This window comes from Gymnogyps californianus, chromosome 3, assembly GCF_018139145.2.
Source record: "Gymnogyps californianus isolate 813 chromosome 3, ASM1813914v2, whole genome shotgun sequence".
Lineage (NCBI taxonomy): Eukaryota > Metazoa > Chordata > Aves > Accipitriformes > Cathartidae > Gymnogyps > Gymnogyps californianus.
In genome coordinates, this window is record NC_059473.1 from 22,267,939 (window position 1) to 22,340,027 (window position 72,089).

Here is a 72,089-nt window from a genome sequence, read left to right on the forward strand (position 1 = left end):
TTTCTTATTTTTCCACACTGTCAAAACCCCCCAACTCTTTATTTGTTCTCAGCCTTCATACTGTAACTGAGGGCTTCACTGTCTATTATGCAGAATCTCAGCCTCTGAGACCAGATTATTTCCTTTTTTCCTATGCAGTGCACCCAATCTTTATTGCAACATAATTTAAAGTCTGTTCCTTTCCTTTCATCTTTAGATCACAAACTTTGCCCTTCTCTTATCAAACTGACATTTGGCCTTTTGGTACCCAAATTCACTCCTGTCTCAGTAACTTGAATTACTACTGTTTACTGGGAATAACCACAGTAGAAATAATTAACTGACATCCCACTCAAGAGTTTGGGTCATCAAACTGTGAGGTGACAAAAAGACAAGTCTTCTCTGATGGAGCTTGAGTCTAAGAGTTTGGCAAATGACATAAGGTAGTAAAAACTACAGAGAATAGGTGGAAGCAAAGAAGCGATTAGATGGTGATGCGACATTAGAAGCAGTAATCCCAGAATCAACATTTCTGACACGCAAAGAGAAATCTTGATCTTATAGTTAAATCCTTTCCAGAGATTGATGAATTACAAAACTTTTATGGGAAATTCTACTGAAAGTACTAAAGTGCCCCAGAGAAAGCTGGGCATATCAGCATAGTAGCTGCAATCACCACCAGGGCTGAAATGGAAAATTATGACCCTAAACCACATAAAATAAGGAAGCCTAGACACAGACCAAGATTGTTCTGTTTGGTCCTGAATAAATACAACAATCACAAAAAAAAAAGGGGGAGTTGTTTCAAAGTATCTTGCTGCCATGTGAGTATTCCAACAGGTAAATTACTTTAAAGCCACAAGGTCACGCTTTAGAGAGCATAAAGGCAATAAAAGATAGAGAGAAAACTCTGCCAGTCTGTCCCACTGGTGTCTTAAGCTGTCAACAGGTACGCTACAAATACACACAAATCATATGGATACCACATTTTATATATTGCCTTTTGCTGTCTAAGGGAAAAGTGAAATCACAATGAGGCTCCCCATCATGAATGAAGGGTATTGAAGTAGCCTGCACGTGCCCTGGCAGTGCCACATGACATCATAGGATAGCTCAAGATGGATTTCATGTTGACGTAAACCACTGTTTAATTTCAGGAGTATAGGTATCAAACAGCTCTAAGACTTGCTTCATGGACGTTAAAAGAAATGTTTACTTTTTCAAGCAATTACTTAACTTTCCCAATTATCCAGAAAAATGACCTCATTGTAGCACATAACTGTGCATTGGAGACTCTGTATGTAAGCTATAAAAAAATATAGCTTTTAAAAATAGATATGCAATAGGATTGAGATACTTGAGCTCTAGACACGTGCAGTATGTATGCAGTCAGGGTAAAGGGATCTTTTCTACTGTCGTTAACCACCCAAGTCCCACTGAACATTTACAAAAATAAGAATATCTTCCGAAGTGTTTATAATGGTTATCTACCTTATTTGCACGTAACCAGCCAGATGGGATGACAAAGATCATGCTTTCACACTGTCCGAAAAACAAGTCTTTACTTCCAACCTCCTCCTCCAACCGTTAGACAGCTCTTACTATCTACGTTGTGCTCGCACTTCGCTCTGCGTTACCTTACCATCATATAGGTAAGGTTGTGGGATGGGACCTTATTGGATCAAAAAGATCTGAGCTATTGCATCTCAGCCTCTAAACTGAACATAAAGAAATAACATGGGGCTTTCATTAATTCCATTTACCTTTAAAACTTTTTGTAGGCGGCATTTAGTCATTCCTCGCTGCAGGTTTAGTAGGAAGATGGCAGCTGTAATACTCTCTAGCAAAAAGATATTTTGGTGTCTCATACATGGTTTGAAAGGTTTGACAGAGCTTCTGCATTTACCATCAACATAAGCACAATTTGAAAATCTTTTTCTTGGAAAAGAGGGCTGTGATAGAAACTATTATAAAACTAAGTAAATGCCTGCCTAAAATAAAAGGAACATATCTGTTGCTATAAGGTCAGGAAGTTGGCAGACATTTCCTAAAAATTATTTTGTCCTTACCTGCAACCCTCCATCCTCCATTCAGCTGTGTCCTTCCTTGTAAGTCCTGCAGATTTAAACTGTGCAAATTAGGAAAGAGCAGGCAAAGGCTGGAAGACAACCAGTGATGCCAGCTACAAAGTGCTTCTCACACTCTTCAGCAGCCTGAAAGAGCTACATAGGCACATGCATGTGCAATACATATGTTTAAAAAAAATGGGTTATGCTTCAGCTTACTAAATATCTATAGGATTCAGATCAGTCCTGTAGGTATTCATTCTTCCATGAGACATTGCATATATTTTCCCAAATAAAATAATACAGTGGAGACTGAAGGGATAAACTCACGGGTGGCACTGAAAAGTATGATGCAAACACAAGCTTTCCCTACTGTCACCTTCTAATGCCTCTCTGTAAAATATTAAAAGGAAAAATTATCATCAAAAGAAGTTTGCATCCAAGGTTTTGAGAGAGCTGTTTAATATGCACAGTTGTCCCAATAAATCATTAAATGTGTTTGCAATGAATTCGTAAATCACTGTGTGAGGCATTGAAATAACTGGCACTACTGTTTTGGCTCAGTTACCAGTTTTACATCAGGGACTTATTTTCCAGTTTTTTCCTCTAAGTTGCTGTAATCATGTGCTGCAGTTGAATCTAAACTGAATGGCATGCACAATAAATATGCTCCCTCACTGAGATCATGCAAGCACTTTAAAATGTAAAAGAAAACAGTGGAAGGCATTGAAGTGGTTCACACTGTGACCTTTCATAAACCAAGAAGAGAAAAACAGCAGAAAAGCAAAATTTGTCAGATTTATCTGCTCCTTTTGGCTTAATAACAGAGACTATGTTTGCTTGTCTTGTGAGGACATCTATGGTGCAGGAAAAAGCCTACCTGAGCAGAAAAGAAATCCCAGCTCAGAGCCTTCTTTCATCCACTCACAGATGCAACCCAACTGTGTATTTTTTTTCAGAATCTTACATCTGAAGTGATGACCCTTATGCAAAAGGAGCCACTGGAGTGAGCAGACACTGACTTGCAAAGTAAGCAACATGTTTGGAGCCGAAAGACTCATTTTGTACCTCGACAGCAATCCTGTCTGTCAGAGCTTTGTTACTGCTTGATCTTATGCCATGTAAAGCCCACAAATCTTCAGAAAGCAAAATAGCTACAAATGCCAAAAGGGAATTAGCATCTCTCAGTCTCTTCCAAATGTAAACAGCTACAAATCAAAAGCTGATCTTACAAAGTGCCCTTATCAGTGTTTAAAAACAATCAGGATCCTATAACACAAGGTTATTGGCTTTTAGTTGATTTTGGTTCTTGTATTAACAAGAAATGCACTGAGCAGGAGGGAGAAAAGAGAGCTGGACTAGCCCAGAGTACCGAAGACCTGGTTTCTGATCCCAGATCTGCCTCCTGGCTTCCTGCACCACAGAGGCTCCACAATGAGCACTGTGGAGTACCAATTACTGTGGCTCTGTTTATTCATCTGGTCAAGTTAGACTGTTTTACAGGGCAGGCGATCTTTTTGGTAAGCTTTAAAGTAAAGCTAATGCAAAGTGACAAGACTTCGATTGCTATACAGGTGATATATTAGCAAAAGGCCAGTTCTTCACATTTCTCGCCTTCCACAATTGTGCTTCAGCTGAAGGAAACAAAAAAAGTCAGTAGTAAGTGTAAATCACTTTAGCTTTTCATAATGCTATCTAATTTTTTGAGAGCGCTGTTTTCCAAAACATCCTATACGACAACTCCGTGCTCACGATTTTTAAAATGCAAAATGATGTACATTAAGTGACTGAAAATGTATAAATCAAAGTATATATATATTTAATATACACACACATACACAAACACAATTGGAGAATGTGACTGATACTTTTCAATGCATATTAAGAAACATTACAGTTGTCTGCTTTGCAATGGAAATATACTCTTTTTTTTTTAATGTTGTTTTACTTTTGAAAAACAGGAGCTAAAAATATTAAGTTCTTCTGACTGTAACTGGATTTCTCACTTTCAGACTCCAGACTATCCCTGATCTTATTTTCCAAAGGAAAATTAAACCACTAAAAGTAAATAGCTGGAAATCTATTTCTCTCAGTTGGTCATATAGATATATAACTGTTTCTCAAATCCTCAGTTCTGTTACTTTTTTTTTTCTTCCATATTAAAGCTACCTCTGGTAAAATGAATTCAGATTCATAGAAAAAATTCGGTTAGCAGGGACCTCAGGAGGTCACCTGCTCCAACCTCGTCAGAGCAGTGCCAGCTTCAAAGTGAGATCAGGTCCAGTTGAGGTTCGAAAACCTCCAAGGAGGGACTTTTCACAGTGCTTAGCCACTCTTATGACGAAGAATACATTCCTCACATCCAAACACAATTTCCCTCGTTACAACTTGTGATCGTCACCTCTTGTCCCTTTGCCATGGCGTCCTTCAGAGAGTCTGATCCCATCTCCTCCAAAAGCTCCCTTTGGATAGTGAAAGATGGCAACTGGATCCCCTCAACCACCCATAGCCTTCTCCAGACTAAGCAAACCCTGTTCCCTCAGCAACTCCTAGCACCTCTCATGCTCTAGCTTGCTAACCATCATGGTGGCTCTCCTCTGGACTTGCTCCAGTTTATCACTGTCTTTACTGGGGGCTCAACACTATGCAGTGTTTTTCAGATACAGCTACTGGAATTCACCTACAAAGTCAACTGGAATAGCTCAGCTCCTCAGTGAAAGCTAAAGAACTAACTTTTCCTGCAGCAGATTATGGAGCTTGCATATGCTTCCATCCAGTAAAGAGCTACAGGTACTGTAAACTTCTGGCAAATGACAGGTACAATCTTCAGCCACATCTGGGTGAGGGTGTTTATCTCCTGTCTGGATCTAAAATCCTTTTAGAAGGGTCTGTGTTTTGGAGATGCTTTATGCTGAAGTCCACTTATTTTGCAGTAGAGAAAGGAAGAAAACAAGGAAAAGTAGGGTTGCTCAGTTTCTTAGTTGCTCAGTGTCATTACTATAATTCCCCAATAAAGGCACAAAGTTTTCCAGTTGACTGGGAAAGAACAATTGGGTTTTTCACTACAATGGACTGCAGGCTTTGCTCCTACATTCAGGAAGAGGCAAGTGCAGAAATAGTATGGACATATATAAAGCCTTCAGCAGGAATGCTAATCCAACCTAAGCTAATTCACTATTCGGAAATGATTCTCAGTCACCCAGGGGATGTAGACATCACTTTTATTTATGACCTTAAGGCTAATTTTCAGGTGCCTGTCTCCCATATCTTGTGTTAGAATCATTCCCATTATGGCCCAAAGAAATTTACCTGCTGCCCATGGAGAACTCCAGAAACAGTGAGCACATCCACATGCCAAAGTCCCAGCTGCCTTGACAGCCTGGGGAGTTGTCACAGGGCTGAAGGCAAAACTGCCTGGACAAGGCAGCTAAATACAAACCAGCTAGGAATATATCATAGCCCTCGTTGTTCATGCCAGGAACCACCACAGATCCATTGGGACGCAACAACAACAACAATAATAAACAAAAAATTTCACCTTCAAGGAGGGACCCAAAACTGAAAAGCAAGGGTACGTTATTTCTTATGCCCTGGTTCCATAATTTGTAAGAGGAATACCATGGGGGCCAAATGAGTGGCGTTGCAACTCTTGCCCTAAGGACTGAAGTAGCTAAACAGATCATTTGCACTGAAGTCATTTAGAAAATGACTATAAATAACCCACATGTTGATCTTTGGCTTCCTGCAGCCTGCGCCAGTATGAGAAATGACTCCAGGAATAATTCCAGAAAAAAGCCCTGTCCACTTGCTGACTTCCATTCTGCCTTTTGCTTTCATATCCACTTTCAGGTAAAATTGCTCCTGTTGGAATACCCTAGCATATTGCAATGCTATGAAAAATCACACTACAGCTCTATTTCTCCTGCCTTGGGAAAGGAAAACAATCTTGATATTCTCTTCTTAGAGTGCCTTTGCATCCACTTTGTCAGTGGGTTTGGATGGAGTCTGGAAGAATATTTCTACTCTGCAGAACAACATTGTAGGGACCCTTATCATTTCACGTGTTTTGTGAGTCCCGTAACACTCATTCCAGCCCCATTTGCTGTAAATTTCTTCCATATATCTGCACTGTAACTTTCCTCAAGCCAGCACTACATTTCCTAGCACCCTCTGCCCCAGTAAACAACACTTTGTTTGAGTATCTCCATTGGTAAATCTACTGATTGAATGAAATGAACTGCCTAGTCAATAGGAAAAAGTCCAATGGCAACATAGGAAGTCAGGAAACACTGGATAGATCCAGCAGAAATTACTGGGGGGAAAATCAAATGCCTGTACGGAAAGTGTTGTAATTTAGTTTTATTCCAGGTCTAAAAGTGGAAAAACTTAAAGCTTCATACTACTTTACAGCGGCGCCGTTCAGGGTCTGCCAATGTTTCCATTATGAACTGCAATTTTCAGGGGTTTATAACTCAGCCATAAAAATTTGCTTTGGGATGAAACTAGAAATAAAAGCTCTCCACCCAAAAACTAACTCCCCCCGCTTCTTTTTTTTGAAGGAGAGAGTTAAATTGAACTTGCTTACTTTTAAGCCAGCTCAGTTAAAAAAAGACAATTTTTTGTCACTTTTTGTATTATTACAAAATATAGATTAACTTAGAAGGATCTGGGGTTATAGCGGATGACAAACCAAATACACGTCAATATCACTACGCTGCAAGAGGGCAAAGGTCTTTTTGGTTTGTGTTAAAAATGTGAACATCATTCCTAAGAGACAGGCAGTAGTTATTCTGTGCAACTTTGCAATGGCAAGGTCTCATCCAGAGTACTCTACCCAACTTGAGCATCACGCTTTAAAAAGGAGTAAACCACAGAAGAACAATAAAAATTATACAGACCTACAAAATATGACATAAGGAAAGACTGAAGAACTTAGATTTCATCTAGGAACAGAATATCAAGGGATAAGTGGCAACAGTTTCCTAGTATGAAAAAAAAAAATTGTAAGGAGGATGGCGATCAGATGCTTTCCAGTTTCACTTCATAAAGAGTAAGAAAAAAAAAAGTTTATCTGCAAGAATGAAGTTTTAAGTTACATGCCTGTAAATTCAGATGGCAGTGAAGTCATGCAGTGGAATCACCCTCATCCTGACCTGGTCATATTACTTAGCAAATATTTCTCTTGAGGCTGGATAATAATTTTGAAGTTGGTGGTGAAACATAGCACTCAAATACAGTTTACTCAAATATAGCACTCAGATATATACCCTGAAGTTGTATGACCAGCTTAAAAAAACCCCACATTATCTTTTTTACTAAAGATCATTTGGAGGGCTTTTTCCCTTTGCTTTGTATTCCTAGAGTTTTTAGAGTATATTTTCAGTTTTTCTGCAGTTCAGACTAAAAACTTGGCATGCTAATAAGCAAAAATTCTCACATAATCATGACTCTATATGAGCTACAGCTTTATGAAATAATCACAAAATCATGAAATTTGCAACAAAACAACAAGAGTTTTTAGCTCTGCATTTATTCTATTATGCAGTTGGTTTACTTTCCACATTTTATTTGGGACAGAGACACTAGACTGAGCAGTTTCTCTTTTTTACCGTGTGACTTTTGTTTCATTCTGCTAAACTAACATAATTTCAACTGTCTTTTAACTAGCAATCTTCTAGCCTTTACCTAAAGAGTTATTCCCTATATAACCAAAGCACCAGAGTTATCTACACCAGTTTAAACAGAATTTGGGAATCAATTTTTTCAGTCTTTTGGGAAAGAACTAGGAGTTTCTTTTAAGATTATTAGCAAGAAATATTTGCTGGCTTCTAGTCCTTTCTGTGGTAGCTTATCACAAAGGCTGGGAGTTTATGGTAATTTCAGTACAGTGTAAAAACATTGATTTATAATTTATAAGATTATGAAGCTTTGAAAAGCTTCTGACTATTTTTTACATTTGGCTGAGGGATTAGCTGACAAAACATTTTATTTTATGCACATCACATAAATTTTAAATATTGCTGATTCTTTCCCAAAGAGAAGCTTATCTCCAAGTGGTGGCTGGGGAACAGATCATAACCTTCCGCCCCTCTCAAAGGCTTCTGACATTTTCTATTCCCTCTTTGGCCCCTGTAAGTATTACGTCTTCTCTGAACTGAGGTTATGGCCCCCAGGATCTTTCCTCTGAAGCTTATTCACCATCTCTGCTGTCCTCCCTCACCCTCTCCAACCATGCCTCATTGGACTGCATCATGCTTATACCTCTGATATCTGCTTCCCAAGTATTGACTGTCAACTTTGAATACTATCCTGGCTCACCATATTATACACTGCTTTTGATCCTAAAAAAAGAGACATTAAAAAAACCCAAACAAACAAAACAGTAGCGCATGTCTTTTTTCTTCCTAGAAGGTCAAATCCTCTGGGACCGTGTTTCTCATCCATGCATACTGCTATGACAGCATCTCACTCAATGCACCTCAGGTTGCAACACCAGATCCAAACACACTCAAGACCTAGATGTTTTGTCTCTGCATCTGGCTCATGCAAGCAAAGCCCAGCTTACTGCTAATTGAAAGGGCAAGATCATAACCTACTCACAGCCAATCAACCTAACAGCATGTTGACAGGCTCACGTTACTCTGATGCTGACCAGACACGACACCCTTGTCATCCATATGCCAAACATGCCCCTGCAGGCAGAAGAAACTTCTTGAGCATTTGGCTCCCACCTCTTCCACAGTTCTACTCTAAGTCCAAACCACCGCTCGCACCAAGCGGACATGGAGAGAGCTGAGATCCAATCTGAAAACACCTTGAGAAGGGACTAGATATCTCTTCCCAGAGAAGACCAAACAGAACACAGGGTGAACACCTCAAAACTATTTCAGGGCAAAGTTGACCAAATCAGCTTAAGTGATCTGTGACAGTACAGACTACAATGAAAGTTTGGTTTTGCCTTGAAATAGTTCAGGAATCAATTGCCACTAGAGATGGCCTGAGACACAAGCCACAGTTTTCTTGCAAAAACATGGGCCTAAGTATAAGGTTGCACACAGACTTGGTGCACTCATCTGGTAAAAAAAGTACACAAAGTCTGTGTGTCAGCAAACGTGTGATGACTGAGCTTGGATTTACACAGTAAAGTCACAGAACTGCACAGATTCCCCCTGTTCTGGGTCCTGCTCTGGATGGTGCCCCACAGAGCACACTGCTACCGTGCACACACTGCTCCACGCTGCACCGCAGGAGGACAACACACAAGACTCAATCCCCCAGGCTGCTTCCCCTCCTCATTATCCCCCTCCCGCCAAGATTGTAACAAAATGGACAGCAGATCGTATGAGCCGCACAGAACTCTCATTTTTCATGTCTGGCACTTGAGGTTCCCTAAGACCACATCTCACCTTCAGCTAAGAAATTTTCAAGAGAAATAACAAAATGAAGCAATACTATTATAAGCAGTCCTTGGGTGGGTTACAAGTCAAGCTGCTGATGACTGAGTAAGTTTAATCACCTTCAGAGACCTGTAACCTCCCTGAAATAGCCCAAAATGTTATGAAATGGAATTTGTACGCAGAAAGCAAGGAAAACAGACCTTTTAATTTACCAGACTTACAACTATGATTATGACAATAATGGTGGGTCAGAATGTTCCCATTACATCAGCGGATCTATAATTAGCTCCTAACTTTGTTTTTGCGGGAGTAAGAACATCTTTCAGCTTGCCACTGGTTGCTGTATTAATTGCAACACAAGTGCCCCCTCTCCAGCTGTCAGCATCATGCCACCATTTCCCCTACATTTTCTCGAGGCTTAAAAAAAGTAAAAAAATAAAAAAATCGCACTGCTGAATTGCCCCTTCGACATGCTCTTCTACTTGATGTACTATCCAGGAGAAGGAGCTCCTCAGCTGGCACAGGGTCAAACCCCCAGTAACTCCACTCATGTCAGGTCCTCGGCTGATGTATATTGGCACAGTTCGACTAGTCCCAAAGGAGCTACACCAATTTACAGAAGGAACTGGCACAGACAACTCTGCTCTACTCCGTATAGCATTAACAGGTCCTCCTAATTATTTATTGAAAGAACATTTTATTTTCCTGCCGCTCTTTAAAGCCAAGTCCCTCCAAGGTGGTCTCAGTCCAGTGCCTGGAGCTGGATGTTAAGGTATTTTTGAATGCCTGCAAGTTTTGCATGCCACCGTCAGGTAACCTTTCCAGGTTTGGCCAGCCAGCCAGAAGCTAAGCGTGTTCAAAGCTCTGAATATAACACTGGGCACAAATCTGGGAACACAATTTGCACCATTTAATTGTCTCAGTAAGCCAAAACACAATTTTGACTACAAGAGACATCAGCGCACGCAGATGTTATACATGTAAATCATTATAACACACTCACTTGTGGTTATAGCACTGGAGGGAATTTGACAAAGTAAAATGAGGCCCATCCTTCTTAGCACCACTTCAGCATTTGATTAAGTACAAAGGGAAAGTTTTAAAGAAATTGCAGTGAGTTAAATTTAAATGACTTGAGGTAATTACAGTACAGTAATTTTTAAAGCCCACCTTAACGCACTGACTGCTATGGAGGAACACTCTATTAAACTTTCTGACACTGGTGTATGTTTCACTACAAGAAGGGAATGACACTGAGTTCAAATACTACTACACACAGCAATCAATGTAAGTACACACAGAAACGTTTGGTAGACAAGGATCTATGCTATTACTTCTGCTGCAAGTGTAGTATGACCTATTGTGTTAGCCCATTAAAGTTCTGTGGTTAAAAATGTGACGGCTGAAGTAACTTTCCCAATACTGCTTCCTGTCAAAGAACACAGACTGTCACAACTAAGAGGGGGAAAAAAAAAAAAAGGCAGTGTTCTCTGGCAAATTATTTTTTCAGAAATATATATTTCTATAGCAATAATCTTAATATTGTAAAAAGACAAGGACAAAAATATTTACCTGTATTTCCCTTTCTTCCATTTATCTCCCCTTTTTCCCTTTTATCAGTTTCCCCTGGTAAAAAGGAAAGAAGTAAAAGGGAAATGGAGACAAAAATCCTCAAAGGAATGAAGAACCTTTATGGCTTTTGAAGATAAAACTCTTTTCCAGGCTGAAAGGAAGGGGGGTGGGGGGTGGGGTGGTGGTGGTGGTGAGAGAAGAAAAGCTTTAGACAAGCAAAATGTTTTTGAAAAATAACTAACAAAACAGAAATTGTTGCACTGTATTTCCCCCCCCTCACCAATACTATTTGTTGCATTTCAAAACCTCATACAATAAGGGCAGCCAGCCTGCAAGTCTGGAAGGGAATTCAGCACATGTTATTGGTGGATGATTTCAACATAGCCACAAGGGGAACGCATTTAAAGATCCATATGTTTGGTTGGCACCAAATCAAGTTCCATTAAATAACACTGTATGCAGCTACACAACAAATTTACTTACCATACATTTCACATGAGAACTAATTTGTTTGATAGGAATATTGCTGATGTTTATATTGGTTTACTGTAATGAAAACAGTATTTTCCAAACTATGAACAAATGCATACCAGTAGTTTTACAGTGGCTTAACCAAAGTACTGGTAGTGCTTCAAGAAGGGAATTTATACAATACGTATGTTTCTCAGCGCTGCTCACGCCAAACATAGTAAGGGTGTTCCGCTACGAAGACGGAACTTGCTTGTAACACCGGGAGAGCAGACCTAAGTCTCCACATGGGCCATGGGGAGAGCTGCTGAGGCCAGCAGGACTACAGGCAATTCCAGGCTTGACAGCTTGCTGTGTCCGAAAATGCCTTCAGGAGAACCAAACATGTATGTCCAGTTCTGGTGGAGTGGAGCACGACATGAGGCTCTCCTTTCTCATGACACTCTACAGAAGTTATGAAGGCAATCACTTACCTGCTGTTTTAGCTGAACATCAAACCCCTACATTTTAGATGTGAAACCAAGGGCCTTTATATAAAATGCAAAATTCACATACCGTTGCCTATCTGGTCAAAAAAGCTGCCAAATATTTTCACATACAGAAAAACACTGGCGACTGAGTTGTGCTATAAAAACAATAGAACATCTTGAGGATTTCACTTAGTAATTCCATGCGGTCTGGCATTAATCAATTGGACATCTTCAGAAAAAATATATTTCCTTAGTGGGGAAAAAAACAGTTCTTCCAAGAAAGTCACCTTCAGTGTTTCACATGTTTATATTTTTGCTTAGAGAAGCAGCATTTTAAAAAAAACAATTGAGAAGGAGCCAAGGATGATTTAATGATGCACTTACTGAAACCTCTGCAAATTGTCTTTTTTGTCAGCTTTCGATATACAAAATCTGCCTTGGCATTTGTAATCTTAATATCCATTCTTTTCTTTTCACCAGGACAGTTCTGACTTCTGGTTATGAGTCATGCTAAATTATAAACACAAACGGAAGCATGGGCCACATTGTTTCCAAAAAATATGTCAACATATTATTAAAAATACTGGCAGCACCATCCTTCATTTTTGATGCAGTTCATTACTGAGGAAATTATTTTAAATTAACACATGGCACTCCACATCACCTTTGTACGTGCTGCAGGTGTCCATAGTACAAAAATCTCTTCCTGCAAAGAAAAATCTGCATGGTTCTAAGCGTAAATCTGATGTGATGTGTTATGGGATCGAACATTTCTCCACAGGCTGACTGCCCAACAGGAGAGGGAAGAACCTACTTCTAAACAAGCTTCCTCTCCCCTCCCAAACCACTGGGGATGAAAGGTGGCAGTCAGACAGGCACCTGTAAGTCCTAACTTGAAAATACTCTGATGCATACCAAAGAAAGGGTTCATCTCATTTCCAAACCCTGAGCTCCCCATTGGGCATTTATTTAGCAGATTTAGACTGTAACCTGTTCAGTGGAAACACTGAAAAACATTTATTTCTCTGAAAGGTGCAGGATCAAGGCTTAAGTCAAGATGGGTCTACGGATAAACCTGATTTAAATTATTGCGTATTTGGAAAAATCCTATTGATGGTAATGCAATAGTTCTTGCCCAGAAGGTCATCAATCAGCCATTACTATTTCTGCAGTGCCGAGAGAATGAAGGGAAGCTCCATTTTAAGTATAAATGAAGTTTGCTGCCAGTATGATGTATCGCATTAACCTGCAAATTATTCTAACTTACACTTCATAAAAAAGTAAACCCAAAAGAGAGACCTTCCTCAGATATAAGCATACCTTAACTGGGCTAGAGATTAGCAATTAAAAGTCACAGCCATGGAGGGGAAGGATGGTTGAGCATTCAGCCATTCTTATTACTCTGGAAATATTAAATCACTGCCTTTGCATTTTTGGCATACTACTGTGACTAAGGTTCATAATTATTTTGGCTGCCCCCCACAAGACCTTGGCTACATTAAGAACTTTGCCCCAAACCCTCCAAACTCAAACAAAACAAACTCCATCTTTGAAGCCAGACTTTCTACATAGATCCATCAGTGGGAACCACAGGCTTTAAGGCACCAGGGGTTGTTCACATGCTTGAATATCAGTATTTGGCCGAAATGTGCTCCAGAAAGGATTTTTTTACACTAAGATCAACTATGACAGCAGGTAAGCCTTGCAGTCTGATTTAGTTCTGCATATTTTAAAGGCCAAGAAGCAGCAGAAGTAATATTTTTATAAATTCTCTACTGTATACATGACAGTAACATCTCTTGGTGGCTTTTTTAATTCAAACTAGTCTGATGTGCTTGATGTCTATCAGTATACATTCTGACAAACACCTTTACACCAAGAGAGCACAAATAACCAATTAATTCTTCTATGGTTTTGTTCTGAGCTTCAGACTATTAATTATTACTCCTTCATGTTGCATTTATTTTAAAACAATAAGCACTTTCAAGAACCCTGAGCAACATATCCTCCAACCACAAAATACCGGCCCTGTGAAGTAATGGAAAAGTTGTAAGCATACTCTCTGGTCTATTTTGACTGTCTTCACTATGTTTTAAGGCCCAGGTTACAAAGCCTCATTGGCTTTGTTCTCAGCAATCTAACTTCCTTGTCACTAGCAATTAATGATCCAAGAATAATGTTTAACACTCACTGCACAATTGTTTAACAGAATCATAGAATGGTTTGGATTGGAAGGGACCTTAAAGATCATCTAGTTCCAACCCCACTGCCATGGGCAGGGACACCTTCCACCAGACCAGGTTGCTCAAAGCCCTATCCAACCTGGCCTTGAACACTTCCAGGGATGGGGCATCCACAACTTCTCTGGGCAACCTGTTCCAGTGCCTCACCACCCTCACAGTAAAGAACTTCTTCCTTACATCTAATCTAAATCTACCCTCTTTCAGTTTGAAGCCATTACCCCCTGTCCTATCACTACATGCCCTTGTAAAAAGTCCCTCTCCAGCTTTCTTGTAGACCCCCTTTAGGTACCTAATAGTTACTATAGGCTGCTATAATGTCTCCCCAGAGCCTTCTCTTCTCCAGGCTGAATAACCCCAACTCTCTCAGCCTGTCTTCATAGAAGAGGTGCTCCAGCCCTCCGATCATCTTCGTGGCCCCTCTCTGGACTTACTCCAACAGGTCCATGTCCTTCTTATGTTGGGGGCCCCAGAGCTGAACGCAGTACTCCAGGTGGGGTCTCACGAGAGCAGAGTAGAGGGGGAGAATCACTTCCCTCGACCCGCTAGTCACGCTTCTTTTGATGCGGCCCAGGATACGGTTGGCTTTCTGCGCTGCAAGTGCACATTGCCAGGTCATGTTGAGCTTCTCGTCAACCAACACCCCCAAGTCCTTCTCCTCAGGGCTACTCTCAATCCATTCTCCACCCAGCCTGTATTTGTGCTTGGGATTGCCCCAGCCCATATGCAGGACCTTGCACCTGGCCCTGTTGAACTTTGTGAGGTTCGCACGGGCCCACCTCTCAAGCCTGTCAAGGTCCCTCTGGATGGCATCCCTTCCCTCCAGCGTGTCAACCGCACCACACAGCTTGGTGTCATCAGCAAACTTGCTGAGGGTGCACTCAATCCCACTGTCCATGTCACTGACAAAGATGTTAAACAGCGCCGGTCCCAATACTGACCCCTGAAGAACACGACTCAACACTGTCTCCACTTGGACATTGAGCTGTTGACCACAACTCTTTTGAGAGCGACCATCCAGCCAGTTCCTTATCCACTGAGTGGTCCATCCATCAAATCCATGTCTCTCCAATTTAGAGACAAGGACGTCATGCAGGACTGTCAAATGCTTTGCACAAGTCCAGGTAGATGACGTCCGTTGCTCTTCGCTTATCCACCAATGCTGTAACCCTGTCATAAGTGGCCACCAGTTTTGTCAGGCACGATTTGCCCTTAGTGAAGCCATGTTGGCTGTCACCAATCACCTCTTTATTTTCCATGTGCCTTAGCAGTTTCCAGGAGGATCTGCTCCATGATCTTGCCAGGCAGAGAGGTGAGACTGACTGGCATGTAGCTCCCCAGGTCTTCCTTTTTTCCCTTTTTAAAAATGGGGGTTATTTTTCCCCTTTTCCACTCAGTGGGAACTTTACCAGACTGTCATGACTTCTCAAAGATGATGGATAGCGGCTTAGCAACTTCATCGGCCAGTTCCCTCAGGACCCGCCGATGCATCTCATCAGGTCCCATGGACTCGTATACCTTCAGGTTCCTTAAATGGTCTTGAACCTTATCTTCTCCTACAGTGGGCAGATTCTCCCAATCCCTGCCTTTGCCCTCTGTGACTTGGGCGGTGTGGCTGGAGCACTTGCCGGTGAAGACTGAGGCAAAAAAGTCGTTGAGTACCCCAGCCTTCTCCATATCCTGGGTAACCAGGTCTCCTGTTTCCTTCCAGAGAAGGCCCACATTTTCCCTAGTCTTTCTTTTATCACTAACCTACCTATAGAACCTTTTCTTGTTGCCCTTGACGTCCCTGGCCAGACGTCCCTGGCCAGATTTAATTCTATCAGGGCTTTAGCTTTCCTAACCTGATCCCTGGCTGCTCAGACAATTTCTCTGTATTCCTGTTTTTGAGAACTGAAGTTAATAAGGAGCAACCAACCTTTGCTTGCATTTTCAAAGGAGCCTATAGATTTACACAATGAACCCACAAAAGATTTCCGGGGCCTCCTCACCAAAGCAGTGTCTACAGCCCTCACATGCTTAACAGAAGAGTGGAATTTCTGTACTTCAAATCAAACTCACAAAACCTATCTCGATGACGGCAGGTTAGCTAAGGTAGTCAGGCTCACCGCTGTGCCTTGGGGAATAAGGGGCCTTACCAGATCCACGCCACTGGCTCTTCTAAAATTTTTTCTTTAAATCTAACTGTTCAGTAAACACAGTACTCACCCAAGACACAGGGAACAAGCTCATTTCCCGCCTCTGCCTGAAAGGGTGCAGGCTGGTATCCCACTCTCACAGGAAATTACTCATACCAGTGATCAGCAGACTGATGCAGGATGCTCTGTCTTCCCTACTTCAACTGCAAGTTAAACACTCCTTAAGAGAGAGATGAAGAACAAGCATAACTCTTTTGCAGGTACTCACCTAAGCAAAGGAAAATCTGGAATACCTTCTCTGTTCTAGTGAATGACGACACATACAGTCTATACTAAAAAGGTATTAGATGAATTGACTATATAGGTAACCTTTTAAGGCCTGGTGCACAGGTGAACATGCTCAGATGGGCAGAGGAATTAAATCCAGGTGTCTCACATCTTTAGCTAACACTAGCCACTGAAGTACAGAATGGGGGTGGGGTAACCACTGCCTTTTCTTTCTGGCTCTCATTTGTAGAGACAAATATTCTCACTCACAGCTCTGTACAGGAAAAGCACTTGTCTCCCACATGCTGGGGGAGTGCTACTGATCAGTCGGTAACTAAGACATGAACAGGATGCTGTTAAGTCCCACTGCAGTGTACAGAGAAACACTTGAGCAGACAATCTGGTATTGAAAATAGAGCTGTCAGCTGCTGTTTCTTCTGAGTAGCGACACCAGGTTCCCACAATGGAAGTGGGTTTGGAAAACAAACAAAAGTAGGAAGCTACATGAATTGGTAATTGTGTTATTTCCTTTCTCTAGAGCACCTTTAACCAGCTGCATCACAAATGAAGGTTGACTCAAGTTGGAAAACTCACAGAATAGGTTTTTCTTCTAAGATCTCTGAAACAACCTCCTCAGCTGTCCTAGAACATGTGTCAACTGAAAAGCAAACTCCTATTGCTTTCCTCCATCTACGTCTTAACAAATTTCATTCTAACACTGTCCACTAGGTTCCCATTTCCGTGTTTTGCCATCTGGATCTCATCTTTATAAATACAAGTTACATTCACCCACTTGGCTCACTTCATCTGTAGAGACCTGTTAAATGGCTTTAAAGATCATTTACTAAAAAAGCTAAAGATTTGTCATGAGAAGAGATTAATTTAAGTAGAGAACTTCTTACTTTAATGTCAAAATTACGTTACCAATGACTTGTGGCTTCCCACATTGATCAGCTGATTTCTGCCTTATTCACATTTGTTTTCTGGCTCTGTATGTCTGTACTAGCACATTAATTACTCAGAAGGCACCCAAGTTCACAGCAATGATCTAGTCACAAATTTCAAACATCTGAAATACAAGTGTGTAATATTAGAAAATTAAAAAAAAAATAAAAAGTCCAAACACTAGTGCTTTGTTTCTGAAGCAGCATGGAACACACTAATTGAGCCCAAGATAAAACTAGTTTAAATTTAAACTTTAACTATTTTGCTTACTGAATTGTTTTTCACCAAAACAGTACCAAGCTCCAACAAAGTAACATCAATCTGAATGGATTTACTCACTCAGTTATTTCGGTTGTATTTTTAAATGGTATTAAAAGTTTGTACTTAAATGCCAAACTCTTTTCTAAGTTTGAAAGAAAAAAAAAAAGACCTTGAAGGAGTTACAGTAGGAACATAAACAGCATGCCAACTAATTGCTCCTGCCTCCTCTTGATCAGCACAGCACAGAGCTGCCTTCTTTCTAGTTTATGTTCTTGTATCTTCAGTAGCTCAAGTGATACAGATCCATGCTTGGCACTGAAATTTTGCAATTTATTCCTCAAAATGATGTACAGGACTGTATCTTTAAAAATGTTTTTCTCCTTCAATCTGTAAGAGAGAAATGGGAGAAAGCCCAGGTACAAGGAAAAAAAAAAAAAAAAAAAAAAAAAGACAGAGCCCTGAGTTTGCTCCTAAGAGTACATGGCATCTATCTCCTTAACATCTTCATATGATATGTAAACACCCCTAAAGACATCAGGAGTGAAAGATTAGGGATGAATGAAAAGAGTTGCATTCTTTTCCATTCTCTTCATCTATATCTAGATACAACTGTAAGACATATCAGTTCAGGGCTCTGTATGCCCTGGCACCTGCTACTGTAACTGTCCCAACAACATGCAACCAGTTAGTCAAAAGGGAACTCTTTTTGATCCTTAAAGATTCTACGAAGTACTTCAAACTCCATGCAGCAATCAACAAGTAGATCCTGGAGCTATAGTGCCATAAGCATTGTTGAGATGCCCTTTTGGCAAGTGAACCCCTGCCCTGTGCTCCAGTATCAACCTGAAAATGGATTTTTTTAAGTATAGTAAGAAGAGGCCAGGTCAAAAAAAAGGTGCCAGTCAGTCAAAAAACCTATCTGGACTACTTCTGAAACATGCTGTCAAGCAGCTGGGCTAATTTCGAGTATTAAAGTTTTCATGTGACTAGAGATCTAACAGCAGGCCCACTGTCTTCAAGGACTAATATTGCCTCTGGCTGCTTCTCAATACCAACCAGCAGTCCAACTTTTTCTGGGCTAAACTTCAATCTGTTTGTCCAACCTGAGCTAGGCACCATCTGGGGTGCAGAGCCACACCATCCCCAGCAAATGGGCTAGGCGAGTCACACTGTCCTCACTGTAGCTACCTGCAGACTGAAGGAAAACTCTATTGAGAGGTTCTCTAACATCCCAAAAGTCACCTCAAAATTCTGAGATGTGGGACCCCTTTACAGCATATACCTAACAGATTTCCAATCTTATGTCACAATGCATCTCCTGATTAGTTGGCATTTCACTCAAGCTGAGGAAGATGGAAGAAAACACATGCAAACTGGGGACTTCACTGTTTAAGAATGTCATGAAATGCAGACCTTTGTAATTGCTTCTCAGCCTATATCAAGGGAACAAAACCAAACTCTTTATCCACTGTATTTGCAATTATTGAGACTGCAAAAACAATCCAGAGAACTGGGTTTGGCTTGGTAATAATTTCTATTCCCTCCATGATCTTATTTCAACTGTTTGTGCTATTCTCTGACCTTGTTAAAAGCCGCCTTGCCAGGAGCCCGCCACTTTCCCATCTGAATGCACTTGTCACCAAAATGAATTACCACCTTGCATTAGTAGTTCAGCCTCCTGACAGGAACTGCAGGAAGAGCAGAAAATGGTGCAAAACTCAAAATGATGTATTATTGCTAAAACGCTTCAACTTCTCTTGTCAAGGATTGTAGAGTTGGGCCAAGGCAACATTAGCTCAGCTGCCTCTGAACACACCTGTTTCAATTTAATTTGTAGTAATTAGGAAGCCTAGGGCACCAGGAAAAGATGCTGTTCAGTTACTGTTTCAAATAGCTGAGTTTTCACGTGCCATTTAAAATCCTGTTTTTCAGAACAGACTGCTGACTTGCTAATGCTAGCAAAATGAAATAAAGCAAAATATTTTTAGCAGCAGGAAGTTGTTACTTGCTACTGCCAATTACATGCCTTGTACTTGAGCAGTGAAATTTTTTCCCCTTTGCTTATTCTTCAAGATAGGTAAAAGCTGGCTTAGGTCACAGTGCATGAGGATTCGAACAAAACTCTTAGTCCCCGGAGTTGGCCAACACTTCTGGAGTCATGGCCAATACTGGCAGCAATCTGCTGTGGCAGAGCAAACAACAGTGTCCTAGATCCACTCTTCAGAAAAGGGGGAAGGAGAAGATTAAGCAAGAGACCTAGATCTATTGGCTTTGGCAAAAGGCTGAATACCTTGTCATGCTAAAATTACTGAATTTGGGGAGGAGAAAATGGGGCGGGGAATTTAAAAAAAACATTAAAATTACATAAGAATAGATATTTATACTCTGAGTTAATTTATCAAACTGACACAGAGATGAATCATCCACCATTAAAATAATGGGATACAAGTTTTCTTTATATCACAATCATTATTTACAACTCTTAAATATTCACAGCGGAGTCAAGTATCCTCATCTTTTAATTTAAAATGCGATCTTGCAGGCCAAAATAAACTGTTGGCAAAAATAAGTTTCTACAGGAGCAGTGCCCAAAAAATGATTTCTTCAAAAACAGGATAGATCTTAACAATCATGATGGCACTTTTTTTTTTAACCTACACTATAAACCACACAGGGCTCAAGCAACTCATATAAAGCTAGATCTCTGAGTAACAAAACAATGAGAATGGGTAATAACAAAAGCCTGTGGTATAGCTAGACTTATGATTTAAAAAATAACACAAACCTCAGTTATTTTTTTTGAGGTGACACACAACTCTGCTTTGATACAGGTTCATGAACACATGCTGAGAATGCAACTGAAGCCAATATGGTTCCTCTCAGTGAACTAACTTGAATATATGCATGTATTTCTACCAGTAAAAGTCCATTATTTTAATAATTGGACTTTTTCTGCTGTAATGCCATTAGAAAGACAACCATACCACTGTATATTTTTCCATCTTAGAACACACACACAAAAAAAAGTATCCGGGAAATTCAGAGCAATGCTTCCTGAATATTGTTTCGATTATTTAGGAATGGTTTTAATATTATCAGTCATTTTTTTCCATTGTGGATGTGTATTTAAAAACTGGACAAGAAAACAGAAAAAGAAACCCATATGATAAAATGAGTGTTTATGGTCAGCACCATGATTTCACCACTCAAGTGAACTTTATGGAATATAACTGTGTCTACCTGAAGTTGTGCTTTTATAACGTATATGGGACACCCATATACATGCCACACATGATCTTAAAACCACAAAAAGCAGAAAGTATATCAAAGCTGCATCTTCTTTTATTCGTTTATCTTTGCTGCTTCAACAGGTAATTTTTTTACAATCCAAGTTTTTAGTTTTTCTATTTCAGTTCTGCTTAACTCATGATTAAGGTTTGGAAAAGTATGAAGTGATGTTGATACTCCCAGTGACTTTAACATCTTGTTGGTCTCTTCACCCCATGAGTAGAGAACTAGTTCATCAGCAGTTCCATGACACTGAAATAATTCTGGAAGAACACTTTCATTTCTTTTCAAAGCCTAGATGGAGAAGAAACACTGTCAGACACATCACTAAAACTTTTAAAAGAATTGTTACAATTACATGGTGACAATTTACATAGCATTTCATTTATTAACCCATGTTTTAGTGGTCGTTATCGTACTATCTCTACAAAAGCAAACAAGGAAATATTGGAAAAAAACCTGCACTTCAAATTCCAATGTCGTAACTCTTGACAAATGATAGGGTTTACTTTAAGGCCTATATCCCTCTCCAAATAAGAGAAATAGAAAAAATTCATGACAGCAGATGGAGCCCATGAGTATTATAATTCATCACAAATTTTCAAAGAATAGTCACAATTACATGGACTCTAACAACTAAGGACAACTTGCAAAGCATTTCATTTGTTAATCTGCCTTCTACAATGACTTACTTTGAATAAAATAATTCTACTGTCTGTGCAAAAAAAGCAACAAAACGTCATGTAAGGACAGCTTTAAAGCCTCACTTCCCTAATGCTCTGCTTATCTATTTCCAGGAAGTGTCAGGAGTTTACAATATTAATCAACTGCCTCAGATGAATAAACATGCTATATTCAATTCTTCTTATAACGTTTTTCTTTTAGCTAAGCAGTTTTTCTGTAAAGTCTACCACACACTCACCTGGTAAACAGCGGAGTCTTTATTGAGAAAACTAGACAAAGCAAAGACTCCTGCCAGATCTTGATGAAACCTATATGCTAAATGCATTGCCATTCCACCTCCCATCGAAAAGCCGCCTAGGATACAACAAAAGAAACAAAGATTGGATTTTGCTATATGTCTTTGTAACCCAGCGTCCAATTTATTTTTATCTTCAGATGTTTCTTTTATACACGATGCAATCAAAAACCATCTTGAGTAACATAAAGGTTATAATGATCTTAAATCAAAGCATGATTCAATTAAGAAGTTGGATAGCTAAAGTACTGCTGAAGATTCATTACCGAGAGAGAAAAATAATAAAAAAATCAGCCAAAATGCCATTACATTCATGTATGGTCCCAACCAGGTAGTTGAACACTGTGGCCATACATTCACTGATGTTGTTAAAGCAAAACTCTACAAACAGATAATTCTCACTGCTTTTTTATTCAACTTATTTTTCCCCTAGGCTAGTAGCATTCACATGTGAAAGATCTATATCGCTATTATACATAACCAATGAACATTCACCCCATTAGACTAGTACACAGAAGTTGAGTGTTTTTTTTGTTGTTACACCTTAGGATATATAAGTAGGGAAAAATTGCAATGTACCCCACCTGAGCTCTAACAGGATCTCCGAATTAATGGCCTTCTGTGTTCCATATCTCTTCAGCTGCACTAATTCCGTACGCAAGATAATTCCTCAGGGATGATTTTTACACGACAAATGCTTATTCATTAGGAAAGAAATCCAGACTACTGCATTACTTCACAAGGACACAGTACATAGGCTATTATATTGACTGTATCCAGATAATAACTAGGGTGAAAAATGACTGGCTGATGAAATCTCTTCTAGCACAGAGATGACAACCAGCAGAAAGGTTATGACTGCAGCTCTACTTAGAGCGGCATTAGCGTCCAGGGTACTGGTGATACAATTGGTTTGTGCCAGGTAGTTAACTTGTGTTAATTAGTTGCAAAATTCTGAGCCCAGACCTTTTCACAAAAGAGACATGAAATTAGCGATTGAAGAAGAAATGCAAAAATAGCAGACAAAATACCAAACATTTTCAGCTTATCTTTTTGAAGCGATTAAAATGAGACTCCAGAATGGGAATGGCTCTTTTGCAAGGGCTATGTGAGCCCTCCGGGGTTGACTTCTGTGCTATGCAGAAGTTTGACATGGGTGCTAAACAAAACCCAGCCAGGAAGCAGTGCCCTTGCAGCACCGAAACTGAGCCCAATGACACTCTGCAACTTTGATACTTCACTGGATCCAGTGACCACACAGGAAATCTCTGGTGCACACACGCTCAGAGGCAGAAAATGCTGCACTTCGTAAATATTATTTGGGTCACCGTGAGACTGTTCCTAATGGGGAATCCTCTTCCAGCACGTTTATCTGCAAGCCCCAGCAGGTCTGAGGCCCTTCTAGCTCACACTCCATCCCACATTATGATTGGAAGATTTGGCTGGATTTGTGTAGGAAATTTTCCTGAAAACACTAGACTAATCCAGAAAAAAAAAAAGCTTCATGTCTTTCTCCCACACAACATTATTTTCTATTTCTGATCCGAATTTCTACTGAATTTCTGATTCTTCTTTCTACTTACTCTCACCTTGTAGTCTTAAGAGACAATTATGGCCAAAAGCAGTAACTGCAGGTTCCTGACTTACAGAACTTGGATCTTAGGGAGAAAGAGCAAGACAACACAACATGGAAGACTGGAGTCTTGCTTTTCTTTTTCAAACACAGTCCTTGACTTAGGAGAGCTATATGCTCGAACTAGGAGATATACCTAGCTATCCCCTAGCTATGCACCCAGGGGGCGGCTGATAATACCCTGATATTTATCTTTGGTAAATAAAGCCAGGACCTGCTATTTACCCTACGAATCAATCTTTAACCAGTTCAAAGTTAAATGTAGTATGTCTAAGTGCCCAAAAATATTTGAAGTACTACTGCAAGCCTTTCATTTGCATCACTATTTCCTACCAGACATGTTCTTGTCACATGTAGAAGAACTCTACAATAAAAAAAATAAAAATACATTGCACAAGTGTCATAGTAATCACAAAAATTCAACACCATTGACCCCACATTCACAGAGAGAAAAATACAGCCTTCTGAGAAAGTATATAAAATACAACAGCTATACAAAGTTATGATGTAAACAACAACATCTTGTGCTGAAACTTCCTTTATTCTCTTCTGTGGAATCTGATCATTTACTTAATTTCCTTTTGATCATTTACTTAATTTCCTTTTGATCATTCTGAATGATGCTGTCATCCCCAAACACAAAAAGTAGCACTTCTACTCTAAGAGACCATTTTGCATTTTGCTTACAAATAAATACAGATATACTTTGTCCACATATAAAATGAAGTCCATTTTAAGTATTTTAGAATACAGGAAAAAAGCTGCATTGAAAACTCATTACTAGTTTGTAAATGATTTAATCTAAAATTTTGTACCCAGTTAGTCACAATCTGGCAACACAATCTGCAATTACTCACTAGCAGTCTTTGACAATGCAGTCACCTTCTGTTTAGAAGAATATTAGGTAATGGTTCTTTTATGTGGCTCATACTACTATGAGAAAATGTAATACAAAGGACTAGTTCTTTGAATTTGGTTTTCCAGGGGAAAACCTGAAGTCTATCACTTGATACAACAATCTGAGTAAATGCCGTATAGTAAATGCTTTAGAAACAACAATTTGAATAAGCATTTGTAGTTGGAGACAGATTTTTTTGATTACAAGAAGTATTTCAGTATGTGTTATGTGAAATTTATGCTTATAAAAGACATGCTCAGTCAAGAACTTTTATAAGAATTCAAATTTTGGATTAAGGAAAAATAAGAGGCAGGTACAGATATTACACAAAACAAATATATGAAGTGACAGTCAGAATGTAAGCAAAACACAAAAGGAAAGTACAAGTATGCTTATGTACCCCAATGATCTCAGCGTAAAGAGTATGTAAACTTCACAGCATTGCTAAGCAGATTGTGTTAGGAGTGTTAATCAAGATCAAAACCGACATGGTAACATTTCAACCTTAGATGGGCAGAACACAGTAAGCCCTTCGCTTGAGACCAATCTACTTCCAAGAAGTACAAAGGGTATGTACAGAAGTTCAGAATTTGCCAATAGGTTTCACACACAAAGTATGTTCATTTTCCATTTTTCCCCTTATATCTAGAGAGATCTGTGATTAATGCTTCAAAACAGTTAAAAAGTGTTGGCTCTACAATGCTCAGGATACCAGTTCAAGAAAGCATCTAACTATTTGCATTAACTTTCCTGCCTTACAAAGGAGGTTTATGCACAGGCTAAAAGGTAAGCACATACAAAATAGACTCAATTAAGTAAAGCACTTTTCTTTCAGTTGCAAAGAAACTTCACTCAAATACACATTTATGACCTCAAATCTGCTTCTGTGTAGTGGTGGTTTCTAGGCAATACCTCTTTGCAGTGAGAAGAAAGCTGCTTGTAACTTGCTTTGCTAGTTGAGAAAGATCTGCTGAAATCACAGGATCGTCACACTTCCAAATTAAAGAATTTGTATCAGAAGGAAACTCCCATGCAATACGTTACTAAAATCGAAACATCCTTTGCTGGAATATCATCTGTAACTATGTTACGGTAACCCCAGCCATACAATAATGTAACACAGAGTGAATAGACTGAATTTCTCATATGTAATTTATTCCTGCTTGAATAAAATACAAACCCTCACCACAGCTGCCATTTTTCAGTGATAAAACCATCTTTCCAGAGCTTGTAAATGGCCTTAGGAGCCTTTTAAACATCAAAGTGTTTGTATAAAACCTTGAGCTCACTTCTGCCAAAGATCTTGATTTATATTAATTTGCTCCTCTTTTGTATCTGTCCGAAATGATAATCTGGTCCATGATGACACTTCAACATTATATTGAGTTCAGGAAACCAAATACTTACCTATTGTCAAACTTCAGCTTTATTAATTTCTTTGTATTTGGTCTAACAATGTTTGGGTTTCTATCTCAGAAAATGACTAACTTTATTATCTAGCACAAAGGTTTCTTTATTCAGTCTCTCTTGTGTCCTGTATACATGAGAATGCCAAAACCTCTGCCTTCTCCCCCATGCTCCACTTTAGTGCCTGCAATGACCTATTCCTGAGTTCAGAAAGCTCTTTAGGTTTTCACTCTTCTTTACAGAAAACACACCTCTCTAACACACACAGGTTTGACATTGCCGATTGCTTCCCGAGTCATATAGATCTGACTGTAAAATGCCTTAGTCAATTTGTTATAATTATTACGGACTTAGGAAACAACAAACCAGATCACTTTTTCAGTCTTTCCAGTATAATTTTAAAGTGTGATCAAAGCTGTTTTCCACACTAGAAATCACAGCCATAGGAAACAAATTTTAGTTATTAATCACATTTAGTGCATGAATACTGACATCTGCATTGAGTACAGATCTTCTGCTCCTTGCAGAGACAGACCTTGAGCTCTACTCGCATGAATTTGAGTGGCAGAGGTAGAAACTGCTTCATTACAGCACAGAACCAAAAGAGGAAGAGGAGAAGCTAAGCCCCAGACTTTGATGAGATAAGGATTTGGACTTGGGTGTAGGGGTGGGTTTTGGGGTGTTTATTTCAAGCAATATTTATTTCTTCACTAGTTTCTCTCTAGGAGTTGTTCTTCATCTTCCTTGTATTTCTTCAAATTTGTCAGGACAGCTTTAGTAACAAAGTGGCAAGAGATGAATGCTACAGCATACAGTGCCTGTGCCAGCACAGTGCAAGGAGAGACAAATACTCTTCTGTTGTATAAGGCTACACCAGCACAGTTAGAAATTCTTTGCCCGTTCTGTTATCATCACAATACATTACATACTCTTGCCTCACTTTCTTTCCATTCTCCCAGCATTTTTCATTCTCAATTTCTCCTTTCTTTAGATATTTCAACTTAGAGTTACTTTAATCAGTTTGTTATCAGGAATTTTTCCCTAAAGCTACATTTCAGTTTACTTTCTGCTCTCCCTAGGGACTTTCTGTGATTTACCTTCTATTAATGGTAACAGCAAAACCTTGTTCTACACATCATCTGCAAAGAAGCTGACTTTCTGTTTTGACCTTCCTTTTTCAACCATGAATAGAAGTATTATATACATTTAACAGTGTTCATATATGAATATCAGCAAAGAGTACAAATGCCAGTGGAACAGCAAATTCCCTTCTCCACAGAACTCCCTGAACACTGCTCCTGTGTAAGTGCTCAAACATGTACTTTGTCTCAAGTGAATTTCCTCACAGCAGCGATTTTCTCCTTTTAATCTATTCATGAAACTTCACTAAACACTAACCTTACACACTAGCAGAACTGCAATGAATGGTTTTCACCTTTGATAGCTTTTTTTATTCTGTTTGTTACTCAGTAACTGAGGTCTTTACAAGAACAAAGGCAACTTCCCTTGACTGGCTCAGCCACTTCCTCTTGTTAGGAACATGAATCAATTTGCTATTCAACTTTCTCACCAGCCAAAACACATTTTGAAATGCATATTTAAGTGGTACAAGTTTTACCACTTTCTTGTAAAAAGAAGTACACAATAGTTTCTAATGTATGAACTCGCAGTAAAACCAGAGCTAGTTATGATTTTATTTTCAACTGATATAGGTAGTAAGAGGGGAACCCAACATGTGTACCTAAGGAACCATAATTTTTGGCACTAGAAGGAAAATAAAATCCATGAAAAGTCTCAAATCAACTTTTACTAAGATGTTACTCTATCAAATCCATGGCTTGCTGTATTTACCTAGTATGTTTTCTCTGTTGTTTCTGAGGATGACAGCATAGCCCTGCTGCAACACTTACCCGTCATTTTTACAGTCAGCATAACCACACAACATAGAAAGAGAATCACCTATTCTTTATGCTCATGGTATTCATGATTTTAAACTGAATCACAGAAAAGAAACCAGAAAATAGGCTCTCTAAAGCAAAGAATAGTGAAGCACAGGACCAAGTTGCATTGGAAAGCTGTGAACCTTCCATTAATGGAGATCTTTTAGAAAAAGTCAGAAAAGCAATGGTAAGGATTTGCCTAAATAGGGCTGAACCTGCACTGACACATGAAGATGGATTAGTGAATGTTGTTAAGCCTCACTCTTCTATGATCCTGTAGGCACGACTGTGAAGGAAGTACAGGTTAACGTGCACCCTGTGGCATGTCTGCACATGACTCAAGCGTTCTAAAAGCTCATCCATCCATTTAATTTTGCCCTGAATTCAGGCACTTGTTTAAGATGAGTAAGTATATGTTTTCAACAGAGTTTCTACTAAGGTTGAAAAGATCAGAATTCAATTCACTTTATAATTCTTTTCTTCCCAAAACCATTATCTGATGATAATATGTGATGACAATATCATGGTTGAATTATTTTTGGATTTACTGCTGTGAGCCTTATTTATCTTCACTATCATTTGCTAAGCCTGTCATTCACCATGCAGATCAAAACTGAGAATGTGCCACTTTTCAAAGACCCTCATTTCTAGATACATTAATACCACCACCCTCAAGAGCTGGGAAACAAAGTGACAAGTGGTGGATCCTACTCTCTGGTTAAAACTATTAGCATTTGTACCTCCTACTAAATGATTTCTGAAGGAAACAGAAACATTAATTTGTTAATGTCTCTTCCTTGCACATCAGGAAGTAAAAAGAGTAGTAGAGATCCAAAAGAAAAATAAATGGCCAGTTCAGGTGCAAACATAAGGAGCAAACATGTTCCCCAAAGTTCGAATGCAATGCAAATTTACACTGATGCACCGAAAATTAATGAAGTGTTTGCTGGTATTACGGGGGAGATAGACTAACTATTGCTTTGAGCCTAGCATCTCATAGGCATAACTTAAACCACTGTCGTGATTTAACCCTGGCTGGCAACTAAGCACCACGCAGCCACTCGCTCACTCCCCCTACCCAGTGGGATGGGGGAGAGAATCGAAAAAAACCTCGTGGGATGAGATAAAGACAGTTTAATAGGACAGAAAGGAAGGAAAAATAATGATGATAATAATAACATGACAATAATACTACTAAAAGAATTAGAATATACCAAACAAGTGATGCACAATGCAATTGCTCACCACTTGCTGACCGATGCCCAGTTAGTTCCCGAGCAGCAATCCGCCCCTCCCAGCCAACTCCCCTCAGTTTATATACTGGGCATGATACCATATGGTATGGAATATTCCTTTGGCCAGTTTGGGTCAGCTGTCCTGGCTGTGTCCCCTCCCAACTTCTTGTGCCCCTCCAGCCTTCTTGCTGGCTGGACATGAGAAGCTGAAAAATCCTTGACTTAATATAAACACTACTTAGCAACAACTAAAAACATCAGTGTGTTATGAACATTATTTTCCTACTAAATTCAAAACACCGCACTATACCAGCTACTAGGAAGAAAATTAACTCTGTCCTAGCCAAAACTAGGACAACCACAAAGTCACATAACCGGTGGTACAGAAAGAGAAATCTCATTTGAATTGCAATGACAAATCGCAATATAAAACCATGAATGTACTCTGTGAGGGCAAGGTAGTAAGTGCCTCTAAATAAGAGACAACATTTTCCTAATAGACAGAAGATACAAGATAGGATGAATGACATCAAAAGGCTTAGAAGCCAAAGCCATAAAATATCAAGATTGTAGGTAGTTTGCCCAACTCTAACAATTTATTGTTATTTTTTTATCTTCCCATATTTACAGAATCCTCTTTCTCTGCAATGTCAAAGCCAAGATATTTCCTCCCCATCCCATTCTCACACACACTGAGAGAGATGGAAATACTAATATTTACAAGAAGCACAGAGCTTTCATGTTACTTCCACCATGGTTCAGTAGCTATGTAAGAAGTCTAGCAATAAACAAAAAGTGGTTGTGTGTCTTGTGTTATGGTTACAGTACAAGGGGTCAGGAATCATGCATGTATTTTTTGGCATACAGTCAAATCTACAGGACTGTTATGGAAAGTTTATTTTCACTGGCTGCTTACACAAGTGACTACAGGTGGCAGAGACCAACATGCTTGGATCAGCATTTCTACGCTACACAAAAAGTGACCTGTAAAAGTAGGATAGTAGTGCTAAATTAAGAACAAAAAAGAGAACAAAAAGACTGCCTTTCACTGAAGTGTAGTTGACTAAAGTGAGCACCATCAGAATGCTCCAAATGTGAAGTGGCCATTTCTTTCAAAAGCTTCTAAAAATATTCTTGAATAAGATTGTTGAAATCTATGACAATTTCCACCTCAGTTATAGTGCACTATCACTATGGAAGCAGTTAAAAAAACCCAAACACAAGAAAACAAAACAAAGCAAAACCACCACCACCTGAAAAACCAACTCAGCTTTAAACAGAAAAAGAAATTATTGTCCCACATTTCAAACTGTGGTTATTTGCTTGTTTAGCTAATTTAGCAATTAATTCAGGCATTTATAAAGAAGGAATATATCCAGTTTTTAAGAAGGGATACTATCAAAGCTCCATGTGTCAGAATTTGACAAATTTTGTCATCCCCTTTTATCTCCAAAGTCAATATAAACCTACTTACAGGACTATTTGCAAGAAGTGCTTCAGCCAGGAAGACCGGTAAGAGTAACTCAACAAGAATGTTTGGCTACAAAGTGACTTCCATTATCAAATTCTGCAGATGATATGATTATTTTTAAATAATTACATATTGCAGTCAGTTTCCCTTCCTTCCTCCTCCAAGGTCAGGGGAAATAAACCTTAATGAACCAGAAGTCTACTTCCTTCAAAAGACTTCTGTATTAATAGCAAAGCAACTCATGAAACTGTCAGGAAACAGGAATGGGTAGATGAGCCATGTACTACTGTGTGCTGGTTGTTACACTAAATTGATATGGAGTTTTTAATATTAAGACTATCGACCTCCAGTAAATTAAGTAATTTAATTCTTTAGAAGTAGATTCATAGAGCAGCTGTTAAAAACAAGGTTGCACCAATATTTTTCTTGATATAGAAAAAGAGGAGTGGCATTGCACAACCTGGACTCGATCCTCAGCTTTTGAGTTCTGCCCTACAAGCAGCCACTTGTGGATTTCAGAGCTAACTGTGCTACCGAAACAAACAGCGCAGGCTATAATTTCTTTCAGAACAAATGATCTTACTGTACCCACAATCTTGAGCGTCGTGGAAAGTTTGAATGGCTCCAGAAGGAGAATCATCCCCCAGAACACCAGGTGTTGGGCTTCTCATTTTCCACTGCTTGAGAGCCTGCTCCCGCTTCCCCTCTCTTCCCACTCGCTCTCCTTTGCACAGTGCTCCCTCAGATCTTGCCTTCTTATCCCACACCTCTGAGCTGTCAGCAGCTACCCACTTTCCTGCTTGCCTAACACCTCGCTTGCCCTCATCTAACAATATCTGACACTCATCCTCAGCCTCTAATTTCTAGTCTGCTATTCCATATAAAACTATAACCTTCAATCTTGTTATCCTCATACTCATTTTTTTCTTTCCACTCATTAAAACTCCTACTCATTACAAAACAGACAGTCCTACAACCCAGTTCTCCTTAACCCTTTAACAACCATTTCATTCCCTGTAACTACTTCTTCATGCAACTGCTCTGCTCTCTTGGCTTTGTGACCTACCTGAAAATGCCCCCACTGCTCTTCACAGACTCCCAAGTCCCCCAGTCTCTTCTCTCAACTATTTTGTCTCCACTTTCCATGATAAGTTACATATCAGTATTCCCATTATGGATCTCCAACATGACTCAACATCACTGAATGCACTGAGGAAATATTCATAGCAGAATTTCACCATGGTTTCCTCTGCTATAATTGTCTTATTTTTTCCTTCACCTCAAGAAGGCTGCCCCCTCCAACTCTATCGTACCAGCCGTAACAAATCCACTGTCTGCTCCCCACTTGTTACCTCAAGCCTCCTCTTCTTGTACCAGATGGATATTCCTGGCTTTTTCAAAGAGAAGTCTAAAAAGATCTGACAGGACTTAGTTCTTTGATATTCAAAGTGAGTAACTGTATCTTCCATTATCTCCTGTACACCAATCTTTCCCAAATGCAGAAAAATTTCACGCCACCCATTTCTCCTTTTCCAGTGGACATTACAGTTTGGTGCAGACATACTGACTACATCTTCGTAACCAAACCTTGGCCTCATATTCTCTTTTGATCAAAAATGTTATAAAGCTGCCAGATGCGTTTACAGAATTCCTAATTTCCTGTAAGAAACAATGCCAGAAGATGGGCAATTATTTGCACAAAGTCCCATCTAAAACAACTAAGAATGTCACACTAGGCTGACTCAGACGGATACTAAACCCAACCTTTATGCACAGAAACCTGACAGGATCTCTAAGGTTCATTCTCCACTGCATCACACACTGGTTAATCATCGAAACCAGTGCAGAGAAGGCACAAAGTTCTCGTGGAAGAACACTTAATCTTGTGCAGCCACAAGCGACACAATTCATCTTCCACTAGCAAATTTCTCATGCATCCACATGGAATGCAGAAAGTCCCCTTCTGCACTTTGGATGGAGCCAATTCAGGGCTCCCTTACTTTGCTTGTTGCACAAATATTAGATTCAACTGTGAGGATGTACGCATGTAATCTCTGTCACAGAGGCAAGGAAACAGTGCCTTACTCTAGAAGCCTGAAATCAAAGCTCTCAAGAGTACAAAAATAAGTATAATTATTTCTGATTTACAGACAGGGAATGCAAACACACAGAGACGGGGACTTCCGAAGAATCTACGGGCTGAAACAATCAGTGCATACCGACTTCCTTACTCTGCTTATGACTTCAAAACAACTTTCACATGCTGCAGTCTCACTAGTTCTAATTTTGAAGGCTACAGAAAAAGGAGAAGAGACTAGTAGCAAGCTGGATCTGTACACAGAACGTCTCTGAGCTCAATCTACAGAAAAGCACCTGCGCTTCTTCAGCTGTTTCCAAGCCAGCAGGTATAACACAGGAAAGACAGATCAAAGAGACTGTGCTGACAGCCATCCAAAACAATGCACTCTGCAGCCAGGGCAATGAGCCAGAAAGGGAAAGTAAACAGAGGCCTTCAAAGAGCAACATGGGGCTGGACCAAGAAAACATGTAGGCTGAATGGTAGTGGCTCCACCACGCAGGATTTTGATGGTATGACTCAGCTGGCCATAAATTTATAACTTCCCACATTAAGAGTTTTTCCCCCAACCTGAAATAGTTTGTGGTCTAGGGATGGGACAGGGAGCCAAGGACTCATGAATTCTCATTCCCTCTCCGACACAGGCTGCTCCATTGCCCTCAACTCCCGTGCCTCACTATCCCACTATCTCACAGAAGTACTGTGAAAGTTACTGGAAATTTGTGGAAATTAAGAGGGACAGGAAGATAAACACTTATGAACTATGACAGCTAATACTTCAATTGTTATCAAGTGTTAATCTTTAGTGATATGTAACATGCAAATTTTTTCCCCATGAATTAACTTAACCCAAAATGATTAGAGCAGTAAGGAAAAGCTCATGATTATTTACATGCTACATCTCCACTCTCCAAAATACAAGTCATTTTGGAAAAGTATACTTTTCCATCCTTGAAAAGGGCTAAAAGGAAATAGTAATAATATGTACTTTTTAAAGTAAATCATTGCCCACTCTGTATTTTAAATAACGATTACAAATGACTATTTACAATAAAAACAGTTTTAAGTTACATCTTTGAGGACGCTGCTTACAGTTAGCCACATTCCCCACCTGATACAGGTTTAAATAATGATTCAATATTCTTGAGGACTGGCTGCTGAAGAGGCTGTTCAGCAGTTGCAAGGCAAGCTCAGGAGCTTTCAGGATGGAGTAAATTCAAAGTAAGCGATTTCTTAACAATTAAAAACCATTAAAATAAACACATTAAAAATAAGTCTCTCTTACCTATTAGTATCCTATTCTTTGCAATGCCATTTTTAATCTCATCGTTGATCAAGTCTGTAAGTCCCCGGCACATAGAATCAATACTTTCAATATGTTCTGGACAGTCGTTAGAGATCTTGTACCTGTCAAACCACACAGTGGAAAAGGCTCCTTTCATAGGTGTATATGGCCTGGAGTGGTGGAAGGAAAAAAATAAATTATTAACCAAGTGTAAGATCAAAAGCCTTCAGCATACGTGATAAATAAAAACAATTCAGTATCTCTCCAGCAAAGGAGAGAAGGAACCTCTTTCAGGTTAACTCAATTTACATCCAGTCACACTGCATTTCCTTGCATTCAAAACACGGTCCTTCAAGAATGAAGACAGCATTTGGAAGCTAGGTAAAATGCAAGTTTCAGTCAGTTCCACATCAAGGTTGATCAGGTCAGCTAAACATTTTAAATTTTAACTCTGTCAAGAGGTTCTTAATCCTAAACAAAGTTAGGGTTGAAATCCACCTTGGAATAGGACAAACTGAAGTAACTACTAAACAAGACAGCTTTGCAGGAGCTAATTTTATGGGATTCAGTTGTCTTATTCTTGTCAAAATTGACAAGAGATAGGTATTATGAACCTCTAGGTATTTACAAAAACTTCTTCCTTCTGTCAATTTTTCTTTTTCATAAATACAGCCATCCTCACCTTAATGGGGCAGGTATCTCAAAAATAACTGAAAGAAATGCCATGTGCTTACTGGATCGGTGCACAGACACAAATTAGAGACATGATACTCCCCATCGCCATAATACTGTGTTGTCAGATTAGTATTTTAAGTGCTTTAACATGCTGCCCAAACCGCAGATAATGAAGGAAGCTACAATTCAAAGCAGCCTTTTCTTTGTTTTTAAATAAAGATGATGAATAGAGCCCTGAAATCCCAAGAAAGGTGATCTAATTGCCTTGCAATGGCTCTACAATTTAATACCAAACATACTGCTATGAGATCGATGCTTCATCTCAAAACAAGCCCCCTAGAATCCTTAATTGCAATGTTTAATCAGGGGCCACATTTTTCATTTTTACTTAAGCTCAGATGAGCTCAGATCAGATTACAACCATTGCCTACAAACAGACAGCCTTTGATAAATTTGTCTAGATGGGAACCCACTGAAAACGCTAACATTGACTTCTGTGCTCTCTCTGGATTTTTTTCAGTACTAGGATTAAACAAAAACACAACTAACCTAAAATAAGAAAGCCACTATTTCAATTATTCCTAACGAAGGAACAAATTCTGCCTTTATTAATACCAGAGAGGCTTCACATATGTAAATGGCTATTCCTAAACCAGAAATACTACCACTAGTACAAGTGTACAAGAGGCAGGATACTATTTGCATTACTCAGTCACACAAGTCAAAAGTGAGAGAACACAGATTTTCTTCTGCCCGGTACCATGAACATGAAATAAATAAAGTCCATGACTTTAAACCTGGTAAGTCAAATATAAAGAAAGAGGCAACAAACACCAACAGATAGGTACAGACAGACTACACTGTTTCATCTTTTTGAGCACAGCTTCAGGAACAAGTACCTAAAAATCTACTGTTATTCAAAATGGCATACAAGTATGTGGTCAAGTTTAGTACAGTGTGTGCCTTAAGTAGCCCCTCATTTGCTTAACTCAAAACAAACCATATACTTAAGCACCAGAATTAACAATTTTTTTTTTCAATTTAGCCCTTACTTGCCTATTAAAAAAAGGTAACTCTTAAAGAAAATTCAATGAAAATATTTTGCACACCCAACAAGCTAAAGGTAAGTTTAAAAAAATGTTACTAAAATGCTTTTGCTTTTTTTTTTTTTTAAAAAAACAACTTCTCTTTAGTATTACCACTGTCCCCAGGATTCTTCCCAAATGAACTGATCAACACCTAAGAAACAAGATTACAAATCTCTAATTCACAAAAGTCAATTTCTAAGAGGAGACATTCCAGTCAAAAATATCAACAACAGTGGAATCAGTGGAGTTTCTGGAAGTCACTTGGACAATGTGATATACAACAGACTAAGCACGTGGGCAAACAGCATTTAATTCATGGTTTTAGCTTCTCTCTCAAACACTTTTACATCAATCCTGGTTAAAGTGCTTAGCAGCCAGAGTGCTTCATTTTCTAGTAAAACCAGAGGACCTTATATTTCTGTGAGAAAAGATGTGTAAGGTTTTAGCATTATTTCAGCAAGTTGACCCAGGATTTCCATGGAATGAAGACACATATTTGTATTACATTACAGAAATATTAAAACAGGTTTCCCCACAACTGAAAGGCAAAATCATACAGTTTATAAACAGGACAAAATCCATGATGAGATTATAATACTTGATCAGACATCGAAACTCAGGACTTCTACCTGCTGTCTTTGCAAATTCTTCAATAAGATAGATGAAAGGCTGATGTGCCTTATGCCCACAGGAAAAGTCCCCCAAGCAAATGGGCAAGATGCTTTCAGCTGTCTCAAAAACATCCTTGCAACCACTCTTGATTTGTCAGAAATGCATTAAAAATAACCTTTACATAAAGCTGAGAAGTAAGATATTTTTAATGGTTCACCCAACTGGCACATCTGTTTTAGTCATTCACCTTGTTCCTTAAATAAATCCGTTTATTAGCTGGCACACTACAACTCAGACATTACCACGGTAAACAAATATGTTTGGCATGGAACCATCTGTACAGCTCCAAGAATACAGCACAAAATTTTTTCGTACTATTAAACCACAAAAGAAAAAATAAAAAAAATCCCTATGTTACACTGACACAAAAGGCTGGGCAAATATACAAAAGCAAAGAAATACAGAGTGGAGTGAAAACTCCATCCGGTAAGATCAGCATGGTCAGTTACAGACAGTGTCAGACCAAATGATCAGCTTTAAGTTTGGATTTTTTGCTTTCCTAAGTTTAATCAAAACTCGTAACGTTAGTCCTGATGATTTTTTCCTCTGTACTTCACTTTCCTTTTTCTCTTTTTTAAATGATACTAAAAATAAAGCTCCAGGTCTCTAAGACATGTGCTGTTGAAATTTGGAATGAAAATACATAGCCCCCCTCCCAAGCTGTGTGGGGTTGTTTTTTTTGGTTGTTTAGTTTTAAAGGGGGTGTGTGTTTTTGTTTTGCTTGCTCTGGAGCACACAAAAGATTAAAATCCATATAAGAAAACAAGAATCAAGAACCCTGCCTGAGTATATCCAACTTCCAAACTTGTACCCGTTTTTAAGAGACATTTGAAACACAATTTCCTACAAATTGAACTAACTCTTAACATCTAAAAATAAAGAGAAAAGACGACGTAAAGGAGACATGGCTAATATCAAACAGCATTTAAGAAACTGCAGGCACCCTGAGGAAAAGAATCTTTAAAATGCTTCCCAACATCCTCAAATCACTCAAGACCTATAAAGTAATCAGAAAACGTGGTCTAATTTTTTTAAGGGTGTGCATTGATCTACAATTGTTTTCTCACACATACACTTCTTGCATGAGACTGCAGTTTCAAGAAGATCCTACACACCTAATATTTGAATGTCTTAAAAGGAAAACATATCCTGTAATATCTCTAAGTATTTATCATCCTTTCAATCTTTTAAACATGTATTCAAATAGAAGTAATTTTCACTGTTGATTTCACTGCAAAGTTTCAAGTTTTCACAAACTGAAGATAGGTTAGCTTCTGCTAATGTGAGTTATGTACTAACGATGAAAATATAATGAAAGCAGGAAGCAATAACACCATCTTTTTCCACCTTCCTGGAGCATGGATTATATACTCTAGACCTTCTTAATCACATTTAGAATTGTGCTAAATAGTTTGAAATTATCTTAACAGAAGTGGAGAGCAACCAAATGATGCTACACAAGGTTCAAATTCAGATCTGAAAACATGCCAAATTCTATCTCCAAAATGATGCTATTAGCATAGCAATTCACATAAAACTATAGGTGTATTTGTTTGTTATCCAATAAATCACTGTCCCTGTCCAACATTAAGAGACAAGCCAGCACTGCTAGCTGCTTTAAATAAGAAACATAAGAGCACGTTGATAAATAGTAAATATTCTTCCCCCAACTCTTTCTCCTGATGCACAACTGTATCACTGCCTTCACACTTAGCGCTATGATCACCCTGCTAATGCAGTCACATAAAACCCAGACCGCTGGTGCTGGCTTACAGCTTTCTTGAAGTTCCAGACAGAACTTCCTGAGATGTCAGACAGAACTGGGAATTTCTAGTAAAATTAGGCTTTAAGATTCAAATAAAGAAAGATCAAAATTTTTGAAATCCTCACTTTTGCTTCCTTCCCAAACCTATCTCCTCTCAGTTAGGAGGCACAGAGTCGCATGAGACATTGTAATGTTGTCTTTTGGAAGACTGTGCATTCCTTCCAGAAAATCTATAGAGCACACTGCCAGACTGCTTAAGTTCTACTTTGCTCTGGTGAGACCCCACCTGGACTACTGCATTCAGCTCTGGGGTCCCCAGTACAAGACAGACATGGACCTGTTGGAGTGGGTCCAGAGGAGGGCCACAAAAATGATGAGAGGGATGGAACACCTCTCCTATGAAGAAGGGCTGAGAGAGTTGGGGTTGTTCTGCCTGGAGAAGAAAAGGCTCCGGGGAGACCTTATTGCAGCCTTTCAGTACTTAAAGGGGGCCTACAAGAAAGCTGCGGACACAGTTTTTAGCAGGGCCTATTGTGACGAGGGATAACAGTTTTAAGCTTGAAGGGAGTAGATTTAGACTAGATATAAGGAAGAAATTTTTTTTTACAATAAGGGTGGTGAAACACTGGAACAGGTTGCTCGGAGAGGTGGTAGGCACCCCATTCCTGGAAACATTCAAGGTCAGGTTGGACAGGGCTCTGAGCAACCTCATCTAGTTGAAGATGTCCCTGCTCATTGCTGGGGGGGGTTGGACTAGGTGACCTTTAAAGGTCTCTTCCAACCCAAACTATTCTATGATTCCAGAAGCAAGTCTTGACTCTCTTAAAGCTGATGGCAGGTTTTTCCAATGAAAGCAAAGTTACTCCCCAGTCCCAAATTCTCTCCTAGCATAATCTCACTGTTGATACTAGTACACTGCAATAGAAAATCTAATTCATAATTCTGCTTTTTAACTTCCACTGTCTGCTTGAAGCAGAAAGTGAATTTTAAAAGAAAAGGGGGGGGAAGGCAGAGAATCCACCTACTCAAATCAGAAGTATAATTCAAAGCTCTAGTCCAAGGTATAGCTTATGTTAAAACTGAGGTTCAACATATCTTAACAATGAAGCTTTGTGGTATGGTAACAGAGCATAAGATGTGTTAGAAATTCAAACAGCTTAAACTTTGAAGTATACTTAAAAAAATTTAAAAAAGGAAGGCAAGAGTCATCTCCATGAGGACTAATTTCAGCTGTTCCTCAGAAAAGGCTGTGCCTGTTCACTCAACCACAAGCAAATGCTTTTGATAGAGTTGTTCTGGATGTATATTGCCTGAAATGAGAGCTAACTGAGCCAGTACAGAATGGTTACCTGAAGAAATACTATGTTGACAGTTTTTGTTACTTGGGACAAATCTTATTCATTCAAGACAAAGGAAACTGCAATAGAAGCTGACATAAAACTCAGCAGGACAAATTCTGAGTTTGTTTCTCTTTCTTTGTTTCTGTTGAATTGTTGGGTCAGTTTTGGTTTTTTTTGGGGAGGTGGGTGGTGTAAATTGTGGGGATTTGTACTAATCACAGAAACAGCAATAATGTTATGGTTGAGAAGACATTAAATGACCTTTTCTACACACTGCCAGTTCCTCAGCAACCAGCTATCAGTGGCTGCTTTATGAATGCACTGAAAGAAAGTGGCAGGAGGCAAACCAGGGTCCAATCTGAATCAGTTCTCCATTACGGGGTTTGAAAGACACTCTGGGATTCAAAGTGGTATCTTTCACAAGCTGGTGGCAAACAACACTGAGGACGGATGAATGACACTAGCTAAGGACAGAAACCCCTGGAAAGACTGTAAAACAAGAGCACAAAATGACACACAACTTAGAACCCCACAACTGCTTGCTGGAGGAGCCATCTAAAAACCACTGTCTCCAATTCTTCTGTATTGGAAAACAGTTGAGAGCAGACAGACATGAGGAAGGATGTCTAAGAGCGTGATGTAGTTAAAGGGATTAGAAATCCAAGATTGCCATGATGTTCTACTTTGTTTTCCCCAAGCATGACTAAAGTATCTCTGACAAGTGTTTATTGCATTCCACATGGTATTTAGTATATGATGTAAGCATTACATGTATGCATATCCATATGTTTTCCTCACCTAATACAAGAGGAGAAATAAAAGGAAAATGGGAGGTTTATCCAAGCATGCTTCCATCATTATTATGCAGGATGTTAAATTTCTGCTTACAGGAGATGAAAGAACCACTCCATGATACCAACCAAAACCCTTTCCAGTTGTCCCTCAAGCTTCCACCTCTAAAAAGACTTCTTTGTGTTAAATTTATGAATGAGGCTAGGGCTTACAAAAGTGAAGGATTAATAGCATTTGCCTGAGCCAAAAATAGTATGATAGGCACCATGCACGCTCCCCCACACAGCTCCACCAATCCATCTCAAGTCTGACCTGCAGCACCCCTGCTGCTTTTCCAATCCTAGGCCTCTCACAAGCAGAGACTGCCAATGTAGCTGAATGGTGCCAAACTGTCTGGTGGTTTTGCGACATAGCCAAATGGGGACTATGATGAGATGAAACTCATTTCCACCCAAGAGCTGAGCAAAGATGTGAACTTAGGTGAAAGGATGGAGTACCAGGCCATATAATGCTGAGCAGTCCCTACCAGCCACATACTTAAGAGACAAGGGAAATTAGAATAAATTGGCAAAAAAAACCCCAAACAAGCAACAAACTCTGCATACTTATTGGCCACAGAAAGGTATGTTGAGTGAATGTCAAAAAGATCCACAAAACAGCCCAAGAAGTATTTATAGTTTACCTTCTGACTTGCAAAAGAGAAGGACTGTCAGAATGGAATGCTAGACAACGCAAAGAATCTTTGACCTAGATTTTTTAAGGGAATTATAGAAGGTAAGGTATACTTATTAAAACAAGTGGAGCCTAAATGGTTTTAACTTTACCACGTTAGCTCCTGCAATGCCAATTTAAACTATCACTTTCTATTAAAAAAAAAGGTTAAATTGGGTGGTATTCAGTTCTGATTTAGAAATTCAATAGAAACCTAATGTTTAAGTCACAGTTGTAGCAGCTGAAACAGTATTTAAAGTTGTAGTCATCCTGACCCAAATAAAAAAAAAAAAAGGAAAAAGGAAACCCTTTCCTTTAAAACTATTACTGTAGACGTGGCTTTAGGGATTGCATCAGCTGCTAGGGCTACAATTTGACCTTTTTTTTTTTTAATTAAAGATATACATTAGCATTACAAGAGAGAGGAAATAGAATTCTGTTGTGTTTAACAAGTTTAATCTATGTACAGAAGCACTGATCTTGAAAGAAAGCTAGATAAAGTTAAAAGAACCTATAAAAATGAGTAGAGAACTTGTTTTAAAGTATCCCAGTTGCCTACATTACAAAGAAAAAACAAAACCTCTCTAAACAATGTCTAAAATTTTTCATTTGTAAAGCAAAATTTGCATGCCCCAGCTACATGCATTTGATTTCCAAACTATTCCAAATTCAGGTGCTACTACTCTCACTACATCACATTGAGACTTCAAATCCACATATTTTCCCTTTTTCATCTAAGCATGCTTTTTACCACAAGCATTTCACTTAGAAATTTTGCAAGTTTTTCTTTTTTAACAGTAAACTGTGTTATCTACCTTCTGTTATTTTCGCTCAAGAAACAAACAAACATGAGACTCATAGGACTTTCCAAAGTGATGGGGGATGAGTGTGACCAAATGCTGCAAACACTTTACCTGTCCAGGGGGACATCTGGTTATCATTCTCTATACAGATGCTGCACATTATAAAAATGATTATAGAAAAGTAAATCTTTTTTAAAAAGTGTAACTTTTTACAGAGACCTGTAGAGAATAGTAAAAAACAGTTTTATAAAATGTAGTTCAGTAAAGTTCTATTGCTTTTACCAGTAAAGTGGAAATACCCTCTCTAGTGTTTGCCGAAATCAATGCTAATGAAGCTGGAGAACATGTTTTAGAATTCTTCTAGATTATATGCTGGGCTGGTTTTCCAAAATAATTTTCAAACATATTGACTCTTGAATCAAACATGTCTGAATGTCTGATGTTGTAGTAAGTGAAAAATGTTTCAGTGCCCGAGATAAAATCTAAACAAAAACATAAATATAAACCCCATCCATCCTCCACAAAGAAAAAAAAATTTTCAATGTTTTGTTGAAAAGTGTGAATTCCACTGCTTTTCAGAACCCTATTTAATAGAGGTGAAGAATGTATAAGACCAAATCTATATATCTATCTATCAGCAGAATTACATCCATCAAAAACGTGAAGAGGTATTCCTGACCTGCAGTTTATCCTGCCAAAGCCTCTAGCATTGCAGTTATATCATCAAACCTGCTTTTACTGGCATAACTACTTTGACGGAGAGCGTTCAATGTGTATGTGGTAAGTTATGCTGGAAAAGACAGGAGTTTATAGAGTACAAACTACATCCACATCAACAGTATTTTGCCAGAAGAGCATATTAGCCAAGCAATCCTAGTATGGTCTTGCCTAACTTCAAGCTTTTCTTTGATTTCATCATCAGTGTAAAAACCTGCTGGCAAGCTTTGCACTCTGCTCCTGTAATCGACAATACAGTGGCAGGTTGTGCCACCCACAGAGACTCTCACTCACATCAGCGTAGCTCTCCACCAGTGTATCGCTCTGTCTCTACACAATCAAAGACTGGATCAGAACCTTCTTCAGCGTATCTACACACCCATAACCATCTACCTATAGGTCTCATTATCAATGATGCTGAATTCCTCTGTTGGTGCCAGAAGCATTTGGAATTCTTATCAAAACATATATACATACACACAAAATCAGACCATATATTCAAGTTCCTAATGCAGATACAATTATTTTAATGTCTGCCATTCAAGTTTGGATGTCCTAGGCCTTGTTTTTCCTTTCTGTGGAAGAAAGGAGAGCAACCATTACAAATGTTTTAAAAAGCATAGTGTATTTTGGATTTGAATACCGAAACAACCTGAAATGGGTCTACAAAGGCTTCTGTTACTTCGATTTCAACTAATAACACATATCTTCACAAACTTCACTTCAGCATTGCTGCAAACAGTGGCAAACATTATTGTACTTAAGGGCATCTGTTTTATTTCACTATGTCAGCTAATGGTGCTTATCAGCAACAGAGGGCTGTACACTAATATTCCCAAGTGTACTTCATATTACCAGTCAAAGACAGTGTGGGTATTTTTTATTTTTTGAATATACAACTTTTCACAGTTTTGCTAAAAACCACTTCTGAATCAACTCATGCATGACCTCTATCTGCTCTAGAGAAGAACAAGAGTAACCTCAACTTAAAAAAAAGAAGAGTTGAAGTAACTGGTTATTCACATCTTTTAATTACAACAGTATCTTTCTTCTCATCTGTTTACCAAAGTACTGAAATCCAAAGTCTTAAAATAAAAACAAATGCCCCATAAACACCACTCATTTGAGTCCGAAGATCTTGCTGGTTAATCATTTATACATAGTTTACATCTGCAGTTATCCAAAGAAACCAAGCCAAATGAGAAAAGGATTGGACCCCGTAAGTGCAGTGGGATGGGAAAGTGAAGCACTGGCCTAACAGATGTGGTCTGAGATGCTCTGGCTGCATATAACATGTGAAGAAAGATCACTTCATAGGGAAGCAAAACTTCCTACATTTCTCCAGTACCTGCTGTGTTGACAGGGAAGAAATGGAGCCCATCAATATGTCTGATGTGCCACTGATAACTCTAGCATCACTTTAGCCTGTCATCGATGAAATAAGAGCACGTTATTTACAGAAAGTCATACTGACTTCCTACTAACCCAAAACACACTGCTTCAAAGACTTCTACTCATGGGCTTGATTTTTCTGTAACACAGTAAGTACATTCACACTGCAATCTCTCAATTGCTTTTCCTGCCTAAGTAGATCATAAAAATACATGGTCAAGGAAAGTTTTTTTTCATGTATTAGTGAGTGCCAGACAAAATCTGCTATTATACTTGTTTATACCCTCCAAGAAATTTTTTTCTGACTTTCAAACCTCTGTACCTCGAAAGTCCGTGTAGAATGTCACAATTTCCTTTTCCTTTCAGCATTCATCCACACTTACGCTCAAATTCAGAAAGAAACTTAAGCCCTGTTACCTTTCAAGGAAACATTTTCCTAACTTAGAGCCACAGAAACCTTAAAAATGAATTTATATCAAGAAAAATTAAACGTCTCTGAAATAGAAGGCCATGTCTTTACATTGCTAAATATGGAGGTAGGTGTCCAACTTTTAGCCTTTAGGTTTGACCTCATTAACTTTCAAATTCCCAGGTGTAAATATTTTTGTCTATATTTCCAGTCTACCACTGAACACACAGTGTCATTTAATAACGAGATTTGTACCTACAGCGAATGCTGGACTCAATTCTCTTTGAAACAGTTGGGTCAGGATTCAAACTAGAAGAAATGTATAATTTTAAACTCCCAGTCCTTTCTCCAGCAGCTGAAGATCTTTCACATCCTACTTGCCAAAAAGACTGACCACCTTCAGAACTGAAACCTGGCATTAAATACAGCAGAGTATTTTAGTGGTTAATTTATGGGAGTTAATATAGGTAGGATTATGATCCAGAACATGGCTCTATAATGCGATTACAACACACACTGGAGTATCATCTTCTATTTATATCAAGGAGATGGAAAGATACTGAGGACAATAACTGAATTTGAATTAGCGACTGTGACTTCTGTGAAGTCTTAACCATTTAGAGTCTTAACCACTTAAAATCACAGTCCCTGGGCAGCAATGCACCTTTGGGCTCCAGTTTTGCCAAAAAGCATACACATGAGAAAGAAGAAGTGTTATGACAGTCTGTACCAATATTCACAAGCATATTTTACAGCACTGGAATAGAGTAATTTAATCCTACAGTCAAAACATATTAAACAATACCTGGCAGGTGCCGTTGGGTAAATTACTTTTATATGTTGGAAAGCCATGTCTTGATTCAAAATTTGTTTTATCCATGTTCTTGCTCCTTGGCCAGTATCACCTGTATCACACAGAAGAGTACAAGAATTATTCTGTACATTTAGAAAGAAAACTATACAATGTCAAATATATTTATGCCAGATTGACCTGATTTCTAAATCATAGTTAATCCTCCAAAGTGCTAAAAATAATTTTCTAGAATAACCTCAATCCCCTTTCCAATGAAGATGGACTCAAAATGTCCTAGCAGCAGACTACTTAAGAGGTCCTACAGCACAAGTTTAATAAATACTTTACTACATCCAATGGCTTAAGTACCTCCTAATCAGGCACAAGGCCTTACCTCTTACTTGCAACTTATCTTATTTGCTGATAACATTGACAAACAAAAAATACTGATGAACATCTTAAAAAGTGTGATAAAATACCTGCTGCTCCCCTTAGAAAAGACAATTACTTTTACTACAGAATTTTATGTTAACCCACTTCAAAACCTAGTCAAGCAATAAAAAGGATCTTCACATTTAATTATGCTAATATTACACATAGGCTTTAAGGGAAGTATCAGTCAAACACTCCCAACATTCTGTAAAAGTGCTCAAGATGAGTTTGGGTTAAAATATCTGGCAGGCTCCTCAAAAACCTTAATCCCACTGTTCCATTTGAAAGCTACTTGAGATCTGACTCTCAGTGTGTCTTTTTCCTAGTCTTATCAACTCAGCCTACAGCCAAAACCCCTGCAGACTGAAGTGCTATGAACAGATATACAGGATGAATTCTTATGCACACAGCAAGATTTGTTCCATTCAAAAAAATATAAACACCAGATAGTTTCTAGAGCTCGTCTTTACATCACTAGTATCTTCAACTATAACTTCACTGCCACCCCTCTGAACAGCATGCACACACAAGTCTCCAATAAGAGTTAAGCAATGGTTCAAGCTTGAGCAAATTGGCCCATCAAGGAATATGGTTTATAGTAGGCAGTAATACAACATGTAATAATGTTCAACCTAAAAATTTGGTGGGGATTCAGCAAACTAGAATTTCACTACTGCCACTGGTGCCATAGGACTTTAGTCTTGTTTGAAGTCGAGGCTCCCACATATTATCAACTCAAACTGCTAATCTGAGTTAACAGTATTCTCTATTACTTTATCTCAAGTTGGTCAGTTTGACTTTAGGACTCACCCTACTCTTTTCAATAAGATGGCCAAACCACGGGAAAAAAATATCACTGCCCTAAGCCAGGCTTACTGCCATGTTACATGGGTTCATCTGAACAGTGTCACATGAATATACCAGTTTATTGTTACAGTGATTATAATTCCCCAATGGAAAAGATTTGCTCTTGCTTTAGCACTCAAACAAAACTCGGTGATCTTTATTTACACATACACTTAATGCATCTTCAGAATTAAAATAGAAGGCAAGAAGGATCCAAACCCAGCTTTTTTTTTTTGTTAAGCACAAATGGCATAACCATGACATTCTCTGTTTGACCTAAACACTCCAAGTGACAAATACGCAACAGGGTCACAAAACTGACACAAATCTTATTCTGTACTACGTTAAACAGCAAAATCAAAGTTACATCTTTAACTGGATGCTTCAGAACACATTCCCACAAACACTTTGCTTATATTAGTAGTATGTTCTGAAGTCCAAACACACCTTTGATTCTTAGCAGACACTCTTGACATGCAAGGGTTTCCTCATGGTTGCTGTCACCTAGTTTATGAACAATGTATCTTAAGGAGGCTTGAATAAATTTTTTTCCTATACACTCCTCTTTTTTTCAGTTAGAAAGCAAAAGTCTAAGCTTTGCAAATACTTGCACAGGACCAACCCTCCGGCAGGTCAACCTAAGCAACTATCTGAATGCTTACAGAATTGGGACTTACTTAGCTCTTCACAAACTCCTTAATGGTGCAGGACACATTGTTTATTGTTTATTCACATTTCTTAAGCTTTGCCAAGATCAGCAGAAACATTTACAGTTAATGAAGCTAGTTTGTCCATGAAAAGTTCAAGAAAACTCATTAACTAAAAGAAAATTTAACTATGACCTTCTGTGTGTCAAGAGTCCCCACGGTCCAAATGCTCTGCAACCGCTGTGAGCACTTGCATGCAGAGGTAATGCATTTTGATTCGGTAAGAATAGAATTCGGAGGGGAGGGAGAAAGAGAGGAGACTGTGACACCAAACAAAACCCAACAGCCTTCTGAAAGGTTTGTCTTTCAGGCTGTTCTTCGCTTTTAGCATTATATGTTCTTCTGAACACTACTAAAAAGAAGCAAACAATGCACAGACAATTCTGCTTTGAGTCTGTTTACAAACCTAAATAGACTGATGGCAGCAATATTACCTTTTTTCCCCCTCCTCAAGTAAAATATGAATTATTTTCCTTTCAAATATAGCTTGAATTTTCAAATTTTCTTTCTGTGCAAAGTTTAAACTTTACATGTAACTTGTAGATTGGCTATTAGGAAAAATTTCTTCACTGAAAGGGTTGTCAGGCATTGGAACAGGCTGCCCAGGGAAGTGGTTGAGTCACCATCCCTGGAGGTATTTAAAATGTGTAGATGTGGTGCTTAGGGACACGGTTTAGTGGTGGACTTGGCAGTGCTAGGTTAACGGTTGGACTTGATGATCTGAAAGGTCTTTTCCAACCTAAATGATTCTATGCATGTTACAACATGCAAAGTCATAAACCTATGTCTAAAAAATTATTATACACTTGTTATGTCCATTTGCCTTCACTGCTGAGCTACCAAATGGATCCTCTACCTAAATTTGACGTACAGTACCAGGAACTTTCTAATATTTTTCTATACCATTTTGCATTTACATTCTCCATGTGTTATAATTTGTCTGGAGCAAGCATTATGAACAAAATGGATTCATGCCATTTGATTGCCACTTTCCATCACAAGCACTGTACAGAAGGTTTACAATTCAGGTTTATAGGCCAGCCCACAGCAACGGCACTGCGGCTACTTCTGTTTTAAATTCTATTCTGCGGAACTGCTAAACAAAACCAAATAAAAGCACCCTTGTACCTCCCCATTGCAAACATTATGAATGAAATCATATCAAAAATGAAAAATTGTAGAGTACTTTAACCACATGTGGAATCAACCTCTAACCATAATCTTCCCTTACTCCTCCAACATGAGAGAAAATTATTTCCTCAAGCATTAAAGCATTAGCGTTAACAAGAGGGCTGAATACATCTTATGAACTCTTTCGCTTTCATTCTTTAACTTACAGAATTTGAGAAAAAGCAAAATTAAAACTAGATTATAAAAATGAAACTAATTTAATAAGCACATACAACTTCGTTAAACTAAATAGAAGCATCAGCTAAAAGCAAAACTAAGAGGAAGAAGACACTGAGTTGAGCACGTTGCCATATGCACATGGACAGCTCAACAGAATTGATTCCCAAGGTCTTGATCTAATAAAGACCTACGATTACTGTTTTTTCTTTTTTTTTTTTTTTGAGTCATGTGGACTTTGTTGTTGTTATTTAGCAGGTTAGAAATAACCTTTAAGAAAAAAACCCAACAAAACACACATTCCTGCCGCCCTCCTGCCCTCAGACTGGTCACTGATGCGGGTAACTACCTTCTGCAGATGGTGGCCATGAAGCCAGTTTGGACACAGCTAGGACCCTTCTGAACAGAAAGAAGTCAGTCTATTAACACTGGCTTTTAAAAGGCGACAACATCTGACCCTAAAAACGCCAAGAGCCATTTTAATTACGAAAAAAAATCACCCTTTGCATGTGGCTACCCTTAGAGTGGATGAATTAAGAAAATGTCTTCTGGAACACATTTGTTCTCATGGCAAAGAAAGCCGGGCTGGTGTATAACAGCACCATCCCTAAAACACACTCCACAGACCCACCTCAGGCCCAGGGAGGCCCAAACGCTAGACCCAGTCCACGCACACGCACGCCGCTTTGCCCACGGAGGCGCCTTCTTGCCGGCCGGCGCCTTCGGGCCGCCGCGGCCTGAAGGGGCCGACACTGTCGTGTGTGTCCCCCTCTCCCCCCTCCACCGCCGCGCTCCCAGCAGGGCCCCAACGCGCAGGAGGCGGCGAGGCAACCACCCCGACCCCGCGGTCGGAGGGCGGCCTCCCTCGGGCGGCACCCCTGCGCCCTTCCCCAGCGGGAAGCGACGCCCACCGAGCCCCGGCCCCGCCGCGGGGTAGCAGGGGAAAAAAAGGGGGGGGGGGGGGGGTAAAGCAGCCACCTGAGCCGTGCAGGAAGATGAGGGAGGCAGTATGCCTGCCCGCGGGGGACACCACGCTCCTCTGTAGCGCTGCGGGCGCCGCCATGCCCGCCGCTCTCCTCCTCTTCCTCCTCCCCCTGGCCCGGCCGGTAGCGCGGCCCACAGCGCCGGCGCAGAGGCGGCCCCGGGCCCGCAGCGCCCCGCTGGCCGGCGGGGAGGGAGGGAGCCCGGGGCCTCTTCTAGCGCTTCGTGCCGCGGCAGAAACCACCTCGCTCTTCTCAGGCAGTGCTGGGGACAGCTGTCCCAGCCCCAAACCAGAAACGTTCTTCCTATTTATAGAAAATACTATACAGACCCCATGTTTAGAAATGCCATATGGTAGGCAAACTGGGGATCAAACAGTAAAGGGAGGGTCGCCCCTTTCATGTCGTAGTATGTGTTTGGAAAGGCAATTAGGCTTCGGCCTCACCAGGTGCACGCTTTCAAGAGTAAAGGCCTGGCTGGCAAGCAAGCTGAGGCGAGGCAGGTAGCAGGGGGCTCTGATGGCTCCTTCCAGGTGCTTCAGAAAGCGAAGGGCCTGCAAGGACCAACGTTATAAAGGTCCAGGAGACGTCTGAAAGCTTGTCTGACCTTAATCCATGTCTGAGCACAACTACTCTGATGCTTTTGGTAGTTTTACTGAACTGCTTTAGGGGGATAAAGAGTAGGAGCTTTCTTTTGCACTTGTAGGTAACCTATACTCATTCAAGGTCATAAGACTTTTTTTTTCTAGTGGTGTGTCGATTAACCACCTGCCTTGGTGCTTTGAGGTCTGCGGCAGTGGAACAAGGATGACCCAGCATAAACTCCGCTATTGCCATTTCACTAGCCAGGTGCAGTGCGAGCCAGGGGGTGAGCAGCAAGTTTACAGATTAGTTTTGCAGTTCATCATGAAGTATTTTGGCAAGCCATAGGGGCACACCTGTTAGTCCTTAAAAATGTAATGAAACCTTAGCCTCTTGAGGTAGCTTGTTATTACCTTCAGAATGGCCTGTGGGTTAAGTAGATGAAACATCAGTGTGTGTGTAATATGAAGAGCATGCTGTGCTTGTATTTCTGTTCAAATTACTGTCTTGACTACTATTTTCCTATGAATTTAGTTAGGGCACCAGTTAAATGGAGACTGACAAATGGCGTGTTATGATGCCCCTTCAAAATGTATGCAGCTGTCTTTTTAACATTTCTAGAAGCATTCTGCAGCGGGGCCAAGAAGTAAATAGAAGGAAAAAAAAATCTGATAGTTAGGGAAATGAGAAAATTACATGGTGGAGAGGGATGAAAGAGGTATCTAAAATTTTCTACAGTCTCAATTGCCCAATTCAACAATGCAAAATCTCAGTAAAGTAGTGCCACCATGAACAAGGCAATATTGCCAGTGGCTAATACCTGAGACACACTTTACTTCTCATTTGACTTGCAGTATACAAAAATAATTGTGGTATTTGAGACATCAACGCTCTTGTTTTTTAAAATTAGCTTAGCAGGAAAGTTTAATCATGATTATAGGACATATTCACTCATTTAATTATACTTATTTGTAATATTTTAATTTGCCATCTTTCACGAGCATTGTCATTTTTGAGGGCTATTATATGTGAAGGATCACTGAACAAAGGTGATGTGTGGCTTCGACAAACTTTTCTGCACAGTTACAACAACAAACCATGATCAAGCCTTTTTAAACCTTATGGTTTATCATTCCCTGCCTCTGAGTTACAAGCTTGGAGGTACAAGATTTCTTTGTGCCAACGAATAATGCTTGATGCCAGGAACAAAACAAAAGATAAAATAGCAGACCATGCAAAAATAGTACTCTAGGTTTGCAGAATTTTGTGTGTTGGTTTTTTTAAAGATAAATAGTCAAGGCATAAGATTTATTCTTTCTTTTCCATTAGAAAACAAGCAAAGGGCTATCTTTATCTTTCCCTGAAGGGAGAGGACCTCAGGGGAAAGACCAATATTTTTCAAAAATTAAAGACAAAATAGCCAACTGCATAGAAACTTGTGAGAGAATAGGAGCTCTGAACAAACATAAACGGAAAAAAGCTGAGTTATAATTCTGATGACAACAAATTTACTGTGAGAACTTGTTATTTATACCAGACGAAAAGGCTTTCTTGGGATCTTTGTACGTATATTAATGATATTGAATATTAATTATATTAAAAATGTATTTTAATGACATGAAAAAAAAAACCTACTGCAAAAAAGCCCTTCTAACAGTGATAGATCTGAATCAAGTGCTCAGAAATGGCCAGGAGATGATTCTTTCATTTCTGGGAGTTTTCTGTTGTTAGAGGGATGATGGAGTCACCTCCCCTGCCAGTTTTGCCTTCTACCCGAAGAAGGAGGGGAAGGCGGGAACATGCTTGGAGTAAGAACTGGAAAAGGGTTATAACTATTTCCCTGGGCCAAACCTATGAAGCCTATGAAGCAGACAGATGTAACCCATGAAAACCATGAAAATCATGGCTGCTGCTAAAACCTAGCCCTATTAACTGAAAGGACTATCCTGAATGAATTAACAATATGTTAATAACTGTAGAAAATTATACACAATATGAAAATAGCTTGCAAATTTTGTTAAACTAACATATGCTTAAGTTCTGATGCTTATGTTTTTTTACAAGTCTTGCACTGCTGACATGAAACATCTCCAAAAGGAATTTATTACATTTCACAGTGTCAATAAAATGTCCTCCCACACCCTTAAAAGCATATTCTGTTGCAATTGCTTCTCTTTTTAATTTTTTTTCTGGGCTTAATGAAATAAATTGATTAAATTTTGACTTAAATGCTAAATAAATATTGAAATATAAATATGTGGCCATATTTAAGTTTTCTAAAGAAAGTAAATGTTAAGTGTGAGCTGTGTTTTGTTCCTTAGGATAGGCTCTTGCTCACAGTGCTCTCTGTTCTGACTCTCTTCTCTCACACTGACTCTATTCAGAAGAAACCAGAAGAGTTTAATTTACTTTCAACCATTTTGATATTTTTCTCATTTAAAATGGCTTTGCACTTCAAAATTAACTTTAGCTGAAAACAGTATGTTGCAGAGTAATTTTTATGTCCAGCATGTGTACATACCCAGAAACACTATTATAACTGTATATGCAGAACTAAGGCTTTTGCACCCCACACTGAAAAATAGTTTGTAGGTATTGTACAGTTACTGTTGGGTTTTTTTAGTAGGTGAGTTAGTCCACAGATGCTTCATCGATGATTACAAAGAAGTATATCTGATTTCTAGTTGATTATATTTACATTTAGGTGATTTTGACAGAAGGAGGGATTTTGGTGTGGAAATAAAAATATCAAGTATTTGGATCTTTCCACACACTCCCTTTATTTCTTTCTCAGTATCATGTCATTATCATCACCATATCAGAAGATCACATCATTAATATCTAGTCTTTATAGCTTGAGTGATAGGTACCCTATACTTGCTTTCTTCATTATTAGGGCATTAAAATTAAGTGCTGAATTTCTTTGACTCTTTTATACATTCCTTCCCTCTCCTATCCTTCTCCCAGTTTTTTACAGGCTGAAGGGTCTGTCCACTATTTTTAAGACCATCATGCCAGTTACTGTGATCTGATAAAAATTAGCAACTATCCTCAAATTTGCAGGTAGTTTCATTCATTGGAAATCAATGGCAGTGCTTTGACATAGAATTTATATGGCATGGGTTTTTTTTAGGTCTCCTCTTTCAGTGTACATCTTGGCATAGTTTATTCTAAAAAGTTCTTGTAAACAGTTCTCTGCACAACTGCCACAGCAGAGGTAGGAAGTGCCATAGGGGTTGCTATTCAGGCGCACAGCCTAGTGGTCCATTTATCATGCTAAACTATTCATACCCTCACCAAGCCAAACGAAAAATGTATTTCCATTCATAATTTTTAATTAAAAAATTGAGTTTTTTAGCAAATAATCAAAGGTCAAAATAGGTAGATTTTGCAAAGTTGTTTTCATGTCCAGTGAGAAGTTTATTTTGGTGCCGGGTTCTCCTGTTCCTTATTAGAAAAAAAGCTCCCTGGCTAGGCTACATCCTTAATATTGTGCATCACAGATGTGATTTACCATGGAGTTTGGTGGGGGAAATCAGTCCACAAAGAGAAAAGCAAGTTGTGTTCTGCATCTGAATACTGTCTAGCACAATGGGATCTTGACCCAATGTTTTAGTTACCACAGCAAGGTAAACAAGTAATAAATAAACAAATTATGTTCTTTTTGGCCCAAGAGATAATTGGTATTTAGAGTCTTGTGAGATAATTTTGCTAGCAGGAGCCAGATATTTACTGCATGCCATCCAATTTGTTTAAAAACAAACAAGGGCACAGTCCCAGGGACAACAGGAGGCAGTTCCCTCCTTCAGAAATCTGAGCTTGCAGCTAGCCAACACCCTGCCAAAACAAATCCAGTCTTGGCTACGTTACTGGTGCCTGTGTGTTTCTTCTTCTTGTTCTTTGCAGTGGGTTTGCTGCCTCTGAGTCATTTGGACGTCCACTCAGCTGCTGCATCTGCAGGCATCTCCCAGGCAAGCTCCTTGGCCCATCTTCTTCAGCTTATAGCCTGCTGGAGCCTGGAGGGATGTTCCTCAACCAGAATTCCCCAAGGAATCTCGCAGACATGCTCGGGGCTTACCAAAAACACATTAACAGTATTCTCAGTAAATAGTGAAGCTGCTTTCTATTAATATGTGGACTGGTGGTGTCTGCCTTTTATTTAATACATTGGTGATTAGAGCTACAGCTGCTGACTGGTACGACTGGTTTTACATTGACTTGACGGTTGCTGGCAGAGCTGCTTTATGTATCAGACAGTGTTTCAAAGATGCTCACCCTGGGTAGTGAACTCACCTTGGCCGTGGGAGATTGAGTTCAGGACTTCTTGGGGAAGTGTGAAGTGCCGTGGGAGGGTTTGGCTCCATTGGAGCTTTGCCTGTGGGAAATGTTGGTACTGGGACTGCAATATTATTACAGTCTTCAGTAAAATTTCTGGACTCAGAATGAAGGATCCTTCGTCAATTTAAACTGTGTATCATCTGGCAAGTTTGTAACGCCTTGTGATTTCATTGTGTGTTTTGGTATTTCCCTCGAGGACCAGTGTTCTTGCATATATGTTACTGAATACGAACCTCAGGTTCTTGTTGCTTTAGAAGGACATAAGCACTCTGAATTGAGGAAAAAGCTGTGAAAACATAAACCTTAAAATCCAGACATACAAGAAAAAAACCCCAAGATTCTTATTTTAAAACTCTCATAATTTTGACTTATTTTTTTAAGTTCTGATTTATGAATTAGGAACTCTTGAAATTAATAGGAGCGCTCTAGTGAGATTACTGCACTGGAGTTCATAAATGAGTGTGCCCAGATCTGTGCTGCCCCATTCTGCATTCACGTGTATGTGAATTGGGAGTGTTAAACATATCACACTCTCAAATAACATAGCTGTGCTAGCAAGCTCTCTCGTTTTCTCCATAGAAATGCAATCTGTCCGACCAAAGTATCTCGTGTCGATGTGGAGTACTTTTGCCAGTATAAATTGGAAGTCTGAAAGAGGGTTTTGCTCTTATAAATATATTGGCAAGACTTTATACAGTCACAGCAAAATCTAAATTTGTTTTCTTAATGCTAAAATCTGGTTTTGGTTACGTTACTGTCAGTCTGGAGTAACTCTCTCTGGTTGACCCAAAGATAAGTTGAACCCAACAAAAGAATCTTTTGGACTCACAACCTGTAATGGCATTAGAATATGGAAATGGCAGAAATCGCTTTTTTAATCTGCTAGTAGAAAGTATCTGTCTTCACATTGGTTTTGGTTAATTTATCCCTTCTGAGCCTGAGCAGGTAAAATGTAGAAATTTATATCAACACTGGAAACGTATAATACAGAACTCCCTGACAGACCTACTCGTTACTTTCCTCCTGCTTTCATACCAGTGGGACTTTGTTTGTATGTCTTCCACATTTTGGCATTTATTTGTCAAAACTAGGGCGTAGGTGCAAGCATTTTTTTTGGTGCCAATTTACATGATGCCATAAAGCAGCGTTTTTCATTTTTCAGCACTTATTAGCTCAGCTCTTCAGCTGTGCAGCACCACACCCTGGTGTGAAACTTATAGAGGGATAATTCTGACAGGTTTATATTGGCCTAAATTTATAGCATTTCATTTGGGAAAATGAGTATCTTGTTCACATTTCCAGTACAATGTTGTGACTATTTGACAAGACCAACCACCAAGACCTTTGGAAGACTGGATATCAGAGGGTGTCCTAAAGAGATATAGTTCCACTTTCAGACAGTGGATTAACGGAAATGCTGTTTCTTTAAATTGAATGTGCTATGTTTTAAATTATTTTAGTGCCAGTGCACCAAATTCTTCCAAAACAGAGCATCCAACATGTATATACATACATATATATATAATATTAATATTGAGGTAAGTGGAACAGTGCAATACTGTACTCCAAGCTTTTAAGATAACATTTGTGATGCCTTAAGATAAAACACTGTGGTGTATCTTTTTCATCATAGACCAGATAAGGTATAAGGACATACAATATACATCAATACATTTTTCCTACATAGGAATTTATGATTGAATATGAAACCAATATGCAGAGTGACTGTCATATATACATTTGTTATGTTTTATTTATTTTTCTAAAATGAAATATGTCCCAAAAGAGTAGTTCTGTAATCTCTGCTAATAAGTTCTGGATGTACTATTTTTGATAGGTGCTAAGGATAAAATCTGTGGTTGGTCCTTACTATTTTGTTTAATTGGACTTTAAGGGTGCAGGTATCTTTTTTTGGGTCTATAACATTTGCCCTTTTCTGTAGTCAATAGAGGCTTCTCTATGGTCTGTAAAGGGTGCCTATGGCCTTGAGCTCAGCTATATTAATCTGAAGTCTGGATATCTCAAGTTAGGTGAGATTAAGCACATCCTAAATTTCTACTTTGGTTTTGTGTTGTTGGATTCCAGGTCATGGCCATACCATTATTAGCAGGCCACTGAAAATTACGTCTCTCAGAAGTCTAATTGGGTCCAGTTTGGATCTGTAAACTCTAGTAGTTGAAGTGTGGTGGCTGAGTGACAACAAAATAGTTATGACCCAGTTCTGTCGTATCTGAAATGTACCTACATTTTTTAAATCAGCACCATCAGGTTAGCAATAACAAGGATTTGTTCTGTTTCCTGCAGCAGAGGAACTATGGAATTAGAGTATGAAAAATATGAACAGGTCAGTGTAGAAAGGTTACCTGCTGGGGTGTTGGATCTGCTGTAAGCCTAGCTGTAGAGTGGTTTTTGCATTACATATCTGAATGAATTCTCACGCATGTGAAAACTGCAAAACCAGGCCACCTGTGGATAACTGGGTGACTCCATTCTGAGTCAATTAACACAGAGAGAATTATGTAGAAAATTAAATAATTGGATTTTCAGACAATGTGAAAAATGTAAGTTATATTTGTGTAACATAATCAGTGTTTTCAGAAACAATTGCTAAGATACCTAGGCATGCAGCATGTGAACAAATCCGGCACAAAGCGTTATGTATTATATAGGTGCAGATTGCTCACTGTTGTCTTGAAATGTGGCCTTTATTAGATACCTGTGAATTACAATAAAATTTGATACATTAATGACATTAGAACTGTATTACTTTAAAAGAACGACACCAAAATACTTAAGTGTTTGAATTAAGAAGATCCTTGTGTGGATTTCTGTGTTTTCCGTTATGCAAAATTTAGCCAATATTTTCAAATGAATTGTGTGTTCTTTCAGATTCAAAGGGAATTACTCAGTTGAATAAACCCTGCTGTAAGTTGGTCCTGTCCAAATGAAAGCCAGTGTTACGTGAGAGCAATTACTTTTCATGGTCCTTAGCATAAACCATGTGATGTTGGGAAATTCTGAATGTTTGAATATGCTAATTATTCTTCCCTTTGCTCTGTGGTAGATGCTGTTTTGCTATATAAATTGGCTCAGGAATCTGCATGTTTTTGTGATGTGCTAGTTGCCATCTGCTTTGGAGATACTCCCGTGTGCTTTTGTTGATGCAACAGCTATAGTGTTTTTAAATGTTGATAGTATGAAAATGTAATGTGATTGGGCTTGGACAGGTGCCTTAAACAGACCACCCATCATATTTATTTTGCTGCCAGTCAGAACAGGCAAACTCTTGGGTAAAATGTTGAAGTGCTTTGAACTTTCTAGATAGATAGTGAATAATTTGCGGTTCATTTTAAAAGAGATTTTGGCAGTCCTGAAAAAAGTCCTACCTAACTGAAAGCCGCCATTATGATCCAAATTTTCAAAGCTTACTATTTAATTTGATTTTATTTTTCAGTTTTGTAATTTTTTTCACAAAACAATTTAGTTCAAATGCCTTATTTTTGGTAGTAGAGAAAAAAACTTGTTAAAGAATAAGCTGGAACAGTATAAATTTATTAATATTATTACTCTAAGTCAAATGCAGAACAAGCAGCTATATTTGCTTAGGTTTATAAAATGACTGGATTTGGTGCACAAGGTACATCAGAGATTCTGTATATATGTAAACAAGAATGTTTAATGTGGATACAGATGCTTAGATATGGTGTGGACACTGAAGCTTAGATATGCTTATCTCATGAACATACTTGGAAATCACTGGTTTTAAATCCAGTAGGAACGTTTTATCGCTCCCAGTTCTAGAAAAATAACAAAGTCAGGGTTCAAACCACTAATACAACCCATATACACAATAATATACGCTCATGCATGTGTTGTTAACCTATTTGATATCTTGGTTTTACCTTAGTGGTAAGCAGAGGCGAAAACTTTGACTTGAATTCTTAACCTTTTCAAGCATTAAGGACTGGAGGTGACTGATACAGAATTCCTGGGTAGAAAACTGGTGGTTAAAATAGATTGAACTATAAGTGATCACAGTGAAACAGGGTGTTATCATTGCAGATCCAGAAAATTGTCTAATATTGGATCAAAAAAAAATGTATTTCAGAACAGGAATGCTTCTTGTGGTAACTGATACCACAGTTACCAGAAACAGAATAGCACAGAGGGAAAAAAAGGATCGAGTGAAAAATAACAAAGCAGACAGTCAGGATCTTGTTCTCTGAAAGGTCAGATGCAATTAAGAGTAATTCACTTAAATTATGGCACTGGAAGATTGGCATAAATGGGAAAAGAATTTTGCGTATCGTCACTCCAGCAAAAATATGGGACTTGGAATTTAATTGTGAGGTGACTAAAAAAAAAGAAACTTGTTTTCACATAAATGTTCAATAATCATTCTTAAACAGAAAAAGTGTGCTATAGAAAAGGGATTGTCTATAGAAGATTATGAAGATTTTCATAAGAAGCAAGTGAACATTTAAGGATCTTCAGAACCATAGCCACATTTTGGACTTAATATTGGCCGGTGGTGTGCCAGAGTGGAAGAGAAGACTTAGGTGTCGTTGGTTGTTTCTGAAAAAGAGATAGTGTTGACAATTATTAATAAGAAAAATGAAGTCTCGAGAGAGGATGGCCTAATGGCAGAGCTATTAGCTACATCCAAAAAGATGGTCTCACATCCTTGCTGAAATGTTCAAATTACATGAGAACACAGTGTGTTTTCCCAGATGGGTGAAAGAGAAATATAATCATCTCTGCCTTTAAAAATGATGACAGAAATAGCTGAGAAAATTATACCTCAATTATCTTGATCGATCTCGTAATAAACTCTGCACACAATCTATCTGTCTTTGCTAGGAAAGAGGTCAGGAAGAAAAAATACACCTTTTTTTTAAAGAAGAGGACCAAGATGAACTTGGAGTGAAGTTTTTTTCAAATGAGTGTGTGTATTTATTAGAGAGACTGTGGAAGCAAAAGTGGCTGCTATCTAAGTTTTGTTTAAGTTAAGCAAAAGTTCAGTACAGGATCAGGTAAGAGATATCTGTCATGGTCTTGTTTTATAATGAACAAAATCAGTATTCTATACTGAAGAGTCTCATCCAAAATACTGCAGTAAGATCTTGAACAAGCAAATACTAATTTACAAGTGCTCAAACAGCAGTTTGAATGTGTAAGGATTTGAGCTTAGCTTTGTTTACTAATCATGATACAGCTTTTATATCACGTTTTGCTATTCAGATACAGAGAATGAAAAAGTCCTGAGGTTCATAACATGGTGCAAGCATTTATCATCTATACATGTAGGTACAATTGTGTAGGCAAGGCTGGTGGAACTCAGATTCTGGTGTATTTTATATGTACGCATAACACCTTTGGGTATGCTGTCACAGTGACTGTAAGTGCAAATTGTTGTTGTACTTCAAAGAAACACTGCCGGTTTTGAACCCTTGTATTTTTATCGAAGATGGTCGGTCCTAATTAATTTATGACTGTAGAGAAATGGTCTATAGACCATTGTGTGAAGAAGATGTCCTCATTAATTTATGAGTGTAGAGAAATGGTCTATAGACCATTGGTGTGAAGAAGATGCTCTTCTCATCACACCAGTGAATTGAAAAAATAGTTCAGAAAAGTAAATAAGGAATTGTTAGTACTGAGAGAATTTTGCAAGCCAGGTGAAAGCTGCAGAATGAGAATGACTTGTCCTGTTATATGTCATTTAAATTGATGTTATAGGCAGTGGGCCTGAGAAGATAGGACTTCATAGCAATGGAACATGGAAAATAAATACCTTTGTCACGTCATCACATTCCCTTTCTTTTGTTCCATGAGGTCGTATATGAACTTAGTTCTACTGACTGAATACGGAAATTAAAGATCTAAAAGGAATCTCACTTTTTTTTAATAGAATGGGCCATGAGAGATTTCCACAGAAGAGTACTGGAAACACTTGCCCCTCTCACCCCGGTATGATTAGCTCAGAGTACTGAAATTAGATTGTATTGTCTTCAAATGGGTAACTGAGGGATACATAGTAGGAATCTCAGAGTACAGGCAATTGTTATATATCTGGTGCCAATGCTTAGGAATGCAGGTCCAAAAATCTGGGCCACTATGACACTTTTGAATCAGCTAAAGTGGTTTAATATTACAGCCTTTGTGATAATAATGTAGAAGAGTTACTGGTTTAGACACCCTGACTTCTGAGTTTTACCAGTACCTTTCAGCCTTTTGATGCATGAGGATGGGGTGTGTGGATTTACTAAAGCTTTCAATTTTCCTATATTTTATTAAGGGAGAAGCGAGAAAACTGAGTGGTGCTCAAATTCTCTGGTGCCTTGTCTTGTCAAAAAGCTGGGGGAGGAAGGAGGAGACAGACATTACTGACAATGAGTCAAAATTGTAGATTTTGATCTAATTTATGGGGCATACAAGTATAACTCCTTTTGATATGGTTTTGTTTCGTAGTGGCATAGAAAACACCTATCAAAGTTTTTAATATTATAGCAAAACCTTCAGTGAATGAAGTCCTGCCCTAATATTTTAGCAGAAAGGGAAACCTGCAGTTTGCATGTCATCCATGTACCAGAGCATTTGATAACGCTACAAAAGGATCTGTTTTACCAAGCTGGTTCTGATACATAAAAGCTGTGACTTCAAATTATTTCCCCCTTTTAAAATTCCTAGTGATTCTTTTTTCTCAATACTAGTGTTGTTGTATTTGTTTCCTAAGGGTATCCAGGTGTTTTCACTGGAATAGTGCAATTTCGAGACATTTCTTTTCTGCATGCCAAATTCATTGAATTAATCACTGTACGCAAACGCGGCTCAGCACTGTCCAGCAGCAGTAATGAGATGCAGCTTCTCAGTGGCTGGTTTCCAAGCTGGCAGAGGGCAATGGGGAGTGACAGCCATCACCATCTTCTGCTGGTTTGGCTGTGGGACATGGGGCGAGAGCTGCAGCACACTTGGGCCAAAACACAGCACAGACCCCCGCATCCATAGTGGGCGGTAATCAGCAATCATCCAAGCAAAGCAATAACGAAACCATGTTGCTTCTTGCCCCAAGACGCAGTCTGTTGAGAAGAACAGGAAAACATCTTCTGAAGACTGAGGAGAGAAACTTGGACTGAGAGTTGTCCTGTGTGTAAACAGAGGTTTGTCGCCCGGCGTGTTTGGGCGGTATCTGAACACGTGAGCATTGTGCCTCGGCAAAAATTAGCAGAACTGAGAGAGAGTAGAGCTGTTGAAGAAGAAATCGAAGGTACTTCCATATTTTTAATGATATTAAGGATTTAACACTACTTTCAAAGGCTGTGTCAAAACGTGTATCTGGGCACAGGGTATATGTACTTTTTCAGCTCATCTTTAGAGAATAAACATAGAGAACCACACACTCAGCAAGTGTAAATCAATGTGGCACCAATAAAGCAATTGAGAACCAGGCCTAGAGAAGGGTCTAAGTTTCAAATTTACGGACAGAACCATACCTTTAAGGTTTTGGATTTGGGGTTCAGGTTCAGGGCTAACTTTAAATAGAGCAAGTCAGTTTGAGAGGTCAGGCAGGTTTTTCAAAGCAGGAAGTATTCTTGGTAACAGTGGTTGTACTTCTGAAAGGTTAACATCCTTCAGGAGTCGTCAGGCATAATATGTCAGTGCCAACGTCTTCAACAGTGATAGCTCAAAATAAGAAATCAGGATTTGTTTTTGCAAACCTTGTAAGCATGTATGTACTTATAATTCCACTGTAAGTATCTGGCTTTGGCTTCATATACATTTGGTGTCAGAATAATCAATAAAGTAATGATAACTCTAATAATAATAAATAGTTGCTCTTTCACAGTTGCTTTTATTCCATATGCAGCATGCACATGGACATGTCGAAGTGTCTTCTTTTTATTTTCTTGTTACATTTATCTCATTCCCACTTTCCAGTGTTTTATAGTTTTATTTGCAGTATGAAAATACTTAAATCACTGTTGCAATTTGTTTTTATTGCCCAGTGTGACCGCTAATTCCAGGTGTTTATTTATCTTCATGAAAAAGGTTCGTACTGGATTTTATTCATGTTTCTGTTTAGAATGCGTCTGCCACATTTCATGGCTGTTGGGCCTGTTGGATGGGAGGATGGTTTACCATGTGCATCATTATCACTTCCTTCATTATTTCGTACACATCTGTTAGGTCATCCTAAATGTTTTTCATCGTCACTGAAAATAAGCTTAACACATAACAAGTGTGGAGCCAGATGGGGAGAGAGAGCTTGAAAGAAAAATACAAATTTATCCACTGCAGTGCAGTGCCCCTCTCCATCAAGTAGTATGAGCATAAGTTGATGCAAAGGGGGGTATAGCCTTCCTAGCCCACTCCCTCTGTAAATCCTCCTCTGCGTAAGTGCCTTGCTTTGAAGGTCCGTATGACAGAAGAGAGCCATGTAAAACAAGTAAGCCTTCCAGGTCCAAAAATTGTAGGTCACTGACTATCTGTCATTGGTAGCTGTTCACAGCCTGTTATGTTATACTGAGATTTAATATTGTCTTAATGCTTAGCATCCATTTTTCCTTTCATGGACACAAGGTGTAAACAAAATTGGTAGGGAGTTACCAAGTGTTGCTGAGCTGCCTTGGGATTTCTCTGGAGTAAAGGGTGTTAAAACATTGTTATAACGGCTATATAGCGCCCTGCTATCTGGCATCAAGTCGGGCTGAATTTAGTAAGTGATCAGAAAATGGCTGACTCCCAGTGATTCACAAATACCAGAAAGGTGCCTTTAGGATCACTGCAGCCAGGCGAAATTTGCAGGAGTTGCACGCCTCCTCTTACAAGCACAGCAGCCTGAACCAGCCCCATAGGCACAGCTGGGAGAAAGGGTGGACGGGGTGGCACACTTTGTCCTGCCTTTTCTGTCTTGGCCTCCACCTGGTGCAGATGAAGATCTGCCCCTAAAAGAATAAAGAGATGCGTTTCAATTCCTGTAGGACTGGGCTCTAAATCAGGAACAGTAATATAATCCTTGTTTTTTCCTTTCCTTCTCTATACTATTATTGGACCATTTCCTTTGTCCCTGTTTCTCATTTTTTGTGCATTTTTAGGAGACCACTATTATATTTTCCTTTTTCTTTAATGTGAATATGTCTAAAGAGCCCATTGTTGTCAGTTGAAATATTTATGTAGTTCAGCATTCAGTAATTCCATTTGCTCCTTTAATTTGATCCTTTAACTTACTTCTGCTTATTTTTACATACAGTGCCTCCAAATCCTCTGCACCAGATTTGTTTATCTTTTTTAAAAGCTTTCAGCTCTCTGCTTGTAAAACTCTTTGCATTTCATTCCTTACCTAACCACAATGGCCTATGTTGCACTTTTCCCTGTTTAGATTGAAGTGGGAAGAATTTCAACTGCACTCTTTCCAACAGTTGCTTAAACATTTCCCACTTTTCCCCTAGTAGCTTTCCCACAGTTAGTAGAAATCCAATCAAAAGTACTTTCCACTCTTTTCAAAGTCAGCTACTTTATTTCTCTTATGCTTTCTGGTAATATTCTGTGCTCACCCTTGAAACTTCTCGGCAGTCTTATATACTTTGAGAGAATGTTATATATATAGTGTGTGTATGTGTGTGTGTGAGTAAATACACGCATGCATGCACACAGAGAGCTATATTTAGCCTTTTTTTCCTTTCTCTCCTCACTTTGGCTTCCAAACTGCTTATACCCCACTGTTGTGTTTTGGGGTGTTTGTTTTTTTTTAAACCATTGCACTATTTTCTTAGTGTAGCAAAACTATTAGTGGGATGGAGAGATATCTGATAGGAGGCATTTGTCCTATCCTTGGGGACGTCTGACCAGTTGGACAACTTGGTGTGAGTTCTGGCACGGGCCACCACCCCAGATGTTTTGGTGGTATGTAGGACAGTGAGAAAGGAGTGATGTTAGGCTACGGAGGGAGAGACTGTAAACAGAAAAAGTTGGATTCATTTTTCCTAAACTGATGAGTGCAGGACTGAAGCTGTCTTTCAGAGCAGAAGTCTCAGAGAGCTACAGAAGGCTACCTGGTGGATAGGCTATCTCAAAACCCGTTCCCTGATTACCTGTCACTGTCACACTGCCGCTCTCCCCCAGCCCCACGTCCTAAGTTTCTGGAAGTCAAAAACGTCTCTGCAAGAGAAACACACTTGGTGCTTTATACTAACAAGAACTGAAAAAGCATTAGCTAACCAACCCTTTCAAAATCCTTGGGCGTAATTGAGCCCTGTGTGGCTCCAGTTTTATGCTGGTTTGGATCCAACAATTTCACTGGCATAAAAGAGGATGAATCAGGCACTTGAAGTATTGTTTAATGAACTGGTTGTATAGAAAGGCCAAGTGGAGCAGAGGCTTGAGGTGGCTCGAGTCAAGATTTTCTGCTCTTGTGCTCATTCTTCAAGGCCATGCTTCCACATCAAGGGCATGTAGTGGGATGTGCAGTTTGGTCAAAGCCAAAAGCTGTGGGCTGTGGGCTAGCTCTTCAGCTGGTTTTAACTGGCACAGCTCCCGTGAAACCGGGTTTTAATTCATGGAGCAATTCCAGTTTTATGCTTGCTGGGGGAAACCTGGCCACTGGTTGTAGCTCCCAAACTCTCATAATATTTGTTTATTTTCTCCACCCAGATAGTGCCTCCAACCTAGTTTTATTTCAACATGACTACTTTGCTGCACATTTCTGTTTGAAATCCAGCCTCCAATGATACTTCTCTGCAATGAGTTCTTCCTCGCTAATTTTGAAGTGTTGACCTGAGAACTAGCTGTGTGTAAGTGCAGCACCTCCAAACACCCTGTGAAAACCTGAGCACAGCTGCAGCAAGTGAATATATCTGCATTAGTAACTGGAATGAAACACTATATTAAAAGTGGAATACAAAGATGCTAGGACCAAATAAATAAAAGAACATGCCTCAGTGTGTGAACTTGGTGGAGGGAGCAGAGGCAGGATTCACTGAGTGTGAATTAATTCACCTGCTGGCATAAATCCAAATGATGCATATTTGATTCTGGAACTTTTCTGTTAAAGCAAATAATCAAAATACAGTGGTGAAATAGTGTATGTCTAAAAAGTAAATGTACGTGTGCCACATTTTATTTCTCATGTAGCCTTTATTGCTAAGTGTTAAATGAGTTGTCCTGCAACTAGATAGGAACTAGAGCTTTCTGAGGAAGAGACATTTTGAAAGAGCTACTTTGTGAAATGTACAATAATAACTACAGCATCCAGGCTGATCAGGGTTGTCTTATAATATTATCAGCAGGTATTTAAAAACCCCAAAGATTTGTTTGTTTATTTGAAGTTCTGGGGTTTATTTTTCCTTTTTTTAAAAGTAGCGTGGCAGTAACACTTCTTTTGTAAGAGAAATAATGTCAACAGTAGGCTAAAGAGCACGTGGCTGTAGAACATCTGCTCTGAGAAGCCACTTGAAAAATAACCACTCAGTAGCATGATAAGAAAACATCTGTGAAGCACTGGGAGGAATATTAGCAATGGGAGGAGGCAAGGAAGGACAAGTGAGGTTGGACGTAGATCAGGGACAGACATCTACCAACTGCCAGTGGCAGGACCTCTGTTACTTCTTTCACAATTACATCTGTATTTAACGTTAAGAATTTGTTAGAAGCAGGGAGGGATGTGGCAAGGGGAAAACTGAGTAGGGTGGTCATCATCTGTCTGGGTTTAACCCCAGCCAGCAGCTAAGCACCACGCAGCCGCTCCCTCACTCCCCCTCCACTCCCAGTGGGATGGGGAGGAGAATCAGGAAAGAAGGTAAAACTCGTGGGTTGAGATAAGAACAGTTTAATAACTGAAGTAAAATATGATACTAACAATAAAAATAATGAAATATAATAATAATCATAATAATAACTGTAATGAAAAGGAATATAACAAAGAAAAAGAAGGGGAAAAAAAAAAAGAAAAAAACCGCAGTGATGCACAATGCAATTGCTCACCACCCGCTGACCGATGCCCAAGCAGCGATCCGCCCCTCCCGGCCAACTCCCCCCCGTTTATATACTGGGCATGACGTTCTATGGTCTGGAATATCCCTTTGGCTAGTTCAGGTCAGCTGTCCTGGCTATGCTCCCTCCCAGCCTCTTGGACACCTGCTTGCTGGCAGAGCATGGGAAACTGAAAAACCCTTAACTTAAGATAAGTGCTACTTAGCAACAACTAAAACATCAGTGTGTTATCAACATTATTCTCACACTAAATCCAAACCACAGCACTGTACCAGCTACTAAGAAGAAAATTAACTCTATCCCAGCCAAAACCAGGACATCATCTTACCAGGTGCAAGGCTGAAGCCCCAGCTCCCCACCCTCATCCAGGCAGCCAGGGCATTGGGCTGGGAGGGAAGGAGGGAGCGCATCGCTGGCCAGGCTTGGGGCAGGCGCTGGAGCACTTTGCATAATCAGAACCTGGTCTGTGTGTGCGTATAGCCCGCTCCTTGTTTTCCTTTGTTGCGCTTTACAAGTTGGATGAATCACACAAGATTTTATTAGAAAAACACTGTTCTTATTAAAGTCTTGTATAAACAAGCCATCTGCCTTCATACATCTATTTGAAGATCTTTTTTAACACTGGCAATTTGATTTCAAGGCACTTATGGAACACTTCTTTGCTGCATATTGGGAGGATGACACATAGCAGTGTCTTAACCATTATGCAGACATTTGGCTTTAATTGATGCGCAGATTACGCTCCCTTTTAAAAGTGGGATAGTTAGTGTTTATTCAGTTACACCAACACAGCTCCTCAGCAACTTTTAACAAAGAACACATACTACTGAGACATTTCCCACAACATACCGTGGCCTCCAAATCCCATTGGTTTGCTATAGAATAAACAGTCAGGAATTCCTGAAAATTAAAAAACAAAAACCACATGGACGGTAGGAGAAAATTAAATTAGTGACCCTAGGTAGAAACAAGTAAGATTTTCAGGCATCCACTCTGTTTCCAATCTTATTTATTCCTTTTCTGGTATTAATCAACCTCCTAGATTTCCCTTTGGATCTGGCTTTTTCCATTACAAATTTAAGGATACTGTAGAATGACAACTTAAATATACTATAGGTTGTATATTATCCTTCTGAATAATGCATGCAGAAATTGATACATATTTGTAAAGAGTACATGTATTAGAAAGAGCTAAGTATAGCTAGATGGAAGTGTATGTCTGTATTTAGAGAGGAGGTGAGATGCTGGCAAACTGGTGCATCAGTTCATTATGAGATGCTCAGTCTACAGAAAAAAACAAACCCAATCTTTTATTGCTGGTTACAGATCCTATTTCATGTAATAGATCATGAAATGGAAGAAAGGAGAAACTATGTCTAAGAGCTAGGCATAGGAGTCAGGATGTTTTGTCACCCTGAACAAATCAAATTTGCTCATATTCCAAAACATGGAGCAAATTCCAGCTTATTCGAGGTGCTCTGAATCTAACTGCTCAGGAATCCCCACCAGGAAAACGTTAAACATATCTTAATGAGGATAATGTTTGAACACCTCCTTATTTCAGTGGAATTAAGCGTGGTCCATCCTAACAAGGGACAGTTCTGTGAATCACAACCTGAACGCTGCATTGTAATCTGGAAGGGTGATGGCTGCAGCATTTTAAACAGAAGGGCAGGTACTCACCATCTATTGAAAATCAGACCTCTTTCAGGTGTCTCCAGCTGGGAGAGCAAATGGTAAGACAATAAAACAAGACTCTTTGGGAAAAAATACTTTCTGTGGAAAGCAAGTTATGTTGATAATTTGTTGTTTTCATAGGTTGAAGTTCACAATGTTGTTCCTAAATTTTCTGGCTCTGACATATGCAACACAGCCAGCACATGTTTAAGCCTCAGTTTGCAATCTGATCTGCCCAGGCAGACCTTTCTGTTCCTGGGAACCGCTGATTCATTTGGCCATATGATGGAAGGAGGCTGCCAGCAAGGAAGAGAACTAGCCATCTTCAGATGTTTTCCTTATCCGCCTCCAGAAGTTTTCATCTCTGTGATCTGCTGGTGAATGGTGAAGATGATGTTTTGGAAGTGGGCTGTTAACTGTTTTGGAGGTACAATGTGGCTAGAATAATATGCTCCTTTACAGTCTTAAAGCGATGCCAGTTTAACTTAAGTTTTGAATTGACAAAATTGACCCCTAACAAAGCTCTGTTTAAACTCTTAGCTTGCTTCATACCTTTTTGTCAATTCAATCTCTTGTGCTAGTTAAATAAGATTTAGGAGTGTCCAAACAATGATCTGTGCCAGTTTAAATAAGTTGTTTTTTAAAAATATATATAGCTCAGCTAAGTAAGGTTTTGTTTAGAATTAGGAACATGAACAGTAAAATATAATATGGATTTCATGACCTTATCCCTACTTTCAACACTTCCTGTGCTTCTTTCCATTCATTCATCTAAAATGTTGAGTGTACAGGAGTGTGTACAGCTCCTGACACAGTGAGGAACAGATGTTCATTCAGCTTCTTGGTATGACCAGAATGTATATATTTTAGGTAATAAAGGGGTAAAAAAAAAAAAATGTAAAAAAATAGCATTTTTGTGGCATTTTGACCTTAACTGTTAGAAAAGAGTTATTCAGAAATGAAAACTATCCCAAAGTTTACCAAACTTTTTGAAATCTAAAGAACACTTGATCAAGTTTGATTTTCTCCAGACTTGTTGCCTGTCCTGTGTTGATGATGAAAATTCTCTTCATCACCTGCAACATTCCTTATTCTTCCCAGTGATACAGAGGGAAAAAAAAAGACTCTAATGCTAATAAACATGCAAGCCATTTATTTCAATAGTTAGTAATCACCATATAATGATTTACAAAAATTGCACATCCTCTGTTTAACTAAGGTTTTGCCTGTGATCATCATAATCAGTTCTGCCTGTTTGAAGAAACGCATGCTTGCACAGCTTGAAACATTTAAAACCTTTCAAGTCGGGCTTTGGCACCTCTGATGGTATGTACTGTGCTTATGACAGTTAATCATGTGAACTGAACTTTTTTTCTCTTCCCTTTAAACTTGGTAGATTTAAGATTATCTTTTTTTTCTCATATTATTTTTTCAAAGTTAAATTTCCAGTGCATGAAACTACTTGACCTGGAAAATAAACACAGCACTGCATATAGCACTGTGGGATAGCAAAAGAGATCTGACCTGTGTAACTAACAAAAGAGACACGTAAAACAGTGAGGGCCTAATTTTCTATGGTGTTTTAGCAACAATTTTAGGGTATCTAAACAGATAGATGTGTCTGCAATTGTCCTCAATGTTCAGTACCTTCCATAAAGGAGTTTTAAAAATCTGGTCCTTGAATCTTCAGTGACCTACCTTTAATTTCCTCGAAGTAATAAAGGTTGACATATATTACAGACTTCAGTGAAAACAGCCGTTGTTTGCTCCCTCTGAGAAAATCAGGCCCTACAGACCAGAATCTCTGCTGGTGAACCATGACTGGGATCCTCTCACAACAGTGAAGGTGTCTAATTTTACTCCTGTGGATTCTTCTAGTGCTGCGTTACCTTCACTGTGATTTTTTTTTGTTCTCATGTCCAGACAGAATTTTGTTTCCTGTGACCTGTGACTGTTGCCTCTTTTCGTTTTGCTGTGGACCTTGAGAAGAGTCTGCCTCTGTCTCTTCTGTGATCACCGCTTCATAAGGGAGTGGCAGGCAGGAGTTAAATCCCACCCTTAGCCTAATTTTCTCTGGGCTGAACAAACCTGACCCCCTTGGTTTCTCCTTTTACTTCATGTGCTCCAGTCTAACCGTCTTGGTGGCTCTCCATTGCACTCACTCCAGTTTGTCAATGTCTTTCTTGAATGGAGGAAGGGACAAAATTAGACATAGTACTCCAAATGCACCCTCAAGAGAGCCAAATAGAGGGGAATGATTAGCAAAACTGTATTCACTTTGCATTGCAATACTTACAAAATTATTCCATGTTTCCTGGCATGGGATATTTGGCTGATGTTGTCAAACAACTCTAGACATCCCCGCTCAACTCAGGGGAACATAGCAGAGATGCAAATTTTAGCATTGCTGATAAACCCTGTGTCCTGTGTTCGAGCAAGTTGAATCTGATACATGGAAGCAGATCTCCTGAAGGAACAGAACTACCTTGTAGCAAATGTTACATTTGTGAACAGTACTGCCATTATCAGTTCTTTGAAGATCATATGTCAGACCCTCCGTTAGCATTATGCTTTCAAATATCAGTCAGGACCTGCCTGGACTAGATATGAACTGGGGAGTGACCTCAAGGAGGACGTTTCCATGAGCTCTGAACAATACGGTTCCGGTCAGTTCTTCTCAGTTACACAGAATAAGCATTTCAGGGATGGAGTAGCCATTAGTCATATTAAGATAGCGCAAAGACAGTTGCCTTGTCTTAGTAACATACTGGATCATGATACTGTCACATTAAAGATGGCTGGAGAGTATGACAGAAACTAAAGAACAAATAGGCCCTTTGTAAGTGTTTGGGTGAAGTTTGCATATGGCTTCTCATTGTAATTGCAGGGCATAATTCTATGGAGTAATTCAATTCTATGGAACAGATAAGTTACGCAAGAGATAATTAGTGGTTTAAGCTCAAGATTAGCTTCTTAAAAGACTGTAGAGCAATCTTCTTTTCCTTAGACTGTCTCAAAGTATACTCTACCATTCTGATTCATAATATAAACGCCCACAGAATTTATGCATCCTCAATATACCTTATTTTGTCAGAGACAAAAAATTAATATAATGGAATACAGGAGTCATTGCTTTTCCCCTAAAAAAGTCACTTCCTTTAAAAAAACAACTGTCTATCCCCCTTTCTAGACATCAGGCTCCACTACAAAGATGTAGCAGCAGAGGATGGTATAGATGACCCCTCTTTACCTGTAGACATTCAGTGATTCCATAAAAGCAGATTCTCATACTACTTCTCTCATCTTGCCTGCACCATTCCCTTCGTGCTCTTATGGCATCTTGTCTTAGTTTGATAACATTTTTTTCTCTCTTCTTTGAATAGTGCCTTGTATGGGGTCTGACTTTGATGGGCACTTCCAGATACCACGTCAATGCAAATGCTATTGTGGACATACCTGGGTGTTGCTAATACATGATTACATTATATATTTGTGAAGTATTTCAGTGTTTCAACAGAGAAGGCAGGTTAGAAATGCTGAATATAGCATGTGGATTGTGGTGCTCAAGAAAATTATTGCCTCTAACACCACTAGATGCAATTTTGTTTTTCCATTCTGTTTGTATTGGGCATATCTGACATGTCAAAGCAGCATCAAAACGTAACACTAAGTCTTGAACACATGCTCATTTATAGTTATTCCTCATCTCATGCAGGATCTTCAAAGATTATGCTGAAGTGATCTCTGTACATAGGGCTTGTCACTGCATTTTTATATGGAGAATATGTTATTTTTTCACTTTATTTTGGAGTGGTAAATACGGATCACAGATAGCTTTTCTTTGCCTGAAAGGGTTGTATGTTTTACATTATTGGTTACTCACAGAGTTCAAACACATTATATGTACTGGATTTCTGTCCTTAAATATGCTTTACAGTACAACTCATGATGCTGCAATCCCAGAATTTTGGCTATAAGTTGTAAGAATAGGAAGGAAAGACAGCAAGCTCATATTTTTA

The 72,089-nt window shown here is 39.1% G+C and overlaps 1 protein-coding gene across 4 annotated transcripts; it reads right to left on the reverse strand.

Moving 5' to 3' along the window:
- Window positions 1–21,127: 21,127 nt before the first annotated feature.
- On the reverse strand, window positions 21,128–49,803 carry LYPLAL1 (lysophospholipase like 1). 4 transcript variants are annotated; one of them, XM_050894185.1, is made up of 6 exons: window positions 49,484–49,803; window positions 45,181–45,285; window positions 41,724–41,741; window positions 34,017–34,190; window positions 22,014–22,129; window positions 21,128–21,385 (listed from the first exon to the last, which is right to left on the reverse strand). In XM_050894185.1, the coding sequence occupies exons 1-6, from the start codon at window positions 49,566–49,568 to the stop codon at window positions 21,146–21,148; spliced, it is 738 nt and encodes a 245-aa protein (XP_050750142.1). In that variant the 5' UTR covers window positions 49,569–49,803; the 3' UTR covers window positions 21,128–21,145. The 4 variants fall into 4 exon arrangements, with proteins under 4 accessions (XP_050750142.1, XP_050750143.1, XP_050750141.1 ...); XM_050894186.1 differs by lacking the exon at window positions 41,724–41,741 and having other exon boundaries at window positions 34,017–34,138; window positions 45,186–45,285; XM_050894184.1 differs by lacking the exon at window positions 41,724–41,741 and having other exon boundaries at window positions 34,017–34,186; window positions 45,186–45,285.
- Window positions 49,804–72,089: the final 22,286 nt, after the last annotated feature.

Coding starts and splice junctions, on each gene's coding strand:
- LYPLAL1 (XM_050894185.1), bottom strand. CDS start 49,568: ATGGCGGCGCCCGCAGCGCTACAGAGGAGCGTGGTGTCCCCCGCGGGC. Junction 45,286..49,483: donor CATCTTCCTGCACGGCTCAG/GTGGCTGCTTTA, acceptor TGTGTGATACAG/GTGATACTGGCCAAGGAGCA. Junction 21,386..22,013: donor AAGACTCCGCTGTTTACCAG/GTGAGTGTGTGG, acceptor TTCTCCATCTAG/GCTTTGAAAAGAAATGAAAG.